At 32.0% G+C, this 72,089-nt stretch overlaps 5 protein-coding genes and 1 pseudogene across 5 annotated transcripts; 3 read left to right on the top strand and 3 right to left on the bottom strand.

Annotated features, from left to right (window-relative positions):
* The first annotated feature begins 16,333 nt into the window (after positions 1–16,333).
* On the top strand, positions 16,334–17,597 carry LOC126552148 (uncharacterized). The gene has a single exon (XM_050206762.1). The coding sequence runs from the start codon at positions 16,551–16,553 to the stop codon at positions 17,583–17,585; it is 1,035 nt and encodes a 344-aa protein (XP_050062719.1). The 5' UTR covers positions 16,334–16,550; the 3' UTR covers positions 17,586–17,597.
* Positions 17,598–18,948: 1,351 nt separating this feature from the next.
* On the top strand, positions 18,949–19,425 carry LOC126551705 (piggyBac transposable element-derived protein 5-like). The gene has a single exon (XM_050205730.1). It carries the CDS (start codon positions 18,949–18,951, stop codon positions 19,423–19,425), a length of 477 nt encoding a protein of 158 aa, XP_050061687.1.
* A 22,977-nt stretch (positions 19,426–42,402) lies between these two features.
* Positions 42,403–43,152, bottom strand: LOC126551704 (uncharacterized). The gene has a single exon (XM_050205725.1). It carries the CDS (start codon positions 43,150–43,152, stop codon positions 42,403–42,405), a length of 750 nt encoding a protein of 249 aa, XP_050061682.1.
* Positions 43,153–43,187: 35 nt separating this feature from the next.
* On the bottom strand, positions 43,188–47,634 carry LOC126551703 (uncharacterized). Its single transcript, XM_050205724.1, has 3 exons — positions 47,414–47,634; positions 46,084–47,312; positions 43,188–45,976 (listed from the first exon to the last, which is right to left on the bottom strand). Exons 1-3 carry the CDS (start codon positions 47,632–47,634, stop codon positions 43,188–43,190), a joined length of 4,239 nt encoding a protein of 1,412 aa, XP_050061681.1.
* Positions 47,635–58,172: 10,538 nt separating this feature from the next.
* LOC126551702 (uncharacterized) lies at positions 58,173–60,689 on the bottom strand (annotated as a pseudogene).
* Positions 60,690–68,448: 7,759 nt separating this feature from the next.
* Positions 68,449–70,194, top strand: LOC126551701 (E3 SUMO-protein ligase KIAA1586-like). Its single transcript, XM_050205720.1, has 4 exons — positions 68,449–68,509; positions 68,940–69,011; positions 69,239–69,592; positions 69,656–70,194. The coding sequence occupies exons 1-4, from the start codon at positions 68,449–68,451 to the stop codon at positions 70,192–70,194; spliced, it is 1,026 nt and encodes a 341-aa protein (XP_050061677.1).
* The last annotated feature ends 1,895 nt before the right edge of the window (positions 70,195–72,089 follow it).

The following is a 72,089-nucleotide window of genomic DNA, read 5'->3' as shown; positions in this document are numbered from 1 at the left end:
CATTAATTTTTCTTACAATAGTTATAAAAAAAATCGAGCATGAGTCAACTATACATTTTTACGAGCGTCTAAATTTGATAATTTCAAAAACACGCGTAAATTAACGGTTTAATATAATTTTTTTTTTTAATATCTAAATTTGGGTGGCTAAAAAATCTTAAATATTAAATTTGATAGGTACAAGGTTTTAGTTAAGTCGTTTTTATCGCAATAAAAAAAAATAAAAATTGTGAGTCAAATTTTGTTTATATGCATAACATGTTCATTATATACATTTTTATTTATGTAATAAACGTAATTGTATCTTACCAATTAATTTTGAATATTTAACGCCATGCATTTCGAAACTCTTGGTAAAACCTTCGGCTACTCCGTCCGCTTCGATACTAGCACCGTGTTTCCAATTCAGGAAGCATGTGTGTATCGGTTTTTCAATATTTTTATTAGAAGCACGTTCACAAATTACGCAATATCGGTTTCTGATTCCGACAAAAAGTATTTTTTTTGTTTTGTATCCAATAATACTTGCCTAAAGTCACGTAAAAATTAGTTAAGATTAATTATAGATTTGTATATTAATTTAATTAATAGTTATTTGAATTTTATTTTATTATGTAATTTTTAAATTGTTTAAAACACTTACCACTCCGGAAAAAGCGTCGTATTTTGTTTTATAGCTCCTCTTGGACCACTGAGCGTCCGCAACAACTGTAATAAGTGGTATACCATTATTATCAATAGAACCCGATTCTATAGCATATTTTCTTTCTTCATCTCCTGCCGCTTTCATTTCTGACCAAGCTGTACCTTTAATATCATCTTGGAGAACTGACTGAAATGAATGGTACATTTTTGCAGACATGTATGGTATTTCTAAACCAGCAGAAAATTCGGCTAGTTGGGTATAGCCAATTCCTACTCGTATAATAAATTACTATTTAATTAAAACAAAATCGCAAAGCATTACATTTAAATCAATATTTTAATTACCAATTGCAATAGTGCTATTTACAATAGCTTTATTTATTGACCATTGATTTTGAAGATTTTCATTAAATTTTGAAGAATATATTTTTTTTTCAATATTGCACATTTTACATTTGAATAAAAATTGTGAATAGTAACCTCTCCTAAATTCCGATATATATTCCATGTTCATAAAATTACATCCATACATTCCTTCGTGAGTACAATCAAGAATTTGACGAAAAACATATCCGATGTCTACAACCCTACACCCATTTATTTCACCTGCTCTTTCACTAGATAAATATATAGGTAATTAATTTAAATTTTAATTCATAAGACATTACGGATGGTAACAAAATTCTTACATGAGGCTTTTTTCTACCTCTGAGACTGAACTGACAGTCAGTTCGTGAGAGTCAATAAATTCGTCCTGGATTTTAGCACACCTATACATAATGAAAATATTGTCTAGACTCTACACTACAATTCATTTAAAATACATAAAAAACTACTATAAGATTTAATATAAATTTTACTCAAAAGATGAATTAATTTCAGTAGCCGTAAGTTTAACAGTTAATTCGGGTTCATCAAATTGGTTTTGTACTTGCAATTTCAGTTTTGGTGTACTTGTCTCTGCTGTAAATTCTACACAACTCGCTATTTGTGGTGAACTAATGCAAAAATCACTGTAGCAACACCACCATAATATTAATAAAAATTTAAATAAACTGCTAGTTATCTCTTTACAAATAATGAAAATATTTATTAAAATAAATAGTACTTAAGTGCTATAGGTAATTTATAAATTATAATACTATATCAGAATAACATTGTACAATTGTAAAATATTGAACTTACCTTTCATTGTCTTTATTTTTTCGACGATTTACCAGAATACGAGTTAAGCGTTTTTTGGTAACACGTTTAACATTATTTTTTTTGTTTCCCATGCTAATATTTTACTTTTACAAAACAGTATAGATAGGTAGTCGGTAAAATAAAATATTTCGTGTACAAATTAACAAATAAAATCGTGAATACAAGTTCACGTGTCTTCAATGACCACGAGCAAATAATTTGTTATACGTTTATAACTTATATTTCAATAATGTAATTATGTAATATACATTTTATAGTAGGTATACAATATGTCAATATACTACAAAATGAAATAATCAATGATATTATTATATATATTATACCACTGGTTTCGTAGTAAAATATTAAAAATAATTATTATTATTGTTATGTCGCATTTATCTATAATCGCAATATTATTTATAGTTTGTCGCTGGCGGTGAGTACTTCTCAAAAACCAGTTATAAACTTGGAGGCGGTAGTTTTTGCGGGTCGGGGGTAACGAACGTTATCGAATGCTGCCGTAATAGAAACAGAGCAGCACTAGTCGCGGCCGTAAATTGTCTGTTTACGCCGTTTACGGCATAAAACTTAGATTGTAAATTTGTAAATCAACCTCTCTACAATGATTTTAGAGTAAAAATACCTATTATCGAAATGATAGCCTACAATATTTACGAGGGCATCTCATCGGGTATTTTCATTATGTTAACTACACTGTTTCATATTGCATTTATAAAAAACGTTTATTTTTGATTTTTTAAATGGCTGTATCTTTTTTTAAACTAATTATTTTATAAAACCCCGATGAGATGCCCTTCAAAATATTGTGTTATTCTATTTTGATAATAGGTGTCTTAGCTCTAAAACCACTCAGGAACAAGTAATTTTGAATCAACGCAAGCATGTTTTTAATACTGAAAAATGCCGGTGCGACGTCCTCTTAACAAAAGAACATGGTCCTCTTAAAAATGTAGTAATAAATATTAAAAAAAAATAATAATAAAATTGTAATAGTTCTGTATGTAATTAGAAATAATTAACAAAATTACAGTCCTTTCATAAGTGTAAAAAACTTAACAAAATAAAAATTGTAATACTTTTTCTGTTATAAGGTATAACTAAACATATAAATTAAATCATGGATTTATTGATGTTTTTGGAGCATGTCGTAAATAGTTATCGAGAAAATACATAAACTTTTGTTCATCAGCTGGATGGACTCGTAACCCAGACAATGATTCTAAAAATTCAATTTATGGTAATAATACTTATGAAAAAAAAACCATCTTATATATATTAGTCCTTACCATAAATTACAGAAAATAATTGTAAATCTATAAATTTTTTTTTAGTTTTGCCTTTTAAGCTATACATGGCCAACATAGGGTAATCAAAACAACAATTTAAGGCCTCTCTCACAGCAACACTTATTGACAATGCACCTACTTTTTGAAGCAAAAAACTTTTCTGAAACACAAGGAGTAATGACATACAATTTATTTTTAAATACTGAGATTTTTAACTCACCAAGTTTTCCTTAAGAGTTATGCAATCCTCATTTTCTCCTGATAATAAAGACTCAGCTATTTCTAGTTGTTCAACAGTCTTAACTGGTAACAAATCAATGAACGCTGTAGGTATAATTGGTATCGGAAGAGCTAAAGCTCGTGTTCTAGTATCTGCTTTTAATATTGCCTGTAGTTTGACATCCATACTTGACAAACCTTTGCACAGCTTAGCATTGGAATTAGGTAATAGAACCATTTGCAGCATTAATTTTTTTAATGTAGATTTATAGTGTTTGTCATTTTTTTCAATAATATTAATCAAATTGATACAATTTTCTGTATGAGAGTTTTCTGAAAATATATTTATTAAAAATGTTTGGTTATAATTTTAGTTAATAATCATATTTTAGAGTTAAAATACTGCTAGTAAATAAGAAAATCTTTTATAAAAAATAGTGGTGATAAATTTATAATTTCAATGGGCAGGAACTAATTGACTATACTTAGATATTCAATATCAATTTTTTTTTGACAAATTAAAAATAGATGTTTCAAATTGATTATAGTATAACTCATTAATTTATATAATTAACATTGTTTATACCCCAATATTTTATTATGTAATTAATATAAAGTATAGTAAAATTATTTACCTTTCATTTGAGAAGTATTTAAAATGGCATCTCTATTTACATCCAAATCATCCAACATAGAACTATCGTTATCAATATTTAAAATTTCAAAATCACCTTCACCAGCTTCACGTACAAAATGATTGAACTCATTTATATTAATTTAGTTGCTTGGATCATTTTTGTTAGAATGTGCATTGGTAATACCTATTTAAATACAAATTATATTTAATAGATTAATTATTATAACTCAATTTTCTTGGTGTAAATTAACAGTCAGTATTATATCTGCAACACATACTAGTAATTTGGTGTTTATCTATTTCTGGATAATCTAGTTCAGTTTGATTCATTGGACTATTAGTGATAGTGCTTATAAAATTTTCAACAGCATCACATGAACTCATATTGGAAATATCATTTGAATTTATACTAGTATTATTTTTTTCAGAAACACAATCAAAATTGACATTTGTTTCCAAAACTAAAAAAAAAAATATATAATATAATATTAATATTAACTCAAATTAAGAAAATAAAATAGGAAACCAAAAAAAATAATACCTGAAACTTCTGGTGGCTTTGGTAAAAATAGTTGCAAATTATCAATATTTTGTAAATTGTGGTAGTTTGGCTGTGGATATGTTTTAAGTGGCAACAAACGACGTTTTCTTCTATTTCCCAATTCTTCTTCATCTGTCTCAGAATCAATTTCTGACTTTCCTAGCTAATTTCTTTTTCTGTACAAAGTTATTATTATATAAATATTATTATATTATAATATTTAGGATAACTTACCAAACGGTCCAGCAACTTTCATTATATTGTGATTTGTACCATCATGTTCATTTATTTCTGAATGTTGTTTTATTAATTTTTCAATTTGAGTTGATGTAAAATATCTATCTTTCTTATCAAGTTGTACATATGGAAACCAACATATTTCATCACTTACTATCCAAGATTGAGGTACATGCTGTACTTCATTTGTACTAGTAAATATTACTACAAACCAAGATAAAGCCCTGTATAATACAAATACATATGTAGATACATTATATATTATATAATATATAAACGGAGTATAAAATGCTATATATTATATAGATTAGTTAAAAAAAGTACCTATACTAATTATACTAAATAGATTCAAGATTATGTATACAAATATATAGGTAAAATTTAATCTAAAATAATAAATTATAAATTATAAGTTATATCTAATTATTATTGTTTTTTATTATTTATTTATTTATTGTGAATAGGTATTTTATACTTTAATTAATTCAAAACACAACTAAAATATAGAAAACAGGCGTTAATTATGATTTAAATGTAATTTTACTGCAAATGTAAGAATGGCAAAATTATTGATGCTGAACTATTTGGAAGTGGTAGATTCATCATTTTCTCCTTTATTTCAGTCAATTTCCAAGATTGAAGGTGACTAAGATTAGAAACTTTATGGATGTGGAGCAATGATGAAGAACATGGTGTTGTAAAAAATTCTTCTTTTTTTTCATACTTCCGTCCAACTACTAATATACTGCTGTCAAATTTTGAAGTTGTAAAATTTTCTATTTTTACAATATCCTGGTTTTTCATTTGAACACAGTTATCACTTTCATTTAATTTTAAAATAAACAAGTCTGTTTTCCAACCACTGTACTGTGGGTCACAACTATCATTAGTCATTGGTCTAATTTTAAGTTTGCAATGAGCATTAAATGGCCCAGTGGATTCTAAAAATTCTGGTTTCTTATTTAACTGCAACTGTTTTTCTTCAACATATCGTCGTATAAGCTGCTGCAATGGTTTTGCACCTGTTTTAATTTTTTTTTTCAAAGGTTGCATAAAGTTTTCATATGGAAATGCTGAAAAATTGTTAATAGACCCGAATATTTTTGTATCATCTGCTAGATGAAGAATAATATGAATATTATGAGACATATATGATTTTCCATAAATTTGACCAAATGAAATTACAAAATGTTGTATTAGTAGTTTAGCATAATCTCTATATTCATCAGATAAATTATTCAAAGACAATAATCGTAATGCAACACAAAGTTGTAAAAATGCTCATAAATTTCTTTACTGAAAATACCATTAAAAAGAACCATACCACTGTATAAAAGAACTTGGCGTAATTCTGAAGCTTTCCACCTACTAGCATCTCGAAGAGGGTGTTTTCGATTGTCTTTATTTGGTGCTCTTTGAAAATCATGAGGAACATATTTACCTAAGTTATTTAATCTTTCATCTAATGCAGATATAATACCATTTGGAAGAGTTGATGCATGACGTTTAACTCCTGTCCAAAACATTAGAAGTTTCTTCATTATACCAATACAGACACAATGCATGTAGTCAAAAGGTATTGAAAAAACAATATCAAATTTTGGTATTGTAGTTATTATTGTTTCACCAATATGAAATTCTGAGTCAGAATAAGATAAAAATTCATGGTGTGATCTGAGATTTGAATCTATTTGAGTAAAACAAACACGGTTATTTTCATATTCACCTTTAACACAACATCTTAAACAAGATTTTTTTCCTGTATGTCCTTTAATATTTAATAAATATGATTTTGCAGGTGTATCACATATTATAGATTTTAATTCAACATAAACATGTATATTATTATACACAAAACCATTATTAATAAGGTCACACAACTCATTAACAAAATCAAGTATATATTCATTACAGTTTTTTGGTTTAGATTGACCATAGTAAACACCAATGATAAAAATGTTAGGCTTCTTACTACAAATGTTTGAAAAAAATCCTAGAATTGGCCACATTTGGCTAAGTGGATTTTTTTGAATTGGTAATCCATCTATTCCTACACTTAAGAACAAAGTTGACGGTAAAACATGATTCATTATGATTAAATGTTGTATTTCTTTTTTAATTCCAAAATGGTAATAAATTCCATCTTCTATATTTTTTACTGGAGTGGTGATAGGGGTTTTTAGTAATGTTCGAGAATCTTTGGGTAAATAACTAAATTGAGGAAAAGCAGATAAACTAACTAACAGATCATTTAAAGCTGTATGAGTTATATTATGGCGCACAGCCCACAAGGCAATTATTGTGTCAAGTTCCTCATTACAATTTATTTCCTTTGGATCATCTTCTTCACTAGAAGTGCTTACATCATTGAAATCTTTATCATAACTTTCATCAGACTGAAATCTTTCATCTATGGATACAGATGGAATATGATTAAAACTTTGTATAGTTGGGTTTGTAAAAGCAGAAATTAATGACTGGTCTTCATTTTCACTACTCGATGAACATAATTCATTAATTTGTTGCATAGCTCTTTTACGATGACGATATCTAGTAGATTTAGACCTATCATAAAATTATACAATATAAGGTTAACAAGAGAAGCGTAACAAATTATTGCAATACCTAGTTATAATATCAATCACAGCAGTATATTATATTGTTTAAATTAGAGGTGTTTTTCTTAATCTGAGAATGAACAATTTATATAAGTATGTTATACCTATATGTAGCTACATAATATTATGGTAAGGTTAACTTTATTATGCTGACAAAAAGGCTAAGTATATATTATGTAACATAAAAACTCAATCACAACTTAATTAGGTATATTTCTGGGTTTATATCTACTGATTACTGTAGGTAATATACTAAGGTAGTAGGTACAGTAGAAGTTGTCAAGTAATATGTTATAAACACTCTATAAATGGTTATAAACTTATCACTTATACATACTATATTAACTCACACAGTAGAATCTTATTATATTAAGGTATAGTAACGGAAAAAATAGTATTTTGAGAAATCGAATTCACTACACTAGTACACTATATATTTATTATAAACAATTTTTTTTTTTTTTTTTGTTTTTAATTTGTTTTATTATACAATCTGTAAATATATTATTTTTACAATGAGCATAAGTGTTGATAGAATAAGAATAAAATAAAATAAAGTAAAAGGGACTGATGACTTGAGCGAAGAATCCATCCAGCGATGGAACTTCTTAAAATTGTGAATGGGTTTTATTCAGTCAGGAGGTCCCGACACCATTTGCGTTTTAAACGTCTTCCAGGGTCACCTGGGATGCTGAGAGTAGATAAGTTTGAAATTAGAGGATTGCGGTGGTTGAAGAGATTTGAATGGAATCGTTTATACAGAGTTTTGGCTACATGTTGTACTGTTGGAATAGAGAGGTCATTATGGAGTGTATCGTTTGAGACATAGAAGGGTGCTTTGGTAATTTGTCGAAGGCATTTAGATTGAAATGTTTGAATTTTCTTTATATTTGATGGTTTGGCCGAACCCCAAAGTTGTATACCATATGACCATATGGGTTTTAGTAGTAGTTTATATAGAAGTATTTTGTTGCTCAGATTGATGTGTTTAGATGTTAGAAGGAGACGTAGTTGACGGGATCGGTTATTCAGTGCGATACGTTTGGTGTGGATGTGGTGGGCCCAGGTCAGTCGACGGTCCAAGTGGAGGCCGAGATATCGGACATTTTGTGTGGGTGGGATGGGTAGGTTATTAAGGGTTATGGTAGGGCAGTTCCTTAATCTTAAAGTGAAAGTGCAGTGGGCGGTTTGACTCGTTTATCTTGATTCCCCAATCTTTATACCAGGTTTGGAGTAGATTTAAGTGGATTTGAACGAGGTTGGACGCTATTTCTGGTTCTGAGTTAAGCGCCATAATAGCTTTATCATCGGCAAAGTCACCTGTGATCGTATGGTTAGTTGTAGGTTGATCGGAAATGTATAGATTAAATAAAAGTGGGGCTGCTACGGCACCTTGGGGAACTCCAGCATGGATGGGATTTATTTCAGATAAGGCTGAACCAGAGCGCACAACAAAGTGTCTGTCTTCAAGGTATGACTTGAACAATAGGTAGTAGTAAGGTGGGAAGATGGATTTCAGTTTGAAAAGGAGGCCTTGGTGCCACACTTTATCAAAGGCCTGAGCCATGTCTAGAAATGCAGCAGTACATATTTGTTTTTTTTCTAGAGAGTATGAAATTTTATCTACTAAGCGGTGGACTTGATGTATGGTGCTGTGATTGGTACGGAAGCCAAATTGGTTGTTTGGAGTATTTAATTCGATAACTGGGATAATACGTTTTAGGATAAGTTTTTCGAAAATTTTTGAGAAGAGTGGGAGTAGGCTAATAGGTCTATAATAGACCTATTATAAACAATAATTTTTAATTAATATAATATATGATATTAATAATTAATATATATACTTACATTTTAGTACTTTATCAAAAGACAAAAATGATGTTATGAATAATATTACGAATTATATAATAATATAATTCTAAAATATATAAATCTCGTGTCACAATGTTTGTCCTCAATGGACTCCTAAACCACTTAACCGATTTTGATGAAATTTTTTACACCGCGTGTAATTTGGTCCAACTTAAAAGATAGGATAGTTTTTTTTCAATATGTATTATTAATAATATGTGCTCAAACAGGAATATTGAGATTTACGATAGAAATTTTTGTTTATAAATGGTTGCTATGGGGGTTATAAGATTTGAGAATAATATTTATTTATTTGTGGTTGCTATGATAATATATAAAATTAATAAATGCAAAAAAACCAACTAATACGCGGGCAACGCCGTGTCAAGACTTACTTTATTCTTCTATAATATAAAAATGAATCGCAAAAGTGTTGTAAGCGCATAACTCAACAACGCCTGGACCGATTTCGCTCATTCTTTTTTTGTTTGGGTCGTAATTGCCAGGAGAAGGTTCTTACGGGCGAAAATTTTGAGAAAGTTATCGGGTTAGAGAAATATGACGAGGTGATGATGAAATTACAGAAGCGCCATCTATCCAGCAAATAGTCAACTAAATTATTTTTGGTAGTCAATGGCAACCATTTAAATAAAATAAATCATTTATTTAAAATGTTTTTAAAAATGCATGCAAATAGACATACAAACTTAAATCGTTGTCGTAGTAAAAAAAGAAATTAAAAATCTTTATACATAAAAATGGAGACAAAAATATATAAAAATTCATCATTTGAGAACAGCTAAACCGATTTCGCTAATTATTTTTTAGGAGTATTTGTTATTGTCTGGAGAAGGTTTTTACGAAAGAAAATTTTTAAAAAGTCAACCGATTAAGTAGAAAAAGTGCAAAATCTATTCATTGATGTCTGGGATTTGAACTCGATACCATTGTCTTTATTTACTCTATGGTAGACATCTAAACATCAGCTCGATGTACAATTAATATAATCTATGGTTTCTATAGTTATTTTAGTTTGGAAATTTGAAATTTGTTGAGTGAATTTTTTTTTAGTTCACAATAATCTATCTATCTTCTATCTTCTATATATATAAAAATAGAGACAAAAATGTATAACATTTCATCAATTGAGAACGGCTGGATCGATTTCGCTCATTCTTATTTTGTTTGGGTCGTAATTTCCAGGAGAAGGTTCTTATGTAAGAAAAAGTTAAGAAAATTGCACGGAAAATTAAAAAAAAAAATACAATGAAAAATAAAAAATACCGATGACTACTATTACTATTATTATTATTATTATTATTATTACTATTTTATTTTCGGTAATCATGGTAACAATTTTTTTGTTATTATTATTTATTTTCCCCATTTTTGTAACATTTTTCACTGATGATTCGCTCCTATTGGTCGCAAGAGAAGGTGCTTATGTAGTTATGTAGTACAATTTTAGTATAATCCACCAGAAAACTTCGGAATCTGGATGTAAAAAAACAACAACTGTCACTGCAGTCCAGCAAGAAAATAAACTATATTAAGGTCACTATTGATTACGATTGAATATAATAATTATAGACCTGTTGTTATATTTTGTTAAAACCATAACAACAAAAATAAGAATTAGCAAAATAAGTCAATGTCTACAGTAAATTTCAAATTCACAGCAATAAACTAACATAACAAGTTATACCAAGTTTTATTGTTTTACCAACAGGCAACAATATAAAAACCACAAGATGGCACATTATTGTATTTTACCCACCGTAGTAAAATAAAAAAATGATATAACTTTGAAACTTAAGTGTTAGAAATTATAAACTTCTTATACACATCTCGCGGGGTCCGCAATCCACCACGTGTGGATTGCCTACATGATAATATACTGCTCTCATAATCATAAGAGAGTCTCACGGCAACGGTAAGCAGAATGACTATAATATTATGACTTGAGTAACTCACTGACTGATAAACGTAGAGCCTGAACAATGATAGATCGATGCTTACAATTTACACGGTACATTCGTAAAATCGTATCACAAATTTAGTGTGTAATAAGAAAGCATTTTACAAAATTCGCATATTAAAGTGGTGCTTTCACAAGATTTTTGAGAATCAAAACAGTCAATGAAAATGTCTAAGTTTTGAACACCGTTAAACCGAATAGTAAATAACAAATTAATCAAAATTCGAATCTATATATATAGAATATGCATTTTTAACGGGCAACGAAGTGCACGGGGTCAGCTAGTATTATATAATGCAGTAGCTTCACTGGCTGCAGATGTGGAGTTGATCGTTGTTCTGTTTTTCAATCCGGAATCACGATCAAAATCACAGAATAAAACAATATAAAATATGATAATAATATAATATAATATTATAATATATTATGATCAAAATATACTGCCGCATGTAACAAAGATTACTATATATTATATATATATATATTTATAAATAATATAACGAATAACGATTAACGACACTACGACCGACTCGGACAAACAAACGCGTCTGATTGGTCGCTGTGAAAATTATGTTATCACAGATTATATGACAAACATAATCATTGCCATGTTATCACAATACAACCAAACAAAAAAATTTAAAGAATTAACACTAAACCACAAACGGCACAAACCACAGGTATTACCTATTAATTTAATCCAGTTATGCATTAAGCGTACAAGAATAATTAATTAAATTATTAATTAAAATTAATTAAAAATATTAATTGATAAAAAACGGATTCGTAAAAAGTCCATAAATTAAACTGCATCATTCAGCGTCAGTAATACTGACCATGCACTGTGGTAATAATGTTTTAAATCACTGTTAAAACACCGTTTGAATACCCAATCTCTGAACTATATACAATGTGTTTGTACATTTTGTACGAACCGTTTATATTCCGTCGGTGCATCACACAACATCTGCACCGTTCAGTGTCGAAAACACCGACCATAAACCATAATATAATTCTCGGTTCAAAAATTGAACTGAAACATTTTGACTGAACTGTTCAGTGTCTGACACACCGACTATGAATCATTATATAATTTTGAGTTAAAAAACTACACGGAAGCACATTAACTGAACCCTAATGGTTCAACAGTGCAGTTATCATACCGTGTATAAACCGTTAAAAATTCACAGTAATGAGAAACCGACATTGAACCTCGAAAATGCTACTCGGGTATATATATTTCTCTCTATATCTCTAATATCTAAGTATATCGCATTATTTATAAAATATGTTTATTTTATATTTTCAATTTAACTGATACATCGGGCATCGGCGCCAGCATGAAATTAAAGCAGGCCAATATGATACGGTGAAAAATAGGACCGCCAATGTATACCCTGCGATACCCCAAATGGTGCCCCTGATCACCACGATCTAACCTCTTTTTAATTTCATACCAGGTCCGCAATATTAATATTTCGGAACATGGGCTTCAAATAGAAGACTATTTATAAAGAATGACGCGGACCTGGTGCTGTCACGGTGTCAAGAGATGTGAGGGTGGGTGGAATTAAATAAATAACACAATAAGATGTCTGGGGTCAGGGCGGTTGTTTATTGTTGGTAAAAACAAAAAAAACACTGACAACGTCAAATAAAATATTTCGTACCAAAATATCTTTAAGGGGCGAAAGCAAAAAAAAAAAACAAGGCGTGCAAAACGTGGTGACGATGTTGGTTTTTGCAAGAAAAAAAAATAACGGGGAAAGATGTAAACTGTGTGTACGTGAAGGCGCGGATCACTAGACTAACTAGCCTAGGTCCGGTTCGCGGTATCGGCGGCTCGGTTGGTCCGCGTGCGATTATCGCACGTCGGTGTCGTCCATCGTCATCTGGCGGTTGGTAAGAAAAGTAATTAGCGGTATTCCGCGTAAATGCCGTTTGAATTCAAATGGCTATTACGCGGGACCGCGTCAAGAAGTTCACGAAACGTTAGTGATGATGATAATAAAATCATATTTATATGTATACGTCGATTCTTTGCTTGCACCTTTTAAGTTTTACATACACAGCTATTCAGTTTACATTGACATATTATAGTAAAATTGATTTTATATTCTAGTTTTTCCATCAATGATAGTAGTTATACGTATCAGTTTATTTGTAGTTTATTGTTTGACAGTTTAGTCTTGAATTATTATTTTCATTAAACAATATACAATATACCTACATACATATTTCTTACTCATCAGTGGAAGGTGATAGAATCAGTCCCTATTATTTACCAGAATACACAAACAATTTACTAAGACTATGCAAAGAATTTCCATTATGGTCAAATATAATGTGTTCAATTTTTAAATCCCCTTACATAAATGATTCATCTGCATCAGTTGAAAGGGATTTTGCCTTGCTTAAAAGTAATATATTAAAACACAAGACGACGCCCATGTCAGTTGATCGTTTCATAGTCACTCATCTTATGAGTATTGACGGGTTCGATGAAAATTGCGCGTAGTTGTCAACTCGAAGAATATAATACTAATAATAATAATGAAGTAAAGGATGGCAACAAGAGCAATGCACTTAAAGGATCTAGTAAAACAGTTACGCCAATAATGTCTCCGGCATGTTCTTTCAGAAGCTTAACTGCCAAAGATTTAATGGGCTTTGAGTACAATTATTATGAAACAAATCATCAAGATTCCCATGACAGTATGGACGTAATTAAAGAATCTGATCAACTGGTAACACCAATAATGTCACCAGCATGTTCATTTGGAAGTCCCAATGATGAAGAATTAATACAAATTGAGTGTAATAATAAAATAATTCAACAAAATTTCAATGATAGTAAGAACATAAATATATGCAACGAAATTGAAAAATATGAATGTAATCAAGAAGACTTAACACCGATTCTATCACCAACATGCTCATTTGGAAGTGCATTAACAGTCGATGAAGAAGAACGTTGGGGAGGCTAAAAAACGATTATAACTGGACCATTAAAAAGTTCTGGAAATAATGCGATCAATATGGAAAAAATAAAAAAAGGCAAACAAAATTTATAGATACATGTCCTGAAATTGATCGTATACTAAATAGATTCCGAATGCGATCTCATTTAACATCGGTCATTTTAAACGGGAATATAGCTCCATTGTGTAAATATAACAAAAATACATATGTTGTTAGTAATACATGTTCATTTGATTCGGTAATAGTAGCTATCGCCGTTGCATATATAAATCTTGAAAAATATGCCTTATTTGTAAATAAGACAAATAATGAATTTTTAAATCTTGCAAAAGAACTTGGTTTTCATGGTTCATCAAAATCCACTTACAATAAAAGATTAAAATTACTTCTTCCATATTTTGATATTTCCACATGTATTCCCACAGTAAACACTCTCAATGTTGAATGCAATGTTATTAAAGTAATTCAAGATTATGTAAAAGACAGTCCAAGTTCCACTGATACAACGTTGTGTTCCAATACAAAGTGTTCCGGGAACAACAGAACAAGAAACTCAGCCACAATAATATTAAATAACATACAAAAAATTCATACTAAAGGTTTTTCCTATCTTCAAAACCTATTACAAAGATATTTGCTGCGATCAAAGACCATGCCTTGTTCTCAAAATAAATGCAACGGGATATTAAGCAGAAGTATAAATCTGGAAAATCACATTTTCACTGAAGCTGATACACTATCAATGGAATCGACAACATATTCATGTATTTTAAGTGGCATTCCCGTAAAAATGGAATTAAACCAAAAAAATTAAGCATAAACATAATATATAATATATAACATATTATATAAAATTTAGATATCAACAACAACGGTAAATTATATAACAAACTAAATTTTATCAATATTGTATTATGAGTGAAAATAAAAAAATAAAGTAAAAAATAAATAAAGTGTAAATCCTATTTTTTAATTTACTATTAACAATTATTTTTTAGATACACATTGGTTGCAGTTATTCACTATGTGTCATTTCACTATTTGACTTATATTAGACGAGCATATGGAAAATGGGAAAGGCATAATGACTTGGAACAGAAAATAAAAAAATCAAGAGCATAGAAAAAACTAAAGTTAATCCTCATTTACTTTTCTATATAGAATCAAATGATTAATTTCCTAAACATATTTTTAACCTAACATTTTTAATTTAATTTTATTAACAGTCTCGTGTCAGTTCACATAAGTAGGTACTACTAGTACCTAATTTAACTTTATTTTTATTATTTTTATTCTTATATTATAAAACAAGCAAAAATATAATACTTTTCATATACAATTATGGAGAATGTATCAATTGATTTAATTAAAATTAGAAATTCATAAATATTATAGTATGCATAGTGTTGTACTGGAGACTAGCGAGTTAATAAAAAAATAATATTATTTCTGCAACATGGCATCCGTAGCTACTTGTTATGATGAATGATAATAGCTGATGGCTATCACAGCAGTGTAGTTGTTCGGGCCGGGTACGAACAATAATAGGCCGTGGCGCCCGGTCACCAAAATACTTCGTGCGCCGCACACACCGACCGACCTGTGTAGATGTGTGCCAGTGTTGCCAGGTGTACGATAATTATCGTATTTGTACGATTATTATTGCCATTGTACGATGTACGATACTAAATCAACTATCGTACAAGAAAATACGATAATTAGCATGATAATGAACAACATTTCCCGCATAAATTTAAATATTTTACAATAATAATATTATTATTATTTATTATAAGATAATCATATGCCAAAATATTACTGTACAATAAAAGAGCAGTTACTTTGTTTTTTGTATTAGTTGAATTACAAATGAATATAAAGTTATTTGTTATGACATTATATATATAGTTATTTCATTTGGAATTGCCAATGATTAAATTATATTTATACTATATCAGTGTTTTATATTTAAAGGAACATTTTATTAAATTATTAAGTATATTAAATTGTTTGACTTTTAATTATTTTTATTTTTATTAAGTTCCCTGACACTTTACTATGAAAATGTCACAGGTAAGTTTATATTAGTAAATTAAAATTAAAATATTAAAATGTATTATTAAAAAATAATTTCAATATTTTTGTCAATAAATAGAATGATGCTTTGAATGATAGTTTTGAATATGAGGAAAATTTATCTGAACGAACTACACCAACGAAAAAAAGGAAAATAAGAGGAGAACTGAGTAAAGAAGAACGGCCTAAGCATCGAGAACAAAAATACCGCCCTGAATGGGAGTTAAAGCCATCATATAAGGACTGGTTGAGAAAAGTTGAAGGTGATAATATGAAAGCAAAATGTATTAAATGTAACACAACATTCGTTTCTGAATTGGTAGTTATTAAAAATCATGCCCTTGGTAAGAAACATAAGATCAATGTTTCTAATACTCCTAAAAAATCATCAACTGCAATGTTAAATTTCATAAAAGACGGTAATAAAAAAGACCCTTTGGAGGATAAAATTAAAATTGCCGAAATTAAATTATGTGCCCTTCTTGTAGAACATAATATTGCTTTTAATTGCATAGATCATATTGTAGGAGTTTTGAAAGATATTTTTGATGATTCAGAAATTTGTCAAAAAATCCAGCTCAAAAGAACAAAAGCTACAAACGTCATAAAAAACGTAATTTCACCATTTGCTAAACAAATTTTAGCAACTAAACTTAAATTAAGCAAATTTTCTATTATGATTGATGAATCAACAGATATTGGGTGTGAATCAACAATGTGTATTATTGTCAGGTTCCACGATGCTGAAGAGCAAAGAATTGTAAGTAAATTTTGGTCCTTGATTCAAGTTTATGATAAGAAAAATATAGACAAGGTGAATGAAGGTGCCACTGCTAATAACTTGTTTAGTTCTTGTATACAAAAATTTGAAGAATATAAAATTCCTTTTACCAATATTATTGGATTTGGGTCAGATGGCTGCAATTCAATGTTTGGAGTTTGTAACTCAGTAGCTTCCAGAATGCAAAATGTTTTTCCTGGTATTTTTTTAATGAAATGTATTTGCCATAGCTTACATTTAGTTAGTAGCGAAGCTTGCAAAGAATTGCCAAAACGCTGTGAAGATTTAGCAAGACAAATTCATTCGTATTTTAGTCAAAGTTCTAAACGTCAGTCACAATTTCATCAATTTCAAGTTTTCCTTAACTTAAGAGAACACAAAATACTGCATCCGTCAGCTACTAGGTGGTTATCAATGTCTTCGGTAGTTAATAGAATCATTGAACAATGGGATGCGTTGAAGTTATATTTTAATGACCAGTGGCTCTCCGAAAAACTTCTTTCAAGTAAGACTATATATGAATAACTAAATGACCCTTTCACGAAAGCCTTTTATTTATTCTTGGAATGGGTGTTACCAAAATTTGTTCTTTTAAATAAATATTTCCAATCTGATAAAATTGTGCTTGATGTTCTCCACGAAAAAATGGTTTTGACCTACAAAGACATTTTATTAACTTTTATGAAGAGAGATTATATCATGAAAACACCGCTTCCAGATATTGACCACAATGATCAGACAAAATATTTAAAACCAAATGAAACATATTTGGGTATAAAATTAACAAACTTTTTGTCGTGTGAGTTAATTACCCAAAGGCAAGACTTGCTTCGATATTTTTATGTTAAATGTCAAAATTTTTTAAGAACAAGTTGTTTACAAATTAAAAAACGTTACAATTTTGATGATCCCATTTTGTCATTATTAAGTTGTTTAAGTCCAAAGATTGCTCTATCTTCTATTCAACGACAAACTTGGCCATCACTTTTAGTGCTTATAAATAAAGTACCTCGCATTATTGATAAATTTAATATTAATTTGATGCAAACTATTGATGATCAATGGCGTACTTTACCACTCAATATTCCACCAAATTTAAAAGAAGATATGGACACTGGAACATTTTGGAACAATATGTATGTTTCAAATGAATTTGAAAATGCAGGTTTCAAAGAATTAGCCAAGTTTGCACTGACTGTACTTTCACTTCCACACTCCAATGCAGAATGTGAAAGACTGTTCAGTAAAATAAACAGAACAAAAACCAAATCCAGAAATCGAATGATAACTGAAACGGTTTCAGCTGCATTAATGGCCTGCGAATGTATCAAAAACACAAAATTCAGTTCTAAACAAAATGAATGTCACTGTGTTACATTTACACCTCCCAAAGAAATGATTGATTTAATGACTTCTTCAAACCTGTACCCAATTAACACGTTGACTGCCACAAGCCCGCGGGCGACCCAAGTCGTATCAGCGCGTGTCAGGCCATACTATTTTTACATCGTATTTCATAAATGCTTACATTTATAATAATAGATCCAGTTGTTGGGTTTTAATGAAATTGATATATTTATAATCAGTTAATCGTAAAAAATATTATGAAAAAAAGAAAAGTGTTGGGTCGCCGGCTGTCAGGCGGCCTGCTAATAATGTGATATTTCGTACAAGCCACTTGGGTAGCCCGCTGTCTCGTGCTAGAATTAGATAATAATTTGTTTTCATTGGTTAAGATAATAATAATATTTATTTTACATGTTTATACGTCAATTATCTTTTAGTATTCGTCTAGAATAAGAAGTGTGAACTTCTCGTGGTTATCAAGTTCTGAATTTTATTATAATTTTTGCTTTATTTACGTAAAAATTGTTAACATAATATCATAATGGATGAACGCATGATTAATAATGCACTAGATGATTCTGACAATTTTTCTAGTGACAGTTTTGACGATAGTGATAGTGATTCAATATATTGTGTTGAAAATGAAAATAATAGCGATTCTCAAGAGTCGTCAGATGATGAGGATCAAATTGAGAACCAAACTTTACCGACATCTAACAATAGAAAATCAAATTGGAATATAGTAACAGGTACTAATCAAAAAAATTTTAACTTAACCGGAAATTCGGGGCCATTAGTCATTTTAGACGAGGATATTGGACCTATGGATTATTTTAAATTGTTTTTAACTGACAATATAATTGAGTTAATGGTTATTGAAACAAATAGAAACGCTCAACAATTTTTAAATACTCAAAAAATTACACGTGGTAGTAGATTTTCATTTTGGCAACCAATAAACAAAAATGATATGGAAAAATTTATGGGACTTTTGATGTGGATGGGACTCGTAAAATGACTTCAATAGCTGACTATTGGAGCAAAGCTGAACGTTATAAAAATGGTGTTGCAACAAAAACTATGAGTCGGAATAAATTTGAACTCATTCTTAGGTTTTGGCATTTTGAGGACAATGAGACTGCTAACAAAACTGATCGCTTATACAAAGTAAGAAAATTACTCAATATGGCAAATGATTTAGTAAAAAATATACATAAACCTGGAGAAATAATTGCGGTTGATGAATCTATGATACCTTTTCGAGGCGACTTAAATTTCGGCAGTATATCCCAAATAAAACACATAAGTATGGCGTAAAATTTTTCAAAGTATGTGGGACTAATGGTTACACGTATAAAATTATTATATACGAAGGAAAACAATCTAAACCCGGAGAAGCGTTGAGTGAAACAATAGTAACTTCTTTGTGTGAAAACTATCTGAACGAAGGACGTACTATTGTCACTGATAACTTTTATACGTCTGTTCCACTAGCGGAAACACTTTTAAGGCAAGACACTCATTGGTGGAACTCTTAGAAAAAATAGACGTTTTTTACCAAAAACAGTGATTGAAAAAAATTGAAAAAAGGGGAATTTGTCGGTCTGGAAAATGATTCTGGTATTGTAGTATCTAAATTTAAAGATAAACGTGACATTCACTTACTTTCAACGCGACATCAATTAAATATGACAAACACTGGGAAGAAAAATAGGAATCAAGAAGATATATTTAAACCAGATATCATATTATTCTATAATGCTGGAAAAGCAGGAATAGATTTATCGGATCAGTTAGGTTAGGTGTTCGGTGGTATCACAAGGTAGCAACTGAGATAATTTTAAATACATTTGTAGTAAATGCTCAAATTATGTATAATGAACAAAATTTTCGAAATAAACTCACTATACATAAATTTCGTGAAGTGCTTGTAGATAAACTCCTTGAATTAAAACCTACATCTTTACGTGATTCAAATTCTGAACAACCTCTTGAAAATAGATTTCAAAAACGACAAATAATAAAACATAAACTCGAGGAGACAGAAGAAAAATGTTCAAGAAACAGAAAAAAAAGAAAAATGTGTATTGAATGCTATACAAAATTTTCGAATGAACTAGGATACAAGTGAGTTCAAAATAATTTTTTTTAAATTAATATGAATTTTAGATTTTTAATTTATTGTTTCTAGGGAAGCTTTAAACAAGGCTAAGAAAGTAACAACCTTTTGCAGTCGTTGCCCATCGAAACCATCGGTTTGCATACAATGTTTTCAAGACCATATTTTAAAAAAACAAAATGTATGAATAACATTTTGTTACGATTTTGTATACATTTTTATTTTTAAGTAATATAAAGTGAATTTTTTCTTATCAATTTATATAAGATACCTCTAAATTTTTTTTAATTTTGATTTTAACGTTTTATACTACTATTTACTACACTTTTATATTCAAATATTAATTTTTTTTATATAAAATATAAATGTTTTAAAGTTGAAGGATTTTATTGTTTTTTTTTTTTAAAACTGATCAAAATCGTCTTGTCTACGCCATGGTACAATCTAAATATTATTCTCTCCAAGCCGTAAAGAATTAGATACATTTAATGTTGATGTTAAATTTGGCAGCCGGCGACCCAAGTGGCGTCACATTAATAATATGATTTAGGTCGCCGGCGCCCCAAATAGCTTAACAATAAAAGACATCACTTGGGTCGCCGGCGGGCTTGTGGCAGTCAACGTGTTAAAGATAATAATATAAGTAATAATGATAATGAAGAATATGGTCAAAATCTATTTTATTCTATGTAATAAGTCATTTTTTGTTATTACAAACTAAAAAAAAAATGTGTTGGTACTGTACCTGTTTTTTTTTAATTTTAATTTAATTTTTAAAATAAAGATATTTCAAATTGTAATTTATGAATTGTTTAAAAATTGTATGGTTTGTTCAAAGATCAGGTTGTTAAGATGTATTTAAATTTAAGCACCTGGTATTCATATTAAAGTAAATTGATAGTTATAAAAAGTTACATTTTATATTAGTATATTAGTAGAGTACCACAGTGAGTAGTGAGTAGTGACAATCGCTTCGATAAGACTATTAGGACTAGTCAGTAGTCAGACGAGTGATTTTATTAAATTATCATTATCATCGTAAATTCATAACTAAATAATTGATTAAGAAAAAAATGATTATGATTTATGATAAAAGACGTGTCATATCAATTAATATCAATAGACATTTAATACAATAATGAAGATACGATAATTTATTGAAAAATACGATAATTTTAAAGGCCTTGTACGATAAAACCGTTTTAGAAACCTGGCAACACTGATGTGTGCGTGTGTGTATAGCGACTCTAAGGAAGTGGACGGGGTCGCCGAGCAAGACCAAAGAGTGCTAGTGTGCAGTGGTGTGTGTAAGTGTGTATTATTGTGTGTGTGTAAAACTTAAATTCTAAAACGGATAGGTAACTCTACAAAAAAATGGTAACTCAGTTTAAATGGTAATAACGGCTAGGTAGGTATATAATTTAACAAAACTATAATAATTCACGGCCCTTTTGGCCCAACAAGTAAAAATGATTTGACACAGCCGATAACAATAATAAAATAATAATTTATGGCTCCTTTTTCCCAATAATAATGTAAATATAAATATAAATAATAATAAAATAAATAAAACTCACAATTTTGTAGGTGCTCGGCTGGCCAGCTGCTACCTAAACTATCCTATGAAAAATTAACACACACAACACGAAAATAACAATTGAAATAATACACAAAAATAATAAATAAGGTGATTAGCACCTATAAACAATACAATAATAAATATAAAAAAATAGGTGACGATTAGCGCCTATAAAACAATGTAATATAATACAAATATATAAGAATGTTTTTTGGCGATTGGCACACACAAATGTAATATAATATGTATGATAATAAAACTAAAACAGTGGCGATTAGCGCCACGAATTATATAATGTAAAAAAGGTCGCCTTCGCGCCCACGAACTTATAATTTTTCAAAATAATAATAAAACTAAAACAGTGGCGATTAGCGCCACGAAATATATAATGTAAAAAAAATGGCGATTCGCACCCACGAAATTATAATTTTCAATTTACAATAATAAAAATGCGGCAATTAGTGCACGGACCTTTACGTTTTTGATCAACGCTGGAGAAACGACTGACTACTATTACGGCGGCAGATAACACGTCGTCGTAATTTACGTAATGCTAGTTATATAATTCACGCGAAAATTAAACATACAAAAATAAATAAATAAACAGATAATAATAATTACGTGTGCGTGAGTGTGTGTGTGTGTGTGATGGTCGGCGGTGAGGCATATTATAATATATTAAATTTCGTACGTTCGCTCGAACAGTAGTAACCAGTGATGGTTGCTGCACGCTTCATTTACGACGAATGCACGTTCCGTCGTAGGTTGGAGAGATGAGGTATATAAGTTAAACAAAAGATTAATAAGATAATTAAGACGTTTATTAACTTGTTAAAACAATAAATGAAAAAGCTTTCGTTAGCGTAAGCACAAGTACTTAACTACCGGAGAGCAAGTGACAACACTGAATAAGTCTAACTGACTCTTAACTAACTCTAATTAAATCTATGATGAGGACTCATATTTATATGGAACATGCCGTGATGGAGAATAGGATGATCTACGTCTATGAAATAGCGTGATGTGTTTAATCCAATCAGGAGACAGCATCAGTGGTCCGACTCGGTGGCGTGATATAGTTCTAGGCCACTGGACTTTAGAACTACGTTTTTATACTAAAAACGTCGGTTTACTACAGCAGTGTAATATTATGCTATAACTCATTGATTTTCAGAAAAAAACAAATTTGCAAACAAAAATATTGGATATATAAAACTATTTATTAAAGGTAAAAGGTAAGTATAATACGTAGTATAAACAAATTTTCTGTTGTAGGTTAATTATTTGCTATTTTTTTGCATATTGAAAACCAGCTTGCTATTACTTGCTAATTATTTGCTATATTTTGACATACATTTCAAGTGTATTAGTTGAAGTGGGTGGGCTACCTGAACTTGGCCCACCCAGTGAAAAATTGACTTGCTAATTTTTAAAACCAACTTGCTATTTCTTGCTAATTATTTGCAATTTTTTGGTATAGTTTTGGAGTGTATCAAATGAGTGGGTGGGCTACCTGAACTTGGCTCACCTAATTAAAAAGTGATCAAATAAAATGTGAAAATGACTTGCTAATTTTGAAAACTAACTTGCTATTCCTTGCTAATTTTTCGCTATTTTTTGACATATATTTAAAGTGTATTGGGTTTGGTGGGTGGGCCAAATTCATGGGCGTCATCATAATACACTAATTTTGTTTGAGGTATGACATCTTTATATAAACCAGAACCTTTCTTAGTCGTTGGTGATCAACCAAATTTAAATAGTTGATCAATTGGAGGTTCTGTAAATTTAGAACTATTCATTGAAGGAGAAAAATCAAATGAATCATTTGTTATGGTTGAATCATCGATAACGTTTTTTCGTTTAGCGCTTGAACTAGATAAAAAGTTATCAAATTGTTTTAAATTTAACTGGGAAGGAGTTTTAACTTATGTACTATTAATTTTTAATATTTTTGCGTTTAATTGTTTTTCCTCAATTTGCATTTTTTCATAAAGAGGTTTTACAACGTTAATTCATTTGAAATATCCCGAGGTTTTTGGTTTCCCGTCTGCTTTTAAATAGACTTTTAGTTGAGTACTTTTAAAATATTATAATATGATTCAATATCTTCCATAGTCATATTTTTTGGAACTTTTTCACATAATAAAGACCAAAGTCCTTTAGTCCAAGGATAGTAATTATCGAGCAAGTGTTAGTTACCATGATTGAAAGTAACAGGAATATTTGATATTTTAAGTTGATCGTTAACCACATCATAATGCATACCATAGGATTTATCATAACGTTGTGATTTAGGATTTGAAATTAAAAAATTGTCGAACGATGAATTAAGTACACTTTCGCTATCTTCATCACTAGTGTACACGGTTTCTTTTTTATTAGTATTGTTGGAAATATGGGAAGTGTTTTTTTCTGACAGTGTACTCAATGGTTCGAGTAAAGGTTTAAATGTTTCACGAAAATAGTTATCAGAATCTATAACACCACGTTTCATATCCATTATTTTACGTTTGATATTTATTTTTTTTTTGATGTCACCACATTGTTTAACCCAATACTGCATACTGTTCCATTTTTGGAACAGTTAAAATACACGATGTTATTAATCAATAATTGTATTATGTGGTTATGAAATTATTTTTATTTAATTCTAGACTTAAAGACGATTATTTTAATGTATTGTTACGGACCTATACTGTCCGTATCGATTATTTTATATGCATAAGATCATACAATGTCAAATTTCCTAACTTGTAAAATTAATACCACAGGCACACGAGTACAGGACACGAGAGAGTAGAATATTATATTAATATAATAATTTGACAATTAAAGTAAATTCACACGTCTCTTTGCAAAAGTCGAAACTCGGTGTCTTAACGATTCGATAAGAATCATGGGTAAGAATACACAAGCAGTCGTTCCGGGACCCCTCGTATGACGAAGTCACCGCCCACTATTGTAAGAAATCATATACCTATAAGAGGGATCGAGACAAGAGCTCGACAGACGGTTACTGTATAACCAACGAATAGGGATATTGTAGTAATCCGACCATATTACTATTTTATTACTTTATTTTTTATTACCTTTGAGCTGATACTATTTGCAATAATTTCATATATCCAATTTATAGATCTAGTATTATATTCTTGTATATGAATTCGTAGAATAAGATACGTATATTACTTATATTATTTATAGAGCTAGTTATATGAATATTTAGAAAGCTAATACGCATTAATAATCGTGTCGTAGTAAACACGAAACTTGTGTTCCGGTTTACCATGACACACACATTCGGGGACTACGTCCATGATTAGTTTTATATAAAAAGGTTGTGGTAGTATTAAGATTTAGACATAGTTAAGCCTCAAGTACGCATGGACCGGTGGCGTTGTTCTATACTTAACAACACATCGGGCCAGTCGTTAATATTATTATTTTACTCTGTCTCAGTTAATAAATAACTTGATTTTCAAACTTATAAAAACCGAGTTGTTTATTTACTACAAATTTCTTACGCTTCACGAAGAAGATAGACGACAAAGTGGACTTCGTCGTAAAATCGTGTTGAGCCATCAATACCAGGACCGGCTCACTACAATATCTATGACACTCAGAGGCCGGTCGTAACACCACTCAAGTCATTTTGATATCAGTTTCTGAGGCAGGTCGTAACACCACTCACCATCTTATTTTATATATTTTACATTAAGCTTATAATATTTGTATTCGTGCAAGAACTATTTTAATAAACAATTAACTTATACTTGAACAACACGACGTATTCATTTTGTACGTTGATGCATGAATCGACCTAGTCGGGACGCAACAGAAAAATTGGCGCTGTGGACAGGGTTGATTTCCGAGAACGAGACAGATCAGAAATATTGCTAATATTTTCCTGTCAACTTCTTCAACCAGAGGCAATTTCACCAAGTGGATCACCGTTGGATTGAGACGTCATTCCAACAACTCTGTGGAAATCGATCTACAATCATTGTTGCAGTTCAGGCACGGCGAGAAGATCAAGCAAGCAGAATGAAAACAGCAGTTTTGTAAGCATAATTATATATGTAATCGTCTCTTTTGGTCTATTGGTCCATCGTAGTAGGGAAAATTTTATTATTTTTATTTTGGGAATATATGCCAGTAAGGTTATTTGAGATTTGTATTGAGATTTATGAGAATTAATTATTGAGAGATTATGAGATTATTTGTGAATTTTATTTGAGATTATATATGAGAATTATTTGAGATTTATTGAGAAAAATATTAATTAATGAGTACGGGTTCTGCAGAAAAGGACGCCGAAATTATTGACGAGTTTGAAGAAATAGCTCGAGAAACATTAGATAAGATAATAGGTATAATAGAAAAAGATAGTAGTATTGTAGATTTAAATGATAGTAGTAGTGAATTAATTACTGAAGCAGAAATAAGTAGATTAATTAAGGAAGATATAGAAATAAGTAACCCAGCAGATTTAAATAAAAGTATTAGATTAATTAATTTAGAGGAGTTTGAAAAAAGTCCTATTACAAATAATACGCGTACGATTGGATTAAGAAGCAATAAAAATATTGTTCATTCAGAATATATACCAGTAAAAAGGGCGGTAAAAATTAAAAAAAATGGCAACTCCAAAAATAACTACACTTAAGGTAACCGAAGCTTTAAAAATAATTCCCCAATACTCAGGTCTAGCAGAGACCACTTATCCGTTTATTTCCGCATACGAAACCATAATTGATGCAGTAGAACCCGATCAATTACCACTTTTATTAAAAATGATTGCAGCAACTAAATTAACTGGTAAGGCTTACAACGCGACTAGGTATAAAGAAATTAATGCCTGGGAGGACCTTACACAAATAATTTTAGAAGCGTTCGAGTCACCATACGGTGCCGCGAATTTACAGATAGAATTAAATATTATAAAATTAAAACCTTACGAGTCCATACATTCTTATAATAATAGAATAGAGGAAATATTTTAAAAACTTTGTAATGCAGTAGCCGTAGGAAAAACATCGTCTCAGACAATGACATTACGCGAAAACATTGGAGAACAGGCTCTGATTAGCTACATTAATGGGTTAACAGGAGAAATAAAATTTGAAGTAAAAGCAAAAAATCCGACTACTCTTGAACATGCTATGCAAATAGCTCTAATGGCCGATAAAAATATTCGAACTTATAACGATGTACAAGACATTTTTAAAAATAATGAACCGCCTAATAGACCTTTTAATAAGAATTTTTCTTATAATGAAACACAAAATATGTTTAGAAATAGTGACCAGTATAATAATAGACCGTATAATCAAAACTTTAACCACGAACGGAATAATAATCCGCCGAATTATAATAGATACAATAATATTAATAACGTTAACAATGGGAATACTAATGGCAACCAAAATACTAGGTACAACAATTTAATTGTTAGGCGCTGTTTTACGTGTAACCGCGAAGGTCATTTCGCATCGCAATGCCGCATGAATGCAAGACCACCCAATCGATTTAATCAAACGAACGACGGAAATGGCTTCATAACATATGCAAACGAAACGTGTTCATATTGTAATAAACGGGGACATATGGCCGATGTATGTTATAAAAAACAGCGCGACGAACGTGGAAATATTATTAACTCGGGAAACGGACGGGTGTCACACGTGACTCGCGGAGCGCGTGCGATAAATTACGTATCCGTGAATCCGACAGAGATTGCTTCCCAATCATACTCACAACAATAAATAATAACAACCATGTTAAATGCATTTCACCTGCTTGTATAAACGAGTTGGAATTTCTTGTAGACACAGGCAGTGAAGTGAACGTTATAAAAACTGATGTTTTACGTAGCGGATTAACAATAGACAACACACGAAAAATTTATTTAAAAGGGATAAGTGATAATACAATACAAACGTTAGGCAAAATAACAATACCTTTAATAATACAAGGACAGGAAATAAGTACAGAATTTAATTTAGTAGATAAGCATTTTCCCATAAGGAAGCATGGTATAATAGGTAATAGTTTCTTAACAGAAAATAATTCTATAATAGATTTAGCAAATAAAACATTAGCGATTAATATAAATATAGACAATAGGAATATAGTATTAAAACCTAGGACAGAAACTATAGTATCAATACCTATAGCTGCGAAAGATGTAGAAAATAAGGACATTTTTATTCATAGGCAAGAAATTAAGGAGGGTGTATTTTGTGGAAATATTGTAAATACCGTACAAAACGGTGAAGTAGTAATAAGTATGTTAAATATAACAGAGGAACCTCAAAATATATGGGGGTACGATCTAAACAAAATTCAATATGACCGCGAGTTCGATTATAACATCCAACCGGTAATAACTAATGACAATAGTAATAAGCGTGTAGATAAAATTAAACAATTAATTAGAAGTGGGCATATGGATAACGAACAAAGGCAATCCATAATAGAAATTTGTGAACAATTTCAAGATATATTCCATTTAAAGGGGGATATATTAACACACACAAATACTATGACGCATAAAATAAATTTACAAAAAAATCAACCGCCTATATATAGGAGGCCATACCGCCTACCCCATTCGCAAATGGAGGAGATAGATACACAAATAAAACAAATGGAAAAGGACGATATTATAGAGCCATCCTTTGCACCATGGAATGCTCCATTGTTATTAGTGAAAAAGAAACTTGACGCGAGTCTAGAGGAAAAATTTAGAATAGTAGTAGATTTCCGAGCTTTAAATAACGTGACAATTAATGAATACCACCCGTTGCCTAACATAACAGAAATATTAGATCAACTAGGACAATGCAAACTATTTAGCATACTAGATCTTGCATCAGGATTTTATCAAATTAAATTAGATAATGACAGTAAGGAACTTACCGCTTTTTCAACCAACAAAGGGCATTGGCATTTAAAAAAAATGGACATGGGGTTAAAAACCTCTCCTTCTACATTTCAACGTCTAATGAACAATGTAATGACCGGAATAGTTGGCATAAAATGTTTAGTCTATTTAGACGATATAAAAATATACGGAAAAAACCTAAGTGATCATAATAATAAGTTACGTGATGTGTTTGAACGATTACAAAAACATAACTTAAAAATACAACCGGATAAATGTGAATTTTTAAAACAAGAATGTTTATACCTAGGACACATAATTAGTGAACACGGCATTAAACCCGACCCAAATAAAATTAAATCAGTATTAGAATTTCCGATACCCGCCACCGTAAAACAAATTAAATCATTCCTTGGACTCTCTGGTTACTATAGGAAATTTATAAAGTCATATAGCTTAATTGCAAAGCCAATAACAAACTTATTGAAAAAAGGGGTTACCTTTAACTGGGATGACAACTGTCAAAAGGCATTTGATTGTCTAAAAAGTTCGCTTTGCTCTGAACCTATATTACAATATCCAGACTTTACAAAACCATTTATAGTTACCACCGACGCAAGTGGAAAAGCACTAGGCGTAATACTATCATAAGGGGAAGTACCACAAAATTTACCTATTGCATACGCATCAAGAACATTAAATAAAAGTGAAAATAATTACAGTACAACCGAACTCGAATGTTTAGCCATAATATTCGCAGTAAAAATCTTAAGGCCGTATTTATATGGTAGGAAATTTATTATTTTGAGCGATCATCGCGCACTTTCCTGGTTATTTAATCTAAAAGACCCGCTATCAAAACTCGCCCGTTGGCGAATATTTCTAGAAGAATATGATTATGAAATTAAATACAAACCAGGCGTACAAAATTCAAATGTAGATGCATTAAGTAGAATGTATACGATAACTGAAATCAAAAATGAAAGCTACCCAACATTTTTAAATAAATTTGAAACACAACTTATTACTAATAAAAACATAAAGGAAGTGCACGGTACTTTACTAGAAGCACCTGAGGAATATCATATAGTATCGGAAATAGCAAAACATTACAACTTCATGTCTGGAATAAATTATGAATTGAAACAAAAATTTTGTAATAATCAAATATTAGCACCGTGTAAAGCTGTAGGTGAAATTAACTATATAAAAAATAAAGACAGGTATATAATGTTTATGGTAACAAAAAATAAAAATAAACAAAAAACCACATACGAAAATATTTATTTGGCATTATTAAATCTAAGAATGTTCTGTGAGGATCAATCGTTACATAAATTAGCGATGAATAAATTAGGATTTAACGACAAACTAGAATGGGCGCAGGTACGTGCCATGATTCGTCATGTATTCCGAAGTACCGATATAGAAATTATAATTTGTTCTAAGTTCGAATTTAGCGACGATGAAAAGTTAATGATATTCAAACAATGTCACGACTCTAAAATCGGTGGGCACGTAGGTATACACAGAACGATAAAGAAAATAAAAAACCAATTTAACTGGAAAGGATTAAAAGAAGACGTTGTAGAATACATAAAAAATTGTGAATCATGTCAAAAGGGGAAGGTTACAAATAAAAGGGTAAAACAACCTATGCAAATTACATCAACAAGTTCCGAACCGTTTGAAAAAATATTTCTAGATATCGTAGGCCCACTAGTCACTACGTTATCAGGGAACACATAAATATTAACATTACAAGATGACCTAACTAAATATTCAATGGGGATAGCATTGCCCAATCACCAAGCTAATACAATAGCCGAAGCATTCGTAACGAACTTCGTATGTACACACGGCATACCACAAATAATATTAACCGCTCAGGGAACCGATTTTCTAAGTAAAATATTCACCGAAGTGTGTAATTTATTACAAATAAATAAAATAAACACTAGCCCATTCCACCCACAAACAAACGGTAGTTTAGAAAGATTGCATAGGACGCTTACAGAGTATCTGAGGCACTATGTCGATAAAAAACTCAACAACTGGGACGAATATTTACCTTACGCATTTTTCGTGTACAACTCTACTGAACACACATCAACAGGTTATCAGCTATATTCATTATTATTCGGAAGACGTTTAGAAATACCAGTAAAATTATCCCACGAACCAGAACCTAGATATAATTATGACAATTATTATTTTGATTTAAAGCAAAAAATGCAAGAGTCGCATTAAATAGCTAGGGAAAATTTAATAAAAAGGAAAATAAAATCTAAACAAAATTATGATAGTAATGAAAATCCTATAGAAATACACGTAAAAGATCAAATATTGTTGAGAGACAAAACGCAGAAAAATAAATTAAATCAATTATGGATAGGTCCCTATGAGGTAACAGACGTATTAGATAGGGAAAATATTGTAATATTAAGAGGGAGGAGGCACGTAACGGTGCATAAAAATAATATTAAGAAGTTTAATGAAATAAAATAAATTATATAAAACAACAGTAAATAAATAAAAGTAGGTTAATTTAAAAAAAATATATATATGCGTAATTAAAATAAATTTTTAGGATTATAATAACATGCTCCACGCTCCAGATGGCGTTGGCTCAAACAAAACCATATCGTATTTCAAGGCTTATCCAAGAGAACGGGATGTACTTTGAAAACCAAGGGCCACTACGTTTAACTAACTCTGACTGGAAATTACTGATTTATGTGAAATTAGATAATTTCAATCGACGTACTAAAGACACAATGAACTTTTACGAAAAGACTTTAAATGTATGTAACGACTTAACAATAGTATACGAAGGTATGTTTAAAGCTACTTGTGACAACTTCAAACTAACATCTAACAGTCTCGAACAGGAAGTTTCTAGGAAAAGATTTTTTTATGTTGCAATCAATAGATGAAACAGATACAATTAACCGGGAAAAGAGGGGCCTAGTAAACTTAATAGGACGAGTACAAAAAACATTATTTGGAACATTAGATAACACTGACGCGGAACTATACGATAGCCAAATTGAAAAATTACAATCTAGTCAACAAAATTTATTAAAAATAATAGAAAAACAAACTAGTGTACTAAAGGCGACAGCAAATACATTTAAAGAGGCAGGCCAGATGGAGGCTCAAATAAATAGATTAAGTATACTATATAATCGGTTGGCAGATACAGTAAATCAAACAGTAATAAATTTAGATATAGTAGAAGCTAGAACTAATATAATGAACAAATAAATACATTAAATCTATTATTCCAACAATTAAGTTTTGAAACCGACACAATATGTGAAATAATAATTGCTGCACAAGGTGGCATAATGCATTCTAGTGTAATAGCCGTAAATGAATTAAGACAACAATTAAAAGACATTTCACTAATAGTTCCTAAAGAATAAAGCTTACCGTTTAATTTAAACCAAGTATCGCTATACGAATTATGTAAAATATCGAAATTTAATATTATTTATAAAAACGAAACCTTAATCTTTGAAATAATAATACCCTTAGTAAATTCAGTGGAATTAACGTTGTATCACGTAATACCACATCGAAAAATGATCACTATATTCATATTATTCCTGAATACTCATACATAGCAATCTCGAAAATACACGAATATTATCTTACATTGTGTATGAACCACCTGATGTTATGTCGATTAATAAACATGGGTACTTTATGTCCCGAGACACAACCCCTAAGACTAGGAGCAAGTGAATTACCGTGTGAAGTTGAATTGTTCGTAAAACCGTCAAGTATTCCAACATCTTGTCCCATACACTATCTTGACATCACCCGTAGTATTTATCACCGATTAAAATATCAAAATGCGTGGATTTATACAATAAAAACCACTGACAATGTAGCTGTCTCTTGCAAAAATAGGGACCAGGCCATAAATATACAACTAACTGGAAATGGTGTGCTAGCATTAAACGAAGACTGCAGGGGCTATACGCCACAAATGGTGTTAACCCCAAGTAGACATTTAAATTCCACACACTACAAAGATTTAATCTCCGATGTAGGCATCACAACAAACTTAACAATTCCCACGACTTTGAAAAGAAAAATCAATAATAGCAACACACACACCAACTCCGTAATAAAATTAACTGACTTAGGACAATACTCGAAATCTATAGAAGAAATCGAACAACTTATACAAGAAGAGAAAGACAAACAAAACAATAAAGATACTACAGACCTTCACTCATATTTATTCTATCTTATTCTAATAACAGTAGCCGGTATACTTATAATAAAATATAGACACAAAGTAAATCAAATACGATCAATAAATAGAACTAGACGACATCTAATATTATCAAGAGAAATGAATGGAGTTACGCGAATATAATAATATTACATTAAATCTTCTCATGTTACAGATAAAGAAACATTGAGAGTCAAGATAATTTTATTTTTCAAATAATTAAGTAGTTGCCAAATTAATAAATTAGTAATAATGCCAATTCAGCCAATTCAAGAAAGGATACCCAGACGTATACTATACTTAATAATGCTACGCCATTCACTTAGACATGACAATCACGTATTCCGACACGTGCTAGACAAAAATAATACTCATAATGAGCCTACGTGTTTAACAAACCATATGTACATTGCGAACGAACAACTACAAATACCCTATACAATGATTGAAATGAATAGAATAATCGAAATTATTACGATGACACTTAATTTAATAATACTAGTGCGCGAGATACGTGAGCCAACGTGTAACCAAATAGCAATACTAATAGACGAACTAATACAAGCGTCTGGAGCGGAATAAAATAAAATAAAATAGAATAAAATAAAATAAAATGAAAAAAAAAAAAAAGAGAGGAAGGAAGGGATTAATATTATATTTATATATATATATTAATTATTATATTATGTTACAGTGACAAGATTAAATTTGTCATAGTGGATTTTGAATTCACTATGATAAATAGGAAGGATTTACTACTTGTATCGGGGTCAATGTCAAACAGTTTAGAAAAATATAAACCAGTAAAATTAGAAGGAAAACCTATAGTCTTAACCACGACAAACTCAAAATGCTTCAGGATAGGGAAGTTAAAAAGGTAATGCAAAGTGTTGGTAGAATATTTAGAAATAAGCCAGAGTTGTTACTACCATTATTGGGGCAACTAGAAGCTAGTTTAAAGCTTAAAGGGGGGAAAACTCTGTCTACTACATATATAAACCAATATTTGCACACTGATAACAGAACACCAGTCATAGTTTTTTGGAATGGGACAACAGACAAGGAAATATTACAAAAATTGGGACTAAACAGAAGAATGCTAAACATTACATCATATAGCGATAATAATGACAATTATTTCAACTTAAAACTTCTAGATATAAGTGGACTAACTAGTAAATTATTGTACTCAAGCGAAATAGGTTACCAAGAAAAGAGAATGGAGAAGTGTTAAATTTAATGGAGACCCATGATCTAATTTGTAAAACCAACCATAATATAACCCATGGTCATGACCCCATAGCAGATGTAACAATCACAAAATGTCTGTTTAACTATATTATAAAGGATATGGGACCGATATAACTTTATAAGTTGTGTAAATGAAAAAAAAAAGTTAGAAATATTTGACCAATAGATTAGGGAGCGTCACATATATTGTATAAATTATGTATAAAAAAAAAAAAATGTTTATGTATTTAATTATAAGACAAAAATGTATTTTAGTTTTAAGACAAATATATGTCATATAAAATATTGTTTAAATTAAGATATTAATAACTTTAATTTTCAGCAAATAATGTCTAAGAACGTACTATATTTAATTAGAACTTAAGAGATTAACAAAAAAAAAAAAAAAAATAATAATATTTATGTAAAATTTTAAAATTTTGTAAAACACTAACACTAAGTATTAAGAAATCTTACATGTAAATTTTATTTTAGATTTCTGTTTAAAGATTTAAACATAAATCTTTTTTTTGGTAGGGAGGTGTTACGGACCTATATTGTCCGTATCGATTATTTTATATGCATAAGTTCATACAATGTCAAATTTCCTAACTTGTAAAATTAATAACACAGGCACACGAGTACAGGACACGAGAGAGTAGAATATTATATTAATATAATAATTTGACAATTAAAGTAAATTCACACGTCTCTTTGCAAAAGTCGAAACTCGGTGTCTTAACGATTCGATAAGAATCATGGGTAAGAATACACAAGCAGTCGTTCCGGGACCCCTCGTATGACGAAGTCACCGCCACTCTTGTAAGAAATCATATATAAGAGGGATCGAGACAAGAGCTCGACAGACGGTTACTGTATAACCAACGAATAGGGATATCTATGACACTCAGAGGCCGGTCGTAACACCACTCAAGTCATTTTGATATCAGTTTCTGAGGCAGGTCGTAACACCACTCACCATCTTATTTTATATATTTTACATTAAGCTTATAATATTTGTATTCGTGCAAGAACTATTTTAATAAACAATTAACTTATACTTGAACAACACGACGTATTCATTTTGTACGTTGATGCATGAATCGACCTAGTCGGGACGCAACACCTTACATTCTAAGCTTTTAAGCTGGTTCTTAAATAGTTCTTTCGACATTCCATCAAACTTATCTAACAAAATATCTTCATATTCTGAATTTAGCATACCTTTATTTGTTAAATTTTTTTATAAGTCTTTTAAGTTATTAATAACTTTGTTTTGTCTCCTGACTTTTTGCTGCAATAACTTAATTTTCTTAAATAACTTGGTAGGAGTTGACTTAGCAATATATTTTTGTGGAGATGCTGTGTACATCATTTTATTTTTACATTTATATTTAGATGGTGTTCTTAATAAAACTTTGACACGGTCGTGTCGCACGAATACCGCGATCTCACCCGCTAGACCCCCTTGCCTAGGTATCACCACTCGTTCGATAATCAATCGGGACACCCGAGCGATTAATCGAACCAGTTTCTGAGTCGGCGATGAGCCCCGAAGCTCCCGCGGAGTTGGTGACGACCACCGAGAGCTTCGGCGGCGTTTTCGTCTATCGTTAACCGTTGTTACGATCGATCCCCGTCCGCCGCCGTTCTATTTAAAGTCCGTGCTTTTATGCGTTTCCGGGACTGATTGTATATTTGAGTTGTTCCTTTATTAGTCTTAACTATTATCTATATCTACTATCATATATATATATATATATATATATACTTTGTTTTCTATTCTGTCTATCCGTACCTCCGAGGTATACATTATATATATATACTAGTTTTTCGGACGCACAGTGCGCGTACTATTATTATTATTATTATTATTATTATTATTATAGTAGTTCGTTTCTGTCGTTATATACATTTGTGTTGCTTTCTTTCTTTGGCTTGCTTTGGTTTTGTTTTTCCTATTATTATTTATATTATAAATTTATTATATTATATTGTGCGTCGTGACAACTTTAGTTTGTTCAAAAGCATCATCAACAACTTCTTCAATAACTAAATCTTGATCTTCACTTGTTAGATCTTTAAGATAATAATAATAATAGAAATATTTTATTTTAATTTAATAATTTATATACTTTATAATAAATAATTTATATCAACTGCTAGTAAAGTAGTAACTACCTATGATAAAAATAATACATTCTTTTTCATTTTTATAAATAAATATTAAACTTAGAGATGAAAAATATAAAATCATAATTTGCAATAATGATTCATTGATTAGAAAAAATCAAGATTAGTTAGATTTCTATAGGAAAGAAAAATAATAATAATAGATGGATCAATAATACTTGGTGACTTACTTGTATCATTAATACGGTATATGGATCGGTAGAATTAAAATATCCGTCTCCGGCAACAAATTGTATTAGATATTACACTTGTAATGTAGATATTAATTAGATTCTATTTTTTCGATTATGAAAGGATGTACCTTGGTCAAATGTTACAAAACCTTTCAAATTTTATTCTAGTTAGTGTTTTAGCTGAACTGATTATTTTAGACTTATGAGGAGGAGGAGTAGAAGTGGTTACATATATAAGAGACTCATCGATACAGTCTATTCAGTATACTTCAACAGATTTTACAATCTTAACTTTTTTAATAAAATTAATTTAATTTTTTAAATAAAAAAAAAATGTCCTGCAACTCTTTTAGAAGCGATGACGAGGAGTCGGTTGTAGTGTCCGAAGTAAGTAAAAAACATTTTTTTTTTATTATTATTACAATATATATAATTGTTTTAATTAAAAGACATTTTTTTTAAAAAAAAAATTAAATATTTTATGAAAAACTGATTTTGTAAACCGTCATTAGCTTATCGTCTGTTTTAATTATAGTATAATATTGCAACAACATCTCAAAAAAAAGGTACATCGAAAAGGTTAGCTGTGAAACCGGAGAAGAAACCGGTATCGAAAAAGACGAAAAAGGTGAGTTATATAAATATATGACTTATTACGAAAAAGTAAAAAAATATAATTTAATTATTATTTTATAGAGCACTGCTATCTGTTATACAGACAAAATATTGGATTTGATAACAGATCCAACTATACCAACCGATGCAGAGAACACCTTAAATATAAAAAAGGATGATTGTTCATTAACGGTTAAGACACCTGTAGACAATACGGCTGTAGATTACTGGACTATAGCACATTATAAATGTGCTAAAATTGCTAATGTTGCTCTGCAAGATAGGTAGGTAATAATAATAATAATAATATATATATATATATATATATAAGTAGTAGGAAAAGGCCGCTACTGGATACCCCCCGCTTCACCCCTCCACCCTCCCAGCCGACCCACCATGCCCCACCCTAACCCCCCCGAATCGTTACGTAATCTACAGCTATAGATTACTGGACTATAGCACATTATAAATGTGCTAAAATTGCTAATGTTGCTCTGTAAGATAGGTAATAATAATAATATATATATATATATATAACTAAAGTGAAATATTTATAATAAAATTTAATTTAACCTAACCTAACTTTTTTAAATGGAAGTATGCTGAATGCTCACTCAAAATATCTCTAACAGGGCAGCATCCGGATGATTTAACTACAGCCTAAGAAATGGTTACGCTCATTCAATCTGTTTTAGATAAAATGATGCGACATCCCGACAAGAAGCTTCTCAACCACAGACCAAAAAAAATAAACTTATAAAATGTATAGGATTAGATATAGGATAGGATTGTATAGGATATGGTGTTGGATTAATTTTATTTAATAAAAAAAAAATTTTATATTTATTTTTATTTTTATTATTTAGATAAAAAAAAAAAAAAAAATATTGAAAGTTAGTATATAAGTGGTATTAATAAAATAACAGTTTTTTCAGCAAGAATGATAAATTAAAATAAATTTAGAAACTTTTTTTATATTACCTACATCACTAAATCTTGTAATATCATGTTCGACAATGAATTAAAATGAAATTGTAATAACTCGTACATAAATGAACAATCTTCACTTTGTATATTACTGTAGCTGAAATCATAATTTTGAATATATTGATTTGTAAATTCGTTTCGTTGACAAGATGATGGTAACCCATTTACGTCAGACTTTATTAACGCATAAGCTGTATCAAACGTTTTTTGGTATGATTCCAATTTTTTCTGTTTTTCGACAATATACATGTCAATACAATGTTGTAATTGTTTCAAACGATGAAGATCAATATGATATAATGTTATGTAATTATCATTAGAATATAAAACTATAGTTGATTGGTTTACATTAACAGAGTAGAAAAAATTATCAGGTATCTTAACACGTTTACAACGAGTATGCAAAATTTCGATAATTGTATTAAAATTGTTTTCACACATTAATTTACACCACTGATCAAGATCTAACGTTACAACTTTTTTAGTTAATTTACATTCTAATAATATTATAATTGAAATTTGCTTATTAACTAGAAGTCCAACGGTTACACTTTTCTTACTAAAAGGACGAATATCGAACATAGATTTTGATACAACGATTGATGCATTCATATTGATAAAATAAAAAAAAACAGTAAACAGTATTTTTTTCTAGAAATAGGAATATGATCACTAGACAGCTTTGCTCAAACTAACAAGTTTTCTTTATCCATACATGTTATATACTAAACAAATGTAAGGTTAAAAAAGAAAAAAAAAGGGGGAACGTATACCTAGTGTCTAGTTGGATAAACAGTAAAGAGTTATTATACTTACCTACCTAATTCGATAGAACCTGAAACATTTTTTAAAAATCATTAACATATTAAATTTAAATTAGACGCGTTATCCCACTAGGCTATACGTTCACGAGGTATTAAATAAGTTATTAACACATTTAAGTTAATTAAATTCAGATTTTTTTTTTTTTTATTGAAATATAAAAAGTTAAACAAAATTATTTATTTAATGTACTAAACAACAGTATCCAATGTATCATATAACCTAGATCCACAATCACAATCACAAATATCGATAATCTTACCATATTTTTTTATTACATTTTCAACAAACTGATTTCGTTCTGATAATAATACAAAAACACATTTCGGATTCCATCTTGAGTGTTCAATTCATGGATTAGGTTAACTTACAAGGGAAATAAATAGTTGGTATAAGGGGGAAACTATACCTTAAATTTTAAAAATCTCCGCAGTCAAAAGTGCGCAGAACATACATTATGGTTTTTGAAAATCAGTGTTTTTTTACTGGTACAGCGGAGAAAAAAAAGTTTGAGGGGGAAAATCCATCTAAAAATTTTACAATCTCCACAGTCAAATGTGCGCAGAACATACAAATGTATACTACTTACGGTATAATATCAAATGTCCGCTATTATAAAATCATACGTTTATAATAATCAGAGCACATAAGTTTATGCCCTAAAAAATCTCTAAAAAAGGATGCACTTATGCTTTAGTAACTGGTGAAATATGCATTGAAATATAACTTAAAAAATTTAAAAATTTGCATTTATGTGCACAGAAAATTTTAAATTACGCACTAAAAGAATGCAGATTAAAAAAAGAAGAAATCATAAGTAATTTTTGGAAACAAGAAATATCCATATAACATCTTTGTATTACCTAATTATTTAATGCATGCACGAAATATTGACAATTAGCGTTTTGTTTTTATTAGTTTTACATTATGACAATTTTCATATATTTTAAACGGTGCAAAAAAATTAGTTATTGTGTATTTTTTATAAAATGTTGGCAAAAAATACACTAAATATGCTCAATAAAATAGAAATCGCATAAATATGCCAGATAGGCAAATAACATCTAAATAATCAAACATTTGCAGTATAAAACATCAAATATTTAACCAGGGTACCTTAAAATGGAATTTTATGTCATTAATTACAAATTTGCAGGATTAATTTGCAAATGCATTGACTTCTGATTACTAATAAATGATAATAATATATCTAAATAGATAGAAATGTATTAAAATAATATTTATTTATCTTACCTTAAACAGTAAGTGTCGAACCCATGTGAAGTTTTCATTTTTTGTTTCAAAAACATATCGTATCCAGAATCGCAATTATTTATTACCAACAGTTCTCTTTGGGGGGGGATGCTGGGGAAATGCCAAAATCATTGGAACGCTGTTTGTACTTAGACTGGAGGTCGTACAAATTTGAAAAATGGTCATACAAATTCATACTAATTGCATACTAAATATTGGTAAAAAAAAATAATGAAAATCGTATGTGGGGGTGCTGGTTTAATGTACGTTATAAAACTTACAATTAACGTGTGTAGATATATAGTACAAGGTATGAGTAATATTGAAGCTTCATTAGAAAATATCAGGGAAAATACTGATGGAATAAAAAAATTATTCCAGTTAAGTCAACACAATACTATTGAAACATATATTAAAGACAAACCATAATTTCTACAGCCATCATAGACTTTCAATGCGTTTTCGGAGTAAGCAGTATATATTTTATTAAGGACATTTATTGTAGACATGGGCAACTCAGCATTGGATTTTAAAAAGTTCACAATCTATGCAAGATAACAAGAGTCAAAAAACTAATAAGTGGCTACTACATAATTTTCATCAGTTATTCATAGATTATGGTTACATAGAATATGAAGAACTTGGTATATTATTGAATTTGTTAATGTTTGACTGTATTTACATCAAAAGCGAAAAGAAAAAATCACTACTTATAGTGTATATACCACACATCGCAGTCATAAACATTGAAGACTTGAGTAGTCTAACTGGATCAAATATGTGGTGAAGAAACTTAACCTTGTTATATTTTTCATAAGGATTTAAATTCTAAACAGTGTACATTCACACTGGGGCTCTCGAAGGACCACTCGAGACTGCTCGAGAACGAGAGGAGCCAAGGCCGGCCAAGTCTGACGCTAAACGCCGGCCACGGGGCGGGTAGGCAACCAAATATGTTCGCGCCTTATATAGTACAGGTAGGCAATATTGCGTTCGGTGACAACACGGAGGAACGGGACGAGACACATATATATATAATAGAGCACAAGGGAAGCAGGATGATACAATTTAGTTAATGGGGCCGAGGGGCCCTGTGGTCGATCCGGTCTGGTGCAATGACCACAGGGGGGAGCTATCAATGGGACAACTTAAAAACTACTTATAATTAAGGCAGGTGTTGGCAGGCTGGGGGCTGGTTGGCTGGTGACGGGTACAACTGGACGACCGGGGCGGCCTCTCACACAACCCACAGTGGGTGCTGGCGGTCTTACGCGGTGACGCTCTCGGTGGTGGTACTGCCGTGGTGGTGAAGTCGCGTCGCACAGTACTCGGAGGACGCTGGCTATGGTGAATGAATGGATGAGGTGGTGATATGGTGAAGAAACTTACGAAGTGGGTCGTGGTATGAGGGTGTTTATTTTGATTCTTCACAGTGAAGACAGTCCGTGAGTGAAAGATCACGGACGAATAATAATAATAATAAATGGAAAAAATACGTGATTGCGCTCAATGCGACTAAAAAACATCAAAAAAACGAAAAACGTACAAAAACGGTAAGTAAGAAAAAACAATAATAGTAATATAAAAAAAGGGCGTTGGCCGCAGAGTAACAACAATAATGATAATAATAAATGATATAAAAACAAACGATAATAAAACATATGTGACCAAAGGCCGACTAATAATTGTTTAAGAAAAAGATGTATAACAAAGAGAATAAATAACATTAAGACTAGATAATAATATGATAATAATTTAACAATTAAACATGCAGGACGGAGTGGAGTACAGGGGAGACGGGAGAGATAAGGACGGTTATCGTTGTCCAGAGTAGCGGTCCGATTTGTTCGGCGCGAACATCACCGCCCACCTTGAAGGAATCCCTTCAAGAAGTCGGTAGTGGACAGAGCTTCACTGCGGGGCGTTTCAACCGGCCGGATGTAGTGTCTAGCGTAGCTACTCTTGAGATACCGTCAGAACCCGGATGAAGTTCTCGGATTCTTCCAGTCCGCCAACGAAGCGGATGGGTCGCTTCCTTCACGAGGACAAGGTCACCAATATGGAGTTCTTGACCTGGTTCTGACCACTTTTTTCGAAGTTGAAGGCTGCTGAGATATTCGTTCTTCCATCTGGTCCAAAAATGCCGGTGTAAATCGGTTATGAGACGCCATCTTTGATACTTTGACATCGATTCGTTGACAAGATTTGGATATGGAAGTGAGGTTGACGGCTCAAGAGTCAAAAAATGACTAGGCGTCAAGGCTTCAAAGTCATCTGGATCATTGCTAAGTGCACATAGGGGACGTGAGTTTTTTGACGTGAGAATTTGAGCAAGAAGTGATATAAATTCTTCGCTAGTCAGTTTATGTAAGCCGATGGAGCGAAGGATTAATGACTTCGTGAACTTAACTCCGGCTTCCCACAACCCCCCGAAATGAGGAGAAGCTGGAGGATTGAAATGCCATGTTATTTGATTTTTAGCCAGATGAATGTGGACGCTGTCTTGAAAGGGCTTTGAATGCGTAAGTTCCTGAAGGGGTGTCAACAATCGTGATGCACCAATGAAGTTGGTCCCGCAGTCACTGTGCATTTCCTTGATTGGTCCTCGTCTTGCCGAAAACCGAGTAAAAGCCATGAGGAAACATTCTGTGGACAAATCCGAACTGAGCTCTAAATGGAGTGCTTTGGTGGTGGTGCAAACGAACAGCAAATATATGCTGTTTTAGGGCTTACCCGACGCCCACGTGCTTCTTTCAGCGTAATAGGGCCAGCATAATCCACACCGGTTATAGAGAATGGTTTTACTTGCTGGACACGGTATCTCGGAAGATAGGCCATTTTCGGTTGCACTGACCGTGGCCTGGTGCGGTAACAGGCGATGCATAGGCGTATCCGAGATTGAATTATCTTCCGTACAGATGGTATCCAAAATTCATGTTGTAAAGTTGCTTGAAGAGATGCAGATCCTGGATGTTTTAGACGTTGGTGATGATAGTCAATGAGCAACAAAGTCAATCGATGATGGCATGGCAATAAAAGTGGATGTTTGTGAGCGTATGGAAGATCAGCATTGTTGAGACGCCCACCCACTCTCAGAAATCCATCCACATCAAGGAACGGGTCCAATTTTCGAATGGCAGGAGAGCAACGCAATCCTTTAGTTAAAAGTGAAATGTCATCGGAGTATGATGTTTGTTGGACGAAATACACTAAGTCCAACAAAGCTCGCGCTCGTTCACTCGCATCAACAATGTGGGTAAATTCAGAGGGGCGTGAAGTAGAGAGACGGAGACAATATGCCACAATATTAATAATTTTGTTGAACGACGAAAAACGATGAAGAACTTCAGTAACAGAACAAGTATTCATAGTGAGTAGGACCGTACACTTTCGAGCTTCAGTGGAGACGTGATCATTGGTTTTATTTAAACGAGGTGCAGCAGATGGCCAAGTTTCAGATGGTGCTAACAGGAACGCAGGACCTGTCCACCACAGTGGATGAGCAACCAGTTCCAACGGAAACAGTCCACGGGAGGCACAGTCAACCGGATTGTCCTGTGTGGGTACATGATGCCAAATGTCTGGGGAGGTTAGTTCATGAATCTGACTGGTTCGATTTGCAACAAATGTAGCCCAACGATGGGGAAACGATTGTATCCATGCTAACGCAGTGGTTGAATCCGTCCAGGCATGTAATGTATCAATTTGAAGACGTTTCGAGTAGGTATCAACAACGAACCGTAGGAGTTTGGCGGCTAAAACAGCTCCACACAGCTCAAGACGGGGGATAGTAGACCGTTTTAGAGGCGCTACCTTGGATTTACCGGTAACAAGGTGACAATGAGTCGAGACCGCTGTTTCTGTTCGAAGGTATACGGCCGCGGAGTATCCCTTTTCTGAGCTGTCCGAAAAAGCGTGAAGCTGCACATTGATTGTATTTTCGTAGGTTATTCGACGAGGAATGGAAATCGATACAATCGACTTCAGTTCCGATTGATATCGCGTCCATAGTGCAGCAATATCGGTGGGTATGTTGTCGTCCCATGTGATCCCAGTTGTCCAAAGCTGTTGCATAACGTGTTTGGTCCAGAAGGTTATGGGAGACAACAATCCCAATGGATCGAAAACTCTGGCAATGTCGGAGAGTACTGAGCGTTTTTTTGGGATGGTTGATGATGGTTTGGTGTTAAAAGAAAACACGTCAGCTCTTGGATCCCATTTTAGTCCAAGTATTTTTAAACCAAAATCATCAGTGTCGTTGTAGAGAATGGCTGGAGACATTGCTTGACATTCTGTTGGAACAGCTTGCAGAATAGTACTGTTATTGTTCGCCCATTTTCTCAGCTCAAATTTTGCCAATGAACACAAGTTGATGAGTTGAGATTGGTATTCAAGGACATTCTTTTCTGTGTTAGCTCCAGTGAGAATGTCATCTACGAAAGTGTCGTTCAGGAGAATTGACGCAGCACTTGGGAATAATTTTCCATCAACGGTGGCCAATTCCTGGAGTGTCCGAAGAGCTTGGAAAGGCGCGGCTGATGTGCCGTAAGTAACCGTACAGAGACGATATTCCTGCACGGGGGTATCTTTGGAAAATCTCCAAAGGATTCGCAGGTAATCTCGATCAGCAGGCCGTACCATTATCTGTCGGTACATCTGTTTAATGTCTGTCATGAAGACATATTTCCAAAGTCGTGCACGCAGAAGCACAACTTGAATGTCAGGCTGAAGTTTTGGACCCGTATACAGGCTTTCGTTCAAGGAATATCCGGCACTTGTGCGAGCGGAGGTATTGAAAACGACACGAAGTTTTGTGGTGCTACTTTCAGGTCGAAGTACACAATGATGCGGGATATAATAATGAAAAACGTTGCCGACTTGTTCGGGTGGAATCAGTTCCATGTGACCGGCGTCCAGGTAGTCCTGCATGAAGTCGGCGTACTGACGTTGAAGTGGCGGGTCTTGATTTAGTCGGTTTTCGAGCGCCTGAAAACGACGAATGGCAGCAAATTTTGAATCACCTAATAGAGGCGATGCCGTTCGAAATGGAAGAGAGACCATGAATCTTCCAGACTTCAATCGAGTGGTTGTTACTTTATAATGTTCCTCTGCAGCACGTTCATCCGGACTGAGATGGCGAACAGTAGGCAACTCTTCAAGTTCCCAAAACCGCTTTATGGACGAATCGAGACTTTCAGAAATGGATAGAAACATTGCAGTGACAGTTGATTGACAACGGTTTTCGACAGGTCCCATCAGAATCCAACCAAACACGGTTTCGAGGGCGATAGGCTCACCAGGTTGACCTGATGCTTTGCCGTTTAGAAACAGCATTGGCAAGATATCGGCACCCAACAACAGATCGATTGACTGAGGGCGATGGTACAATGGATCAGCGAGAGGTAGGCTGGTAATATGGCTCCATTGTCCCGGCATAATAGGAGACTGAGGCGTAGGTCCTGTAATTTGTGGGACGATGAACGCGTCCACAAAAACGATGGAGATTGCTGACCACGGGGCAGTACCGTAATGGTGGTGTGACCACGGACCGGGGACGACGTATTACTGGCGAACGTAGTGATTGCAACTGTTGAAGGATGTCGCTTCAGCATTAACACACATGCAGTTTGCTCCGTGATAAAACTCGCTTGAGCACCACTATCGAACAAGGCTCTAATAGAGTGACGGGTACCGTCAGCAGCAACTACATCAAGTAAGACAGTAGAAAGCAATACAATTTTCTGAGGCTGTCCTCTAACCACCATCGATACGGCACTAGGACCAGCCTCAGTTTTACTTGCCGTGAGAACTGCTGTGGAGGTGGACGCGCTGTCTTTGGAATTAAAATGCAACAAGCTGTGGTGAGATCGATCACAGGTTGTGCATTTGTACTTCGAACTACAGGAGGCGGTGGAGTGTCCAGATCCAAGACAGTTTATGCACAACCGATGCATTTTAGCGAGCTGGAATCGCTCACTTGGTGATTTTGAAATAAAAGATGGGCATTTTCGAACCATATGAGGTTTGGTGCACAATGGACAAGTGACCGCGTTGAATGAGTTCGTAGTGGCCGCTAGAACCTTCGGTAAAATCGCGTGACGAGGTTTTGAACTAAATATTTTTTGAGAAGATCTCTGTTGAGACGTGAGCGAAGTTATAGTCGACGAGTACTGCCCAGCACGTGCTTCCGCTGACCGTACATGACTTTTCAGAAATTCAAGAAAATCATTTGTAGATGGCTGATGTCGGTCTCCCACAGTTATCTCCCAACGAGCTCGGAGGTCATAGTCCAGATGATTTTCAAAAATGTGAACCAATATCGGACTCCATTGCCGAGTAACAAAATCCAAATTATCCAGAGCAGCAGTGTGCTCCTGAATAGATGTAATTAAAGTTTTAATGGACAAGGCATCATTTGACTTGACGGTGTGTTGGGATAGCAGAGCGTCCAAGTGAATACGTGCTAAGTCATGCTTATTTCCGTACCGCGAACGTAGAACTTCCCAAGCTTTTGGATAATTTGCCGATGTAAGAGGAAGATGGGCTATAAGTGATAGAGGTTCACCTTCTAGTGAGGTTTTTAAATATTCGAAACGCTCAACGTCAGGAAGATCTGGAGCATGAGATAGAATTGATGTGAATAAATCTTCAAAACCCTGCCATTCCGTTATAAGTCCAGAAAACGTCGGAAATTTGCGTTTTGGAAGTTGATAATTTGACAGGTTTCCAAAACCACCTGACTGATTTTGCACTGATCGAAAAGTGGACGTTTCGATAATGGGTGACAACGATAAACTATACACATCCGCGAATGCAGCCAACTCGTAATAGAGATTGTCAAAATCAGCCGAGAGTTTAAGGCTAGTTGAGTTATCTAAAACTTCAACTTTTCTAACCTTTTACCAACAGCATTTTCCATAACTTGGATATCATCTTCTGTGGTCTGACGAAGTTCGTTCAGCTCCAATAGCATGGTACAGATTTTAGCTCGTTTGCCAGGATTATGTTTATCGGCCTTAAAATCACCCGCTGCAACGACAAACGAACTGATTTTGGCAATAGCACGGACGACCCGTGCTTTTGCATCAACATACGTAATAGAAGATTCGGGAGCCATAATGACAGAAAAAATCGAAGTAGTATTGTAGCGCGACGAACGGAAACAAAACTGTTACTATGGCACTAGTAAATAGTACTTTAAGATAGCTACAGTATCGTGGTGTAGATTGAATTTAATCTATCATAATTAGCGAGACAAGAAGTATTGAACATGTATTAATTTTGGTCAAGGTTTGTTGTTACTATCCGGCTCGAAGGACCAAAAAATGTATGCGCCCAACACTGGGGCTCTCGAAGGACCACTCGAGACTGCTCGAGAACGAGAGGAGCCAAGGCCGGCCAAGTCTGACGCTAAACGCCGGCCACGGGGCGGGTAGGCAACCAAATATGTTCGCGCCTTATATAGTACAGGTAGGCAATATTGCGTTCGGTGACAACACGGAGGAACGGGACGAGACACATATATATATAATAGAGCACAAGGGAAGCAGGATGATACAATTTAGTTAATGGGGCCGAGGGGCCCTGTGGTCGATCCGGTCTGGTGCAATGACCACAGGGGGGAGCTATCAATGGGACAACTTAAAAACTACTTATAATTAAGGCAGGTGTTGGCAGGCTGGGGGCTGGTTGGCTGGTGACGGGTACAACTGGACGACCGGGGCGGCCTCTCACACAACCCACAGTGGGTGCTGGCGGTCTTACGCGGTGACGCTCTCGGTGGTGGTACTGCCGTGGTGGTGAAGTCGCGTCGCACAGTACTCGGAGGACGCTGGCTATGGTGAATGAATGGATGAGGTGGTGATATGGTGAAGAAACTTACGAAGTGGGTCGTGGTATGAGGGTGTTTATTTTGATTCTTCACAGTGAAGACAGTCCGTGAGTGAAAGATCACGGACGAATAATAATAATAATAAATGGAAAAAATACGTGATTGCGCTCAATGCGACTAAAAAACATCAAAAAAACGAAAAACGTACAAAAACGGTAAGTAAGAAAAAACAATAATAGTAATATAAAAAAAAGGGCGTTGGCCGCAGAGTAACAACAATAATGATAATAATAAATGATATAAAAACAAACGATAATAAAACATATGTGACCAAAGGCCGACTAATAATTGTTTAAGAAAAAGATGTATAACAAAGAGAATAAATAACATTAAGACTAGATAATAATATGATAATAATTTAACAATTAAACATGCAGGACGGAGTGGAGTACAGGGGAGACGGGAGAGATAAGGACGGTTATCGTTGTCCAGAGTAGCGGTCCGATTTGTTCGGCGCGAACAACAAGGTTATACGTACAAATTATACATTATAATGGTTGACATACTATAAGTTTATAATTATTTTACAATATAAAAAAAAAAAAAATATAACACATTTACATGAATATTTACAAATTATTATACATTATAAAAGAGGGTGACATAAAAATTGTATTAGAAATCATACTAATCTAACTTAAAATCTATAAATTAACGTAAATACTTACAAATTATACATTAGTTTCAAGTTAATGTGTTGCATTTACAAAAATATACATTAATCTTTTATTTTACGATACATAATAAACCTAAAAATTATTTACATTCAATATATGACAAAAAAAAAAATATTTACTTATAAAATGAAGAAGCTTGTAGGAGTCGGGCTGGAAATATATAAGACACGTCGCGTTTTGTGACAGATGACACTTTATTACAATTATATTATAATAATTAATAATACATTAATACTGTTCGTACGTCCGGCGACCGTTGTTCAGGTTAGACTGCCGACCGACCCCACGACTTCACCGATCACGGGTCGCGCTATCGCGAATTTAGATAAGCAGTTACGGTCGTTGCAATAACGACTGCGACATACTCCCTCCAAGTCCGCGAGAGGCGACGGTACCACCACAGGTTAGTGTTTCAGCGTGGTATCGGTCTCGACCACTTCCATGGCCTCGATCCACCGCGGCCAGTTGCTGCTCCTGGGTGCTAGCCACTGGCTGCTGGGTCGGTGACTGCTTCGTTGGCTGCTGGGCTGGTCGCGTGTTTGCCGGCTGCACCGTGGGCTGTTGGGCTGGCTGCGGCTCTAACGGCTGTACCGCGGGTTTCTGGGCTTGCGGCTACAAAGCTGGCCACCGAAACCGGTCTTGCCCATCCCGGACGGCATGGCGTTGGTACGCCGGTTAAGCACTACCGGTGCAGCCCATGGGGATATACTAGGTTCCACAAAACCTTGTTCTTCCATGTCTCGCAACTTGCACCATCTCGGCAATCATCTCTTTTTTCTCTCGGGAGTACCCGTAAGCGTTTAGAGCCACCTGATTTGGATCCTTGAGACGGATCTGGTGTTCTATCACTGGAGTTCTGTCTTCCTCTCCGGAGAAAACCTCCGGATATTGGCATAGAACTTCTTTGACCTGCACACCGTACTCTCCTTCGGGTAAACCTACGGTCGTTAAGTCCACTCCTACGGTGACCGGAGTTACTGGATTTCTGCAACTCATGGAAACACGTCTTTCTTTCCCCAGGTGGATTATGCAACCATTATAATCCCAAGTGACTAGTCGCTCCACGAGGAAATCATGGCCCAGGAAGATATCTCCAATGAGGTCGTCTAACACTGCTGCCTGAAGCTTACCTCCAGATACAGTATCCGGGCCCGAAATTCGGAAAAATCCGTTATTTCTTGGGTCCGAAGTTCCATTTCTTGGGGTCAGTTCTTGTAATTTGTGGTTTCTGTACCGAAACGTTACTCACTGACCGAGGTGAACTTCGTTGCTTACCACTCTTCGGACGACTCGTGACTTTTTCGTCGGTTACTTCCTGGCCGACCGGAACCCGTCGATCCCGCCGGTCGTTTTGGCGTTTCCCGACTCCGACTTTTTTTTCGGACATGCAGCTTGCCAGTGGTCATAACTACCACATACTCTGCATCCTACACCCAAAGATAGTCGTTCTCTCGGATTAGGCACCTGGGATTTGCTAGCATGTTCAGCTTTTCTTCTATCCAACCATTTTAATTTTGGTGATCCGCTGGTGCTCTCTTCCGCCTTATCCGATTCTACGACCTTACTACCATCTAAAATGTGGCAAACGCACTTAGTTCACTGAACGATTTCAGCCGTTCAATACGTGCATGAATTCTAAATTCATCACGCATGAGCCCAACTACTGTTTTCACTACCGCTTCTTCAGTCAGACCAAGATTTAACCTCCGATACAACTGGTACTTGTGAAGGACATACCCTCCTAGTGTTTCGGCCTTGGTCTGAGCGGTACTTAACAGTTCCGATTATTGGCTCGACTGTAATTCGTCCCCGTTGAACTTTTCCAAAAGCTTAAACTTGAACTCTTGCCATGGCAAGTCCAACGCCCTCATAGTTCCCCACCATGTACCTGCCTGTACCATCAGCTGAGGGGCCAACTTGGTCACCCATAGAGCTGTGTGGATACCAGTTTCTTCAAATATTGCTTCGGCCTGGAGCAAAAACCTCACCGGGTCTTCCTCCCTCTTGCCAGCAAACTCTGGTAGTGACGTACGGGCCATATTCAACTAATTTTGAGGAATGAGCAGGCTGTCCGCGAAGTGAACACGTTTTCCACCGGAAAGATTACTCCGTAACGTTTAACCATCACTTTTACCGGACACTGATCGGTTACCGGAAACTCCGGATACATCCCGATTTCTCGGGTTTTCCCCGACCAATTTGCTCCGTATGTTCGCCTTACGGCTCTCAAAACTCACACCTTGAGTTTTGACCGGAAGATTTTGACTTCTGCCCGGGCAATTTTGATTTTCTCCGGACAAAATTCTGGTGGAGTGTTTGGGGGAAACCCCACGGCATGCGCAACTTGCTTGCGCCACCCGTTCGGTCGACTTAAGCTTTTCTTCGGCTATTTCCCGCTCCAAGCGTTCCACGCTCTCGTTGAGAGTAGCGATTGTTATTTGCTGCTTGTCGACCGTTGTTTCCAACCCCTCCAGCCTATCTAACATCTGCTCCATGAACTGACTTATCAAACTCTTTTCAGAGTTGACCTCATCCTCCTCATCTTGAGCCTCCGATGCCTTTTTCTTCCAGTACCTAGGCTGGCGTCTCGTCAGTTACCCCAAACCGTACTGATCTTGGATCCATGTTTTCCTTAGACCTAATATACTCCTCTAATGCTTGGAGTTAATCAGCCTTGGACCCCCAGTTTCAATACTACGTTTCGATAATTCCCGGTTAATATCGACAATATTTAACTCACTAATGCATTTGCTAGGCATTGCGGTGATTTAATTTACTTGCTATTATCTACCTAATTAAATTACGATAGATACGAGATTAACGTAAATCGGGCGAACGGTGGTAGAGATACGTACTTTCCAACCTATAAATAGCCTAAATCTAATTTATCACTGTAGGAATCACACTAAATTACGCAACTTCTGCCAAAAATTAACACCTTAGGTTGAATAAGTACTTATATTCTATTAAATAAAATTAATACGAATAACTAATTAGGAACCGGTATGATCAGGACATCTATGTAGGTTCTTTTAACCCGATATGTGCTAATTTACTTTAATTTTATGTAAAATTTATTTTATTAAAATTAGCACTTACCCTACTCCTTTTCCGACTGCGACGATATAAGACACGTCGCGTTTTGTGTCAGATGACACTTTATTACAATTATATTATAATAATTAATAATACATTAATACTGTTCGTACGTCCGGCGACCGTTGTTCAGGTTAGACTGCAATATTTAATTAAAAACTTACTCTACACTATGTCGATGATCTAATGTATTTATTTTATCGTCTAGTACCACCCTCTTATCGTCATAGATATTGTAAGTCAACATCTTCGTCCTGATTGTCATCAGTTGATGTTTGAAAAACCTAATAAACATATTATCCTTGTATCCCTGTATGGAAATACCAGTTTCTCCAAACAAAATACTTTTTATGGTCTTCAAGAGCCATGTATTTTTTTTTTGGGATCAGCCCAATAGAACATATTAAATAATAAACCCACCATACAGCATATACTGTGACATCGCCCATCCGTGCTAGTTTTTACATATAAAATTTAAAAAAAAAAAAATTAAGTTGACAATTTTTTTGTTGTAAAATTATACTTACAGTTCTAATGTATAATCTATGTTTATCTTTAGCCTCATCATAGTCCAGGGTATTTACATTGTTCACCTTCGCATACCTGTTACTCGCCTGCATCAACCCACCACGTTACCTATAAAAACATATAAAAGATTATTATCATATCTACATTTTAAAAATAAAAAAATAATATACTAACCATTCTCAAGCATTAATAACATGTTGTAATCTGACAACAGCTCCAACTTTTTTCCCGTGTACTTCAACATCGCGTCAAAACTAAGTCCTGTGGCGGTGAAGTAATGGGCAGCGTCCAAGTTATACGTCCTCATGTATAAGTCGCGGAAGTTCTCAAACACGTCAGCCAGCAGTAAAACATCGATTTTAAGGTACAAATTACGGTACTCACAAAACGTCATGCAATCGAAGTGGTCCCAGACCTCTTTCGCGTGTTCATATCCCGTTCTTGGTCAACGTACTATAAAAACTCCTTATACTCGGTAATCTTGTCTCTCCAACCGACTCCAACTATATGTGTACTCGTATGGATACACTCCCTTCCTTGTTACGAGTGGCATATCCCCGACGACAAATACTTTCGTGGTTTCACGAAAATTCACGTGATCTGGTGATATTAAGTTTTTGGAGAGTGCAGACAAACTTGAATCGATGAATCTGAATTTTTCTATGAACCACATGATGAATGTATTTGACAAATATTTGGTAAACGAAATAAATTTTTCCTCGCTATTTGGTATCATCTTAATAGTGTTAGTGTCATGACCAAGTTCCGTCACTATCAGGTGCGTGCCATAGTTGAAAAGGTTATGGAAAAATATAGGTATGAATTTTGGTCTTTGCAATTTTTGATTGCACACATTACACAGAGCTTGCCTATATTTCCTTGAGAGATGGCAATGGTCAGCTGTTTTACGATGTAGTATTTCAAATGATGAGATAAAGGTAATTTTGCATAGATTACAGTGCGTCGCTGCTTCATGCACCTCTACGTCTTCTGCGATCATGTTAATTGGTATATTTGTCTTCATTAATTTCTCAATTTTCTCCGTAACTGTTTTAACAAAATGTCTTCTACCACATCTTGCCGACTCTCGCTTCCTTTATCTATCACCAGCCCTATCGATATCTCATACTCTTGCAAAAGCTCCACCTGTACGTCACCCGTCGTTGCTCGCCTTCACAATAAATCGTGCTCTTTCCCTTATCTTCATCTGTATTTGTTAACATTGTCTCAAAATTCACGAAAATCACAATAGAATGCCTCTGTCTCTTACTCCACGCATCGAAATCAACGCATTTCTGCTCCTTCAGCATCTCTTGTAATATCGGATAGTGAGCCCCGCAAATCAGTTTATGGTGATTCAACGCTACCTGTCTATTTAGCTTGTATTTATGACACCTGTCGTCGAAACTCATAAAACACTGTTCACAAAACACAACTCTCTTTATTTCCTGTTTTCTGTGCATGTATGAGCAGGAAAAACTTAGAAATGTATACATAACGACTGTTGTCGCCGTGCTTCACCAGCAGCAGATCGAAGTGGTCGGACTTCTCTTCATCAACGACACGTAGCGGATGCATCTCTTACGTCGGGTACTTCTGCGGCGGTTGAAATTTTTTTTTCGAGTCCATAAACATTTATCGACACGGTCTTATTATTTTTCTCGAATTTAGGTATATCGGTCAGAGGTGTCGGGAACGATATACAATAAAAATTATACTTGTCTTCATGCTTTTTATAATTTTCTCTGACGCAATATTTATATTTATCAAATAACCAATCCGTGACATGTTTCGCTAGTGCAGTCCACTTAAAACATAGCTCAGCAATGTTTTGAGGATTTATTGTAGATTGTTTCCTATTGATAAATTCCGGTAATTTTACGTAAGATGAATCACTCATCGGTGTATATTTAATATTTATATACAGTTAAAAATAGACCGTCTGTTATCTCCAAAGTAAAGCTACTTCTTCTCCCGCTATATTCATCTTTCTCATTTAATAACTTAACGTAAGCCCTCCCAACTCTCAATAATCTCTGTAATGTCACTATCCGGGAAAATTTTGACTACCAATGTTTTAAACGCTTGGTTCTCTGACGAGCTTGCACGTTGGAATGGTTATAAGTCGCCCCCGGCTTCTAATTGAATTTAATCACATGGTGTTTTTAATCACTCTCATCTCGGGCATAAGCGAACGGAGGAACTCATGATAAATATGAATATTGGTAATATTTTTAGAATAATACCACACGATTTTACGATTCACAAACGACGATATTTCAATAAATCCTGGGGATTGAAAGAAGCCCATGCGCTCTTTTTTCAGCCTAGAAGCTGACGTATTTGTGGAAGAAGTACTTTGCCGTTATCGTCCGTAATTTTTTTTAAAATAAAAAAACCTAATTAATATTTATTGCGTTAAATTTAATTTTGGATCTTTTAAATTTCTAATTAATCTCCCAGCTAAAGAATTAAATCGTATGATCTAATAATTAAAAAAAATATTTAACTTGCAACTGCTAAATATAACCATCGAACTTATATTTTATAAAAAACTAATTTAATGACACGTAATTTAAAATCTATGTAACTTGTGATTGATTAATAAAACTAATTTAACGGTACGTACTTTGAAAAATTTCGAATAAAATGTGAAAAATAAATATATCCTATCTGTATATCTTTTAAAATAAAATCAATAATGCTGGATTGCATAAACGTTCATTAAACATTTAATGAACCAATAGTGCGCTATTGAATGAATAAATTATTTAATGGATCATTAAACGTTCATTAAACTTATTGGTTTCTTAAACTAGAGGTAACCAGATCATTAAATTAGTTATCAGATTTCGGCTCACTAAATATTTAAGCAACGGTTTATCAATAGACTTGTAAATTATAAGTCTATGGCCTATGTGTTTATCGCACAATTATATATTTTCTTAAATCTAAGGACAGATTATATGCCTACGTTATATGCTCTACGAGTTATACTAGTTATTACAATTTGCATATTATATACCTACATATATTATCCATCTATAGTAATTTTTTAGTAGTATATAATAATAAATCGTTAATCAATGTCAGTTAGTTCAGCAAGAAGTACATCGGATTCCGATGATGAATTTTTCTTGGATATGTTATTTCATCTACCAAGGCCAAGGCTTTTCCGAGATAGAATAAATTCTCTCGAAGAGTTTGATGACCTCGATTTTAAATGCCGTTTTAGGTATGTAAATTTTCAGATATTATTTTTAATAGACCACTTATGATTTGAATTTTATAAATTAATGGTACTATTATACAAATATTTTTTACGACTTATAAATAATTCAAAATTATTTAGTGATTACATTTGCTTAGGTCCAAAAAATTTTAGTTCTATATAAAAAGTGAAGTATCTGCAAACGCATTATGAGCATTTTCACTTCTAACAACTATTAATAAAAATACACTAGCATATGAAGTACAAAAATTTGCTTTACAGTTTAATTCTATTACTAAAATATGAAAATTACAAAAGCTTTTATTGATATTAGATTTATTGAGCATTTATCATTTTCTAGATAATATTCTTATCTTTAAATTTGATAATAGGTAAATTTACAATAATATTAAAGCTAACGTTACAAATTATGTTTTGCCGAATGCAAATTTGTTATGATATAGGCATGTTAATAAAACAAAGACAACACGTGTGTGGGTTTAGCGTCCTCTCAATGAATACAAAAATTAACAAGTAAAAAGCGGAGCTAACAATTTTTAGTATAACCTAAGGGCCCCTTGATCAGATTGCAGACTGAGCCTATACATTAGTGTATGTTTGGTTACGTCTAACATACATCAATGTTTGTTTATTACACTTATTATAAGAATAGGATATCTCTACATTTATTATACATGCAATTACATCTATATAAAATAATACTATATTTTAATTAATAGGCTTTCAAAAGAAAGCTTTGGTGTTTTAATGCATCTTATTGTTGAATATGTTAAACATGGAACAAAAAGAAATATTGCACTATCTCCAGAAGTACAAGTTTTAATAACTCTTCGTTATTATGCTACTGGAACATTTCAATTAAAACTTATATAATATATTAAATTACAATATAATAAACATAAAAATTAAAGTTTCACTATTAAATAAATACATTAGGCGCAATTTCAATTTTATTCTTCGGGATGGAGGACTAGAGAAAATGTTGTTGCGTGCCAGTATCAGATTTGAATCCAAATGGTTAATTTGAATGAAAGTTAAACTTAATAACGTAATATGTTTTATTGCATACAAACAAAATACATGTAACAAATAAATAAGTGGCTGAGTGACGTGAAAGTGCTCAGTTGTTGATAGCTTTGGTACATCTGCCGTTGCTGGTCTTCAGGCTCCCTTATATATTGTGGTGCGTCTCTTGTTTACGTCGTGTTGTCGCCTTCTGGGTAAAACCAGGTGTCCTTGTTGTTGTTGCTGCAAATTCGGACACGAATTTGAGAATGTGCAATAACATCTCAAATGCATCATTATTGGTGCGCTTACTATCCCGACACGTGTCATGGTCATACTAACTTAGCCTTGTAATCTCGTAGATATCTTATAGATATCTCGTAGCCATAACAATGTACAATATGTATATATGTATAATATATACATGTCCTGGATTATTTCTTTGATTTGGGAGGGGGTGGAACTATGGCTAAGTTTAGGGTATTAGCCTTACCCCCCCCCCTTATTTGCGCCTAGGATAAATACATTTTAAAGTAACAAATACAAATATATTAGTTATACAATTTTAATCTCAGGCAGTTATTGGTGATCATATCAGAGTTAATAAATCTAATGTATGTAGAACTATTAAAAGAGTTTCAACTGCTATTGCTCTTCTTTGCCCTCAGTTTATAAACATGCCTCAGAACGCACATGAAAGAAGTATAGTTTCCACAGGGTTTTATAAAATAAGAAATTTCCCACGTGTTATTGGTGCTATAGACTGCACTCATATACGAAAACAAACTCCTAATAGTGATATTGGTGAACGGTTTCGTAATAGAAAAGGGTATTTTTCTTTCAATGTTCAGATTATATGCAATAGCAATATGGAAATTATGAATATTGTTTCTCGATAAACATAAATTATTATACTGTACCAATAGACCAAATAGTATAATAAATTAATAATTATATATTATAAGTGGCCAGGATCTGTTCATGACAGTACAATTTTCGACAATTCTTTAGTAAGAGCAAAGTTTGAAAACCATGAATATGGGAATAATGTTTTTTTGATAGGGGATGGTGATTATCCATGTCGAAATTATTTAATGAATCCACTCTTAAATACGAGAACACAAGCAGAAGAAAATTATCAAGTAAATAAACAACTAAATCAATACTTATACTTACTAAAGAAAACTACTAATTACAAATGTACTGGGTGATTTCTTAAGATTTCTTTAACTTTCTTTTACCATAAGGTTGTGTTCTAATTGGCAAGTTTCAAATTCTGTTTTTGCTTTAAGAAGCTTAATTTTATGCATTTCGTCCTCAAATTTCGATGTTTTTTCTGTTTTTTCAAGTCGTTTATCATTTAGAACAGCAAGGCCTTCATAAATTTTTTTATTGCCTGTACTACTTGTCTGTTTGTTATTGCATAATGAGGTTGATGAGGATTCTGCATGCTTAATGTGTTGAGGAGTGTTAGAATGTAAGGAAGTGGAAGTGGAACTGGAAGTTTTAGGAGTGGATCCGTGCAAAATACTCAGTTTTGAATTGTTTTGATCCAAATCAGCTGTTAGCAAGATTGAAAAAGATAGGAAGGAATTATTTTAAATAAAGAAAGGACTAATTATAGACGTGTCTACAGGTAGAATTTAATTGACTACTATTTGAATAATATGTATATGTAATATGTATACTTGTATGTGAATAAGTACAATGAATATTGCTATTGTATATTTTATATAAAAGGACCATATTTTGTTTTTCCATAGATTCTTTTTTTTTTTTTTTAGTGAGATCATTTATAACATTGTTAAGGTCATAGAATAATTGTCTAAGCACGTCTATGAATCTATTGTAAGACACTCCAGTAATTATACATGTATTACACAATAATATAGGTATGAAATAAATAGGAACACTAATTATGAAAGGATGCTAGGAATTTTGAATAGCTATTGATAAAATATTAAGAGCACATACCCATTAAGTTATCCCCGTCTTACAGACATACAACATAGAAAATTTTCATTTACTAGTTTCGATAGCAGTTTTGATATTAGAGCGAATTGATCTATTATCAAACTTCTTGGTAAGAACATAATCTGTGTTTTCTAGTAGGTTTTATTACAATATTTAAATTCTTATACAATTTATAGTCATTTTTGAATTGTAATATTTTATATATTCATAAGTCATAACCAAGCCCGGAATAAGACCTTTAGGTACCCAGTGGCCAATACATGGTGGTGCGCCCCCACAAATGAAAACAACTCTTTAAAAATAATAAAAATGTATTAATTTGTGCCCGAGAGACGTGATTTCTCTTTAACCAAATTTGCTATTAATGCACCTAAAAATTAAAATAAAACTTACAATACATTATCGAAACTGTTGAACAAAAATTTGTTATTTTGTATGTGTGCAGGATGCAGACAACACATGCGGGTATGACGTCCTCCTAATTGATAAAGAAGAAAATGGAATTAATAAACAAATTATTAAATTAAAACATAATATAAATTGATAAATATTTAATTGAAATATAATAAACTATTGAATCATACCTGTCTTCTACCATATTATGTTCATATCTATTTTTTGTAATTATTGTTTATAAAATTTTTTTGTGAAGACATTATACTGATGTAGGTATATGTTGGATGTCTGTTTAATGCATTAAATTTATTTTATTAATAATATACTTACTTGAGCAATGAAAACTTAATTCATCCCCTGAAATTTCTTCAACAATTATTTGGTCACCACTTAAAAATGTTATATCTTCACCTGAATAAAGTAATTAATTTAATTATGTTTTATGTAATTTTATCTTATACTATTATTTAATGAAGTAATTTTTTACTAACTAGCATTATAGCCAGCATCACAATCAACATTGTTTAAAAGTGGATCCATCCTGTCACCGAGTAGACCTATTACTTTTTGAGTAACATCTGATAAAGTTGACGCATTTTTACCACCTCCAGTTTTATAGTGCTGCACCTAAATTAGATATTTAAGTATAAAATCACAAGGTAACATAGTAACATAGTATGCTGAGTGATTTCTCTAAGCCATAATTTAATGTTAATTAAATTGGTGATTATACTAATGAATTGTACAAATTTAAATTGATGTAATATTGTCAGCAACAAATATTCAAATGATTAATAAATAAGTACTTCCTATCATCTTATATTATAATTTCACGACTAAAGATAAATTTATCAAATACTATTGTTAATATTAATTTAAATATTAAATACCACATATTAAAGAAAATAGGTATTACTGATATAAATAGGTATCTAGATACCATAAAGATTCTAACAATTAATATTATAATTTATAAAATTATACAGACCTTGTACTGACTTTTTTCTTTTCTAGTTTCCCTTTTTTGTGTATCATACAAATGTTTTGTTTGGCCTATATTTCTCACACCAGACGTTTGATTTGCATTGTTTGCTACAACAATTTCTGACCATGCCTCATACCTACTTTATTACAACAAAAAAGTAACAATTCAGTTAATTTAAATAAAAATTGTACTTACTTTTACATTTTCAGTAATTGATTTATAAGGCAAAATCAGATCAGTTAAAACCTCTTTTTCATGTTCTGTAAAATTTTTACCTCGTTGTCTCTTCTTAACGTCACACATCGTCACGTCTTCCATTTTTTTAGTTTTATAGGTACCTACACCTTTTTACAAATTCACAAACGAAATTATGAAAACGAAAGTAAATATACACTAGTCACAGGGCAAAGAACGTAACAATTAACAATATAACAATACTTATAGATTATATAAAATAATAAAATAGCCAATAGGTATTCGTAAATCGTATTGACTTGATTTTTGGTTTTTTAACAATTACGATAATATTATCATGATTCATATTTTATTCTAATATCATCTCGATTTGGTGATAACAAACTTCATCAAAAACCACATACTAGGTATAAACCAAAAACAATTTAATACATATTTTATGCAACACAATCGGTTCATTAAAAGTATTTACTCATTCATTAAAACAAACATTTCATTAAAATAAAAATTCATTAAATAATCGCTTTTATGCAACCCGGCATAAGTCTTTTAAAAATCTAATAAATTCAGCCCCAATAAATTAAATAAAACTAACCCGTATCAGGCATCAGCGTTTTGTAATTCATATGTATCCATTGTGAACATACAAAATATCTTCTTCGGAAATCATGTTTGAACCACAGTAGTATGTATTTGTATGTTTTGCGCACTTATGAGCAGGGGAATTTAAGATTTTGGGTTTGGTTAAAATAAAAAAAAATATTTATTTATATCTATTGTTTTATTAAATATAATGCAAACTTAGTTCTAAATTATTTATACTAGTTTTTTCACTTCTATAGTGAATGGTACATATTCTACAATACGATCATGGATTAATAAACAATAAGCAGTTACACCTGTAAGAGATTCTGATGTCTCAATTTCTAATTGGACATATACTGACGAAGCTGCTTAGAAATACCTATTAATAACTATAATTGGAGCATTTGATAGAAAACTAAATGGACATAATATTGAGTTCCGAATATTTTTTTTATAGTATGATTCTTAAAATGAGGTATACATATAATATAATAAGGTAAAATTATTTTTAAAAAAATCTAAATTTAAATTATCATGCGCATAATCTATTGAGTTTAAAAAAAAACTTTTATATTTGTTGGATTACAATGATCAAATACACTACAATAATTTTCTATAACCTAACCTATAATTTTTTCAATTCTTTTGTAACCCAATTATTATGAAACGAGGTTTTTCTAATTTTGAAAAAGCTTTCAAGTTTCATAAAACTTTCTTAGTGGTATCGAGTTTAAGATATTCAAAAGTTTCAAAAGATCTGAACGGGTTAAACAAACTTTTTTCTTTTTCAATGAGTTTTAATAATTTTAATCTTTCTTCATCATCAACAGTAATATGTGGAACCTTACAAACTATTTTATTCGAAACAACTTTTCCAGAATTTGTACTTCCACTAGTTATTATCTTTACAGCGTTTAAATCGCTATGACTTCGAGTTAATATTAGTTCTAATCTAGAATTAACTAATATCTTTTTAAAGTCTTCAAATAGGCCTAACCAATTTTTCAATGGCATGCATGCACTAAATTCTCCATTATTATTTACTGGGTTTGAACTTTTATTAAAAATCAAACCAGCATTTTCATAACAATTATAATTATCAGATGTACCTGACAGATAACCTTTTAGTGAACTTATAATACCAAGTACACGTGTACTATCTACTTATATTCCATTGATTTCAAGTCGTATTTGTTCAAAGAGATAGGAAAAACCGTTATTAGTAAGTTTTACTTTTCCAGCATCTGATATTTGACCTAAATATATAAAGCTTTCATACAGATACGGATAAACATCTGTTTGTAGGATTGATATACGTATTTCATCATTACTATTAAATGAAGTTGTATACGGTGTATATGAATGATATTCGATTTTCGTAATTTTAGAATCGGTTTCAAACGGTGAACTTATATCTAAAATATCACTTTCTGGCATTCTGCTTTAATTTATGACCTAAAGCCTCTAAAATTGTTTTATTATTTGTCGTTATTTTTTTTACTTTATTCGATGTTAAAGGTAATGCTTTAGTCATATGATTAGCAAGATTTATCTTATGTAATGGGCTTATATTAAATTTTAATTCCATCTTAAGACCCGTAACGTTTAATAAATAGTACGACTGTTTATGTCTCTCCTAAATTTTTGACTTGATTAAAATCCTGATCAACTAATTGAACTTTTATTGAATCAATATTTGTTTTATTTAATTTATAATATATTAAATTTGGTAGTGATTGAATTACTTTTGTTCCAGTTACTTCACTTGGGAAAAACTCATAAATCGAATGACTTTGAAGGTGATCACTGAATGATCCTTAAGCTATATTACACATCAATTTTATAGAATTAATAGTGTTTAAATTTACAGCTTTTTATGATCGATGAATTTCATACTTTTGTTCATAGCTTTGGTTTTCAAACCCTAATAAAGGGGCTATTCTATTCATCATATTAAACATAATTTTACCATTATATTTTATGTGTAATCTAAAATCATTAGAATCAATGAAATATCAAATGTAAAATTTGTGACATTTTCATTATTAAAGGATTCTAATTGTCTTATAACTTGATGATTAATATCTTTTATTTCATAACTTGCCGTTTTTATTGCAATAAAACATATATTTTCACCATTACCATTATCATCTATTACTTGTATTGCAAATTTGTTATTAGGTGAATTTATATTTGGAAATGAATTGAACGTCTGTAAACATAACAAAGCTATTCCAGAGTCATCATAAACGTTTAGAGATGAGAAATAATTTGAAGATAATATGGTCTTATTCCAGTTAAACTTAAAGTGATTGATTCATAATTTTTTTTTTTTTAAATACTAAGATCTGTAACGTTTAATATGTAGAACGATTGTCAATTTCTCACTGAAATTAGTAATTGGATTATCGTTGTGGTCAATTAATCGAATAGTTATCGAATCGATATTTATTTTGTTCAGTTTGTAGTATATAAGGTTTAGCGGTGTTTGAATCACCTTCGTTCCGGTTCTACCACTCGGTAAAAACTCATATATCGAATGACTTTGAAGATGATTGTTGAATGATCACTGAGCTACATTACACATTTCTTTTTAATTGATTTAATCGTGTTTAAATTTACAGCTTTTTCTGATCGGTGAATATCGATATTATCATATTATTTTTTTTTCAAACCCTAATATAAAGCTTATACTGTTCGGGATATCAAAATTAAATTTTCTCCATTACATTTTATATACGATCTAAAATCGATAGGATCAACACTCACATTAAACGACAAATACGTTCCATGGTGAAAATTAAAGGTTAATAATTTTTTTAGAATTTTATTGTTAATATTTTCAATATTATTATAATATCCTTATTCAAATATATATGTATATGATAAATTCATGTTAAATCTTTTTTTTTATTTGGAATAACTTTTATTTTCAGTGTGTTATTAGTTGAATTTATGTTTGGAAATGAATTGAACGTTTGTAAACATAACAATGCTATCTCCGAGTCTTCATACACGTTTAGTAATGGGTAATAATTTGTAGATAATGTAGTATCATTTCCAGTTAAACTTAATGTGATTGATTCATACATTGTAAAAATTCAAGACATAAATTACCACAATTAAATGAATTAAAATCTTGATAATTTGAATAGTTACCCAGATAGCAAAAATATATTTTATTAAGATTCAAAAAATATTACTTTTATGATGATATGATTTAATTAACGTTTTTTTTCTTCATTTTTTTGATTAAAATAATATTTAAAATTATTTATAAAATGTCATTTTTATAATATTATTATTATAATATTCTCAGTATATGATTATTTAACAAGTTGACTGCCATGAGGACCATTTTTGGTACTCACGTGGTTTGTCTCCTGTGCCACATATTTTAAACACGTTTTGTTCTACAGGCTTTGAGTATCAGTTCTGGAACTCACACCGTTTGACTCTCAGGGTTTGAGGGTCAATTTTGGTACTCATTTTTTTCGTGATTATGTCACTGAGAACCATTTCTGATACTCAATTCGTTTAATGGAATAGAAAGAGGAAAAAATATTCAAACTGAATACAACAAACAGCGCTCAAATTCAATGTTTTTTAAAATAAAAATGTAATTATTAAAAAAAAAAAAAAAAATTATACAACTCGTATTAATGTTATACTACTGTATACACTTAAAGCTTTTTCAGTTAAAATATTAATAAATCAAACATAATATATTTAAAAAAAAAAGTTATACAACTCGTATTCATAGTATTCTCTTTAAGCTTTTTTAGTTAAAATATCAATAAATCAAACATAAATATATTATAAATATTATTATTATTATATAATATATAATTATAAATTATATTTTTTTTGTTGAATGCAATTTGAAAAAACAATCCAAACAGAGATGTTTAGAACAGCCTTGACACTTCGTTAGTATTTTACGTGTATTTTTTTGTGCGTGTTCCCTTCCACCTTGTTGAACCATTTCGAAATAACAATTTGAGCATCTACCACGATTATAATTAACAATCTTATGAATTTCTCCTTCAGTTGGTTTGGGTATCATTGGTATGTTGGATTTCATTAGTAAAGCTTGAACTATATTTTCTCTGAATTCTGTCACACCCATTTTATTACCAGTCACAGTATTAAATAATGTCAATGCATTTAATAAACTTTTATTTAGTAGAATTTCGAATGCAATTTTTCGATACCATTTTAAAGATCGACAAAGTGGTGAATGGTAAGAATTTCTCAAATCAGAAATATCGACAAAACCTTTTGCTTTATTATAATCCATTATCATTTTTGGTTTGAACAATTTTTGAGCACGTTTATTAGTTGTTTCTATTAAATTGTCTTTGTGCTTTGTTGACAACATAAGTACATCGCGTTTGTCCTTCCACTTCATAATCACAATATTATTTTTATTTTGGCTTGATTTTATTTCACCTTTCTTTAATTTAGCGTTTATTACGTCTTTTGGGTTAAACTTCCTGTTAGAACGTAATGTACCTACAAGATTTGTTGATAGGCTTAAAAGTTCATTTGCTAAACTGACTGATGTGTACCAGTTGTCTGTAAACATGGTTCTACCCTCATCTAAATAATCTGCAGCTAACTCCATAACAATTTTCGTTGAAACTGCCACTCCCGGGATAGTTTCTTGACCAGCATATATTTTAAATCCAATAGTATACCCATAATTTATACATAATACAAATATTTTTATGCCGTATCGATGCCTTTTATTTTTTATGTATTGACGGAACGACAAACGTCCAACAAAAGGAATCACCGATTCGTCAATACACAAATTTTCCCCTGGTATGTTGCATATTTTATATTTGCTCACTAGCATATCAACCAAACCACGAACTTTATACAATATATCACCTCTAGGACATGTTTGATTGTTTGAACAATGAAAAGTTCTCAAAAGCAACTCGAATCTGTTTCTGGTCATATACTTAGGAATATGTGTTTGGTACATTTCATTTGTACTCCAATAACTTGCCAAAGTTGGTAGTGGATTTAACCCCATCCACATAACTATTCCCAAAAAATCTCTTAATTTCAACTGTGTCAACATCAACCCATTTATTAAGTCTAGATTTTGGACCACGAGGAGTTAAAAGTAAATCACGAACATATCTGTTAGTTTCAATAACTAATAAATTAAAGACTTCGTCATCAATAAATAAAGAATAGAAGTCATATGGTGTACCATCATTTAGTGTTTCGAGAATGTCTGGGTTGATTCCAAAAGACTCAGAACTGAACACTGGACTAGAAGTATTACTGTTTATAGGACCCCAACCAGACGAACTTGAAGTAGAAGCGTCATAATTTTCATTTAAACTATTTGAAGCAATTATATCATCAGTGTCAGAAGCGTAATTTTCATAATTTTCATGTGAGTTATTCGAAGGAATAATATCATCATCAATATCAGAATCCTATATTATATAAATGAAATAGGTAGTATATATTTATATTTAATTATTTACTATTATTAGTTAAGTCATACACGATAAAAGTTGTACATTATCTACATATTTATGATAAAACGATTGACGTTTGTACAATTAAAACGATATACAAAAAATATTATAAATTAGGCAATATTTACCAAAGAAAAGTCAGGATCTGCATCACTATCATCAAATTCAGATAACTCATCTGATGACCAAAGAGCTTGAACAATTTCGTCGTCGTTCATTGTGCAGTAAACCGACGTTTTTAGTATAAAAACGTAATTCTAAAGTCCAGTGGCCTATAACTATATCACGCCACCGAGTCGGACCACTAATGCCGTTTCCTGATTGGATTTAACACATCACGCCACTTCATAGACGTAGATCATCCGATTCTCCATCACGGCATGTTCCATTTTTTATTCGATTAATAATGTTTGAAAATTATCTGAATAATTTTTTATTCGAATAATGATGTTTGAAAATTATCCGAATAATTTTTTATTCGAATAATGATGTTTGAAAATTATCCGAATAATTTTTTATTCGAATAATGATGTTTTAAAATTATCCGAATAATTTTTTATTCGAATAATCGTGAAGAAATCATTCGAATAATAATTTATTCGAATAAAATATCATCTAAATAAAATTTCATTCGAATAACGCTCTACTCTGCCTATAATATATTAATATGTGTATTTAGTATTTACACATTACACATTTAACATTTTGTCTAATTATATAATTTTATGTGAATATAATATATGAACTATACCTATATAATTATTTATGAATCATTTAAAAGAATAAAATAATATAGATGATAAACGAACGCGTGTGACACGTAAAAATGTTCGAATCATTTATTTTATGTGTCTATAACATTTTATACAACTTTTAATTTTTCTTAGAATGTAAGTACTTACACCTTTTTCAATAACAGTGGTTAAGAGGACGCAACAGTAAAAGTGAAACGCATACAACGTCCGAGAGAACGCGCTGTTAGGTGTTTTCGCGATCCGCAAGCACGCGACGTTTTAACCACGCCCACTACTAGTAGTCGGCGGCCGGCCGACGATTGTGTTTATTCGGGACTAATTAGAGTTAGTTAAGAGTCAGTTAGACTTAGTCAGTGTTGTCACTTGCTCTCCGGTAGTTAAGTACTTGTGCTTACCGCTAACGAAAGCCTTTTCATTTATTGTTTTAACAAGTTAATAAACGTATCAATTATCTTATTAATCTATTGTTAACTTATATACCTCATCTCTCCAGCCTACGACGGAACGTGCATTCGTCGTAAAAGAAGCGTGTAGCAACCATAACTGGTTACTACACCGTGTATAGCCCCAGCCTTAATTTAATTTTTGGTTTAAGTTTTTAAATCTGTATATTAGCATGTATTAGGAATGCAGTAATAAAATATTATACAACAACACGTTTCAAGTGTTGCCACCACATATTAATTCGTGGTATAAACTGCTTAAGAGCTAAACATATAATATAACGTTTACGGAAACTCCCGGCCCAGTCCCGGGTGTGCTGACGATAAGTAGACCACTGACAAGTGACAATAGGTAATAAATACTAATATAACATAGAGTCCGTATTTCGAAAATCCGTCTGTTGTTTTTGTTATCGACGATTGACGAATGACGAATGACGATCGTTTTCTACAAAAATTAAATATTATTTATATTTAATTTGGAAACAGGGCTCGCCACTAATCGGTATTATGTTGGCTTGCTACTGTTGTACTGTTGTAGGTAACTTGTAATTAAATTGTAATTTTGTTAAAAATACTAAATACCTACCTAGGTACCTAAACTACCTATACGGCTATACGCCTATACTTTATTTTATACAATTATAAATAAGTGAAGTGAAGTGATGAAACGTCAACAATCATCCATATCGGACTTCTTCAATAAAAAGAAGAAAAATGACCAAGGTAATCTAAACATTTTAATTAAACAATAATTTTAATGATCGTTAATAATTGTGAAAACTCTCATATATTTTATACTGTGCAAAAATATAAATTATTGGATTTTGATCAAATTGTTGGTAAAAATAATCTAAATATGCAAAAATATGCAAAATAAAATTTCACATACTCAACCATAGTACCTTAAAATGGATTTCCATGTCACCTAGCATTTAATACAACTAAGCAATATTGATATGCAAATGCCTGAACTCACGAACCCTGGTTATAATAATATAATATATTTCATAAACGCCCAAACTCCAAAGGCATAAGGTATAACAATATTATTATTATTATATCTCATTTTAGAAAACCAAATAATATCTATCTATGATTTATTAATTAATGTACTATTACTACTATTGTACTAATATAATATTTAAAACTATAGATATTAATGACAATCAATACAATGAACACAACGAGCACAATGTCGATGATCCAGATATCCCCAAGACTGCAGGTATGTGATAACATTTTAATTTTTAATTAAATATTAAGATCAAACTAATTTTTAAATGAAAGTTTAGAACCAAAATTAACTCCTAAGTCATTAATAATATTTATATGTGACAAGTATAAGTCATTAATGCAGTTAGTATTTTTATTTTTAATAATAGTGAGTTTTATCATATTTAACATTATAATTATTGACTTAAATGTAATTAGCATGTGTTTTTTTTTTTTCAGTAAATAATGAAGACACTATTGCTGTTAACGAAAGTTTATGTCAACCAATTGAATTTATAAGAGATGATGACACTCCTGAATGTTGGGACTCAAAACAAGCCAAGTACTTTTGTCAAGAATATCCATGGCTGTATTTTAAAAATAAAAAATTGGGTTGCAATATATGCCATAATGTAAATTTAAGTCTTAATAAGAATCAAGTATCGCATGTGCATGTTTCATCAAACTGGACTCAATGTGAAATTATTCCATCTGGAGATAGTTTATCTAAACAAATGGCTAGTTTGAGGAAAAAGATCTCCAAGCATAAGTGTAGCCAATCTCATATCAGTGCAGAGAACATAATTCATCGCAGTAAGCTAGAAACTATGGATCTACAAATTATAAAAAATAATAAATTACAATATGAAAGTATAGAAAAAATATTTAGAACAGCTTACTTCATTGCCAAAAATCAACGTCCATTTCTAGATATGCCTAAATTAATAGACCTACAAGCTCTCAATGGAGTTAATATGGGTCGAGTGTTACAAACCAATAAATCTTGTGCTAATATTGTTGACCATATTTCTAATGAAATGAGACTTAAAATTTGCAAGGATATTTTTGAAAACAATAGAAAATTATATATTGTTGTTGATGAGTCAACTACATTGAGCAAAAAAACAATGTTAGTTATTTGTTTAAGATGTGCTAATGGTGATTCTCAAGATATTAATATTTTTTTTTTTGATATTATCGAGTTAAATTGTACTTCAGCTGAATCAATTAAAACTGCTATAATCAATAATATGTTAAAACATGGAATCAAACTAGATTTTTTAGAACAAAATCTAGTTGGATTTGTTAGTCTAACATGCTGGGAAGAAAAGGTGGAGTTGGTGTTTTACTACAAAAAATTTTTCTTGACCTCATTATCTGGCATTGTTGCAACCATAGATTGGAACTTGCAGTAAGTGATACTATTAAATAAGTGCAAGGTCTTAATCACTTCCAATGTTTTTTTGAAAAACTTTATTCATTGTATCACCAATCTCCCAAAAATATGACAGAACTTAATGCATGTGCTGCATCTTTAGAAAGCAGGATTTTAAATATAGGAAAGATATTTACAATTCGGTGGGTGGGATCCAGCTTTAGAACAGTACGTGCAGTTTGGAATAACTATGTTGCTCTCCATAAACATTTTCAGGAATCTTCCATTGACAATGAAAGAGATGGAAAAGAAAGATCTAAGTATTTAGGTCTAAATAATATGTTAACATCAAAAGACTTTGCATTCAATATAGGTATGTTATATGATGTATTGAATGAATTATCTGATTTGTCTTTACAACTACAAAAAAGAGATTTAGGTTTGGCAAAAGCTCATACTATGATCGACCGATCAGTTAGAATTTTGGAGAGTATGATTGAAATACATGGACCCAAACTAACAGAAGTAAATTTAGCAAATGAAGAAATGGTTTTTAAAGGCATCCAACTTCATATTCATAAAAGCGTGCAAAAGATTAATTCCAGACAATTTTTCAGAAGTATTTCAAATAATCTAAAAAGTCGATTATTTACTACTCAGTCATCACGTGTTTCAAATGCTTCCTCTAACTTATTTAAAGAAACTTATGATCAATTATTAGCTGACTTAAATGTATTTGATTCAAATGCCTGGCCAGACAACTTCAACATTCAGTATGGCGATGATAGCATTCGTCACTTGTCACAAAAATTCAAAGTTGATGAAGTTTGTGCTGTTAGAGGTTTTCGTGAATTTAAAGATACTCGGGATGAAAATATAGAAGACCTCAAAAATTTGACCTCTGCAATTAAAACAATTGTAATATCTTCATCAGAATGCGAACGAGCCTTCAGTTCTATGAATGAGATAGTATCTCCAAAAAGGAATACTCTAAGTTCTGAACATATTTCATCATTAATATTCATAAATGCTGTTGGTCCACCAGTTGAAAAAATAAATACAACACAATGGATTGAATCTTGGATAAAAAAAGGAAAAAGACTTGCAACTGAAGAAAACTGTCCTAAAAGAATAAAAATAGCTGAAGAAAATTCTTATAAATCACTATGGAATCTAATAAAAGATTAAAAATGTCTGTTATTTATAATTTTTAAATAATAATTTTAATAAATACAATTTAAAAGTTCCTTATATTTTTTTTAATCATACATTTTAAAACAATACAAATACCTATGATAAAAATAATAATTATTTAATTTACAGCACATGTAAGAATAATATAGTCACAGCCGCTCACAGGATAAAATAAATTATTTAACCAACATTAAACTTCAAATATTAAAATTAATATTGAAAAAAAAATAATATATTAATAAAAGAGGAATATTTCTCATATATAAATTTAATATTTTTCTGTAGGTAACTGTAAAATACCTGATTTATTTTAAATTGAAAGTTATTTGAGTAATTCATTTTATCATGTGGCTATCAGTTTTTAGTTTTTAAATTTGTCGGACGTTGTTGCTGTGTTGATTATGCTAGATTAATACAAATAAATATCTATTAGTATTGTTTATTATTTGTAATAGATATCTGTATTAGTCATTGGATATATTTCATTATTTACATTTTAAATGTGTTTAGGGGGTGTGGGGGACGAAATCCCCCACGGGTTACTTTTAGACTAATTTGCTCTGGAACGCTAATTGTTCAACTACATTTAGAGTCCATCTTTATTCTTTTTTCCAATTCAACCACTGGTTATAGCTATTATGGCAACGACTGCATCCATTCGACATGTATTGAGAACTAGATATTTATTTTTTGCAATACGCAATGGTGTTCCAATATTTCCATTTATGAGTAAAGAGTTCA

The sequence above is a fragment of the Aphis gossypii genome, chromosome X (genome assembly GCF_020184175.1).
Source record: "Aphis gossypii isolate Hap1 chromosome X, ASM2018417v2, whole genome shotgun sequence".
Lineage (NCBI taxonomy): Eukaryota > Metazoa > Arthropoda > Insecta > Hemiptera > Aphididae > Aphis > Aphis gossypii.
This window is presented reverse-complemented; position numbering and strand designations above follow the sequence as displayed.

Coding starts and splice junctions, on each gene's coding strand:
- LOC126551705 (XM_050205730.1), top strand. CDS start 18,949: ATGGATGAACGCATGATTAATAATGCACTAGATGATTCTGACAATTTT.
- LOC126551704 (XM_050205725.1), bottom strand. CDS start 43,152: ATGGCTTTTACTCGGTTTTCGGCAAGACGAGGACCAATCAAGGAAATG.
- LOC126552148 (XM_050206762.1), top strand. CDS start 16,551: ATGAAAGCAAAATGTATTAAATGTAACACAACATTCGTTTCTGAATTG.
- LOC126551701 (XM_050205720.1), top strand. CDS start 68,449: ATGAAACGTCAACAATCATCCATATCGGACTTCTTCAATAAAAAGAAG. Junction 68,510..68,939: donor AAAGAAGAAAAATGACCAAG/GTAATCTAAACA, acceptor TTAAAACTATAG/ATATTAATGACAATCAATAC. Junction 69,012..69,238: donor AGATATCCCCAAGACTGCAG/GTATGTGATAAC, acceptor TTTTTTTTTCAG/TAAATAATGAAGACACTATT.
- LOC126551703 (XM_050205724.1), bottom strand. CDS start 47,634: ATGGCTCCCGAATCTTCTATTACGTATGTTGATGCAAAAGCACGGGTC. Junction 47,313..47,413: donor GAAAATGCTGTTGGTAAAAG/GTTAGAAAAGTT, acceptor GGATGTGTATAG/TTTATCGTTGTCACCCATTA. Junction 45,977..46,083: donor TGCAATCACTACGTTCGCCA/GTAATACGTCGT, acceptor CACAAATTACAG/GACCTACGCCTCAGTCTCCT.